The sequence below is a fragment of the Stegodyphus dumicola genome, chromosome 7 (assembly GCF_044657685.1).
Source record: "Stegodyphus dumicola isolate Sdum_Otavi_A_Nest chromosome 7, ASM4465768v1".
Taxonomy (NCBI): domain Eukaryota; kingdom Metazoa; phylum Arthropoda; class Arachnida; order Araneae; family Eresidae; genus Stegodyphus; species Stegodyphus dumicola.
In genome coordinates, this window is record NC_140774.1 from 23,806,605 (window position 1) to 23,878,693 (window position 72,089).

Below are 72,089 nucleotides of genomic sequence, written 5' to 3' on the forward strand. Positions count from 1 at the left end.
GTGTTCTAGCATTCTGCAGAAAAAAAAATAAGCCGGATCCAATTAGAAGATTAAGGAACAACGCAATCTGCAACATTAACTGAAATAAATAATTAGATAATTTTAGCTTAGCTTATACCGTCCGTTATGCATTAAACGCGCATGCGTAAACGTATTATGCGCATGTGTTAACGCATTGTGCGTTGACGCATGCGCAGAAAGTTTGTAGCTTTGAGGTCCGGATTATGGACGTCCATATTAAAGACTTTTGACTGTACTTTACTATGCGTAAAATACATAAAAATAGCATTTTTTAAGATGGCTGACGACTGTAAAAACCGTGCAAATAGTTGCGCCAATGTAAATCGCCAAAAATCCGTGCAACCGTCTACCAAAGTAGCAGCAAAAGTCATTTCTGTGTTCCATCATTGGAGTTTACTTCAAATTGTTTAAGAACTCTCACAAGGTGTGGGTGAAAAGCGCGGGTATTTTTTCCTCTCGGAGGTCGGGGGTCATTTAGTGCTTCTTCTTACAATCGTTGAGCATCACTGCTTCTGACCTTCTTCTGCTTTCAAATCTTCATTTTTACGATGAGTTCTAGTATTCCAGGAAGCTCTAGAAATAAACCTTTTCTCAGCGATTTTAAGAAATTAGTGTCATAAATTAGTGATATCATGAAGCGGAAGAGAGATGAGCGCGTGCTTCACCGACCAGCCAGGAACAGAGTAACCAGTCCGGTTACTCTGTTCCTGACCAGTTTTTCCTAGTGTACAAGAGGGAGAAAGCTGGTAGCGCCCTCTCTTGGGCCAGTGGACAAATAATAATAATAGTAAAGAGTTCTACTCAATATCCCCCCCCCCGAGTACCAAAGTTACGATGAAAAAATCAGTTTGCAAATATCTGGTGTTGAAGCGCACACATTTCCCCAATCGTGTGACGACTGGTGGAGCACTGGGAGGAAGCGTAAGGTCGATTGAAGGAGGAGCATCTGGAGAAACAGTTGGGTGCGGGGAGTGAGGAGGATTTCTGGCCACAGGAACCTGAGTGTTTGAAGCTTCGAAGAAGGCAGGCTTCAGTCGATCTATGCCCAGAACGGCTTCCTTGTCGCGCACGAGAACGGTGAAATGTTTATTGTTACGTGCGCAGACCTTGAAGGGTTCATCCCATGGAGGAGTGAGTGGTGGTTTTACCGCGTTGTTTCGCACAAACACATGAGTGCAAGTGCTCAGTGCATGGTGTACGAATGGGGCGGATTTGTTGTGGCATGATGTAGGAGTCTATAAATTTAATCTAATTTTTTAAACATTACTTATGCCTGTTAAATATTAAAATGCAATTTTAATTTTGCATTTTTTAAAAAAATGATTTTATTATGTATGATTATTTAAATAATTTTAATTCTATGCGTGATGTAATCAGCTCCCTAATTGGTTACTGAATATTTGTGCATTACCGCGCCATTTTAAAATTTTATTATTCATCTCTTCGAATTTCTTATGTTACGAAATGCATAGGCGCGATAAGATGGCTTTTCCGCAAAGCAGTTTTAGGGTTGCGATAAAATGACAATGGAAGCCAGGGTTTTCACATTTGGCGAGAAATCGTCTATTTGGCGACAAAATTGGCGATATGCCATGGACTGATAGAGAACCTTCTGGAACGAACTCTTACCGGTTTAGCCCAGAATATTTTCGAACACAAGCCGAAAGCTATATAAACCCTGCTGGTCCGCAGTCAGTTAGTGTCTCAGAGTGTGCTTCATCGTGAGGGAGAGAGTGGGTGCCTCGTCGAGAAGGCGAGTCAGAGTGCCTCGTCAAGTGCGAGATAGTTAGTTAGTATCGAATTGGTGTCTCGTCTAGCGAGTCAATCCGTGCGGAGTCGATCGAGTTGACAACCAGGCAGCCAGTGCCGAGTGGGTCGTTGAGTGCACCAAAAGAGTCTCGTAGTTTATCGCGGTTAGTGCATCGTCGAGAGAGCGTGTTGAGTTCCGGGAACTACTGAACCGAAGAGTCGGGAGCTGTGCTCTGTGTGTCGTCGAGTGCATCGCGAGTTGTAGCGCGGAGAGTCTCGAGAGTATGTGAAGTTCCGAGAATGACCAAACAGGGTCGGGAGCTGTACTCCGGTGCTTTGCAGGGAAGTTGTCTAAATTGTTCATCTAAATTAAAACATCAATCTTAGATAGTTATTTACTGTTATAGTTCCTTTCTTGCGTTAGGGTTGCCGCAATTATTTTTGGCAGCACTAGCATCAACAATAGTTTGGCGATTTTTACGGCCCTCAAAACCGAATAGTAAAATTAGAATTGCATCTAATTTTTGTCCATATTAAAAGGGGAATAATACCTTCATTTTAAATTTTAATATTATGCTTTTCATTTTGTAAAAATAGCTTTCGTACTATTACAGAAACTGATAAAAAACTTCATACGCTAAAACTTGCAAATCTTTGAAAATGACTTGTTTTCCTCTAAAATCAAAAATTTCTCTAAAACGTTTCCAATGATGTTCTGTTCAAGATATTTATGTTTCTTTCTTCGGATATTCCTCGGAGAACAGCCTTGACGCCAAAAGAAGGAGAAACAGCTTATTATGATTTCCCTCTGAAGAGATGAAGAAGCTAGACATCAATTTTTCATTTTTCATTGTGAAGAAAGTGGCAACACAGATTTCTTAGAGTGTTGTGTAAATAAATGTCTTAATTCAAAACCAGCAAGTTTTTATCTTCCTCGTCTACCTTATATTTCTTATCCTTTTAGGAAGGCTTGTTTAAAATGGTAATGATCATAAAAGTTATAATGGATTTTTAAATCATGAAATTGTTTTATATAACTTTTTTGCCTGCTTAGCTTTTACTAATAAATTTTACATGAAAATTATCTGAATACTATTTTTATTTTGGGGGGCGGTAATTTATTAAATGTTCCAGGGATTAAGATTTGATATAGAGAAACTCTTCTGTTAATTTAGTAATAGTAAAGGAAAAATTATAAAATTAACTATCGGGCATAAAACTATTTTGAATAACAATTACTTAAAAGCACAGAAAATCTTCAACTAGCTTCATATGTAACTAATAATAATATTTAATTATATGCTGTTATTTTTGGAGAACTTTTTTTTCTTCCTCTTACAGTTAAACTTTCATTGCGTGCACTAGTTTTTTTTCCTGTATTTGCCTTTTAAATCAGTAACTGTACAAAAAAAGTTTGTGAGAAAAGTAACACTTTAATAGAATTAAACATGGTATCTAATAGCCATTTTAGCTTTCGAAATGAAATTTTAAATTGAAAAATCTATATATTTTTCTACGGCTTAAGTAATATTTTATTTATTATGACTTGGTAATTTATTCTAAGCTTGATTCAGGCTAGTTTGAATGAGCTTGCCAGATAGCTTTTAGTAACTGGCAGAAGCAATTTTTTTTTTTTTTTTTTTTTTGGTTTTATGAGGGCTTAGAAAAATGTGTTTTATAGAAAATGTAAGTTTTGCAGATTTAATCTGCACTTTATTTTTAGTGTAAAGCAAAACAGATTTTGTACATTTTCATTTTATATTTTGAACATTTAGTATATTGTTTTAAGAAATAAAAATGAAATATACATGTTTAAAATGTTATACCTTTGTACAGTTTTCAAAGAAATATGCAAAATTCTTACTGTGAAAAGTATTCATGCTGTACTATTGTCAACAGTTAGATGGCATGATGAAGGAACTTTGATTATATTTTTACAGATTAACTTGTGTACAGGAAATTTAAAATAAATAATTTGCCAATGTTATGCATAAAGAATTATTGTTGTTAAAATGATTAATTTTTCACTGAATTATATAAGAGTAATACATAAATAAATTAAAAAGTTAAAGAAAAAGGTACTTTTCCATTTTATCTGCGTAAGCGATAAAGTCGTCAAAAATGGTACAACTGATACCGAACGAAATATCCTCGCTGGTAATCTTTTATGCCTCATTTTCAAAACAAGTTGCAGCCATTTTTTTATCAGATTGATTATTCCTTTCAAAACTGCCACACAATTACATAGAATTTTTACCAGATAGTTCAATTTTATACCCTAAGGCCATTCGCGGTAAGTCAATTAGGATGCAATCACACCACTCACCTGAAGGCGAAAATATAGAATAGGCAGAGTCAAGGGTTAAATTAATTAATTCTAGTGAGAATGCACTAGCGAAGTAAAGCACTGCAGTTTTACATAATTTCTGAGTAAGCTATTTGTACGACTTTCTTGCATTTAAACTTGCATTCCAAATTAAGATTTAACTTGAAATTAAGGTACATAATTTCTGGGAGAATTAGATTTTTGTAGCATAGTTTACGCGAGATGAGATCTCTTGGAGTCACGTGATAAGAATAGATTTTTGTAGCATAGTTTACGCGAGATGAGATCTCTTGGAGTCACGTGATAAGAAACTGTGAATCAGGATGTTGTACCATGAAAACATATTAAATTCTTAAATTAATGTCTTTTTACAAATTTATTGTCTTTTTACAAAATTTTAAGTAATATTAAAATGTTCATGCCTTCAAAATAAAAATTCCCTAGAACTAACATTTGTTAAAATTTTTGGTACTATTCGGTTTCAAGGGCCGTAAAAAATCGCCAAACTATTGTTGATGCCAATGCTGCCAAAAATAATTGCGGCAACCCTAATAAATGCAACCAGAAAGGAAGTATAATAGTAAATAACTATTTAAGATTGATGTTTTAATTTAGATGAAAGGTTAACTTCATATAATACTTTTTTATTATTATAATTTATATGAAAAAAGCTAAACATGACTGAATGCAAGCATAAGAGTAAATAACTATTTCAGGTCATTATTATAATTTATATAAAAATTGCTAAACATAACTGAATGGATGCCTGCATCGCTATTTCGCTACCGACATATTGTTAAAGCATAATTTCACCTCTTTGGTTGTTCAAACGTAATTTTCTATAATGAATGATGCCTTTTCTTTGAAAATATTCTCGGTAAAGTGCAGAATCGCTCACTTATTTGATTGCTGCTTTTTACAAGGTTAAAAACAATTGGATTTATGTCAATTTTCTTTTACTTTTTAAGTGAAAATAGGTCGATGTGTACATAGATAAAGTCAAGGGTTTGCCCAGTGCTATTTTTGTGCAATTCTAGGATTTTTTTTAAGTGAAAATAGGTCGATGTGCACATGGATACTGAGTATGTGCAATTCTTAAAAACGCGTCAAGCAATGGTTGATTCTGCACTTTACCCAAAATTCTATTAAATTCTATTGCCAAGTTTTCATCATGGGCAATTCCCAAATTGTTAAATCCATAGGATATCAAAAAAGGACTTAAAATCAAAAGAGGATTAAAAAATTAAACTAGTATTTCAATGGCGTCTTAAGAAATATAGATCTACCGTCTTTTTCCAAAAATAAGACACTGTCTTACTTTCTTTTTTGGTCCAAAATGCGCTAGGGCTTATTTTCGGGGAAGGGCAAAAATAATAGTATATTTATATATTTTTATTTAATATTTATTTTAAACAGAATACAGAAATTTAAATTTATTCAATTACAGTCATGTCATCTTCTTCTGGAACATCGTCATAAATAAAATTCTGAATTATATTCTGATTTTCTTCCAAATCCATTTCCTGTTGAATCATTGGTTCGAATCTCTCACGTCTTGCGATACAGCTATTGTTAAATGAATACTTCTTGTTTAAGTAGCCTGTTCGTAGTGCATTGGAAACATCACTATCAGTTATTTTGTCCCATGAATTTTTTACCCATCAATCAGCCCTTTTGATTTTCGACTCCTTCTGTGGGGGTTGAAAAAGGTCGCTGCGTTGTATGTGTCTCGGGGGTTACGGTTCAGCCCAAATTTCACTTGCCGATGTTAACGTATGATGATGCTTTTAATTTGAAACGAACTGTAGAGGTAAACAATCAATTTCTCGTAATATTTTGTTTCAAGCATTTCTCTGAAATACAAGTATTAGGAAAGCTAAACATATTATTACTTATACTTAATAAATCAACAGCATTTTTTAACAAATTCTTTTTGTCACATTATTTTAACTAGGGATTATTTTCGGGAGATGTCTTATTTTACAAAACGTTCCAAAAATCACGATAAAGCTTATTTTCGGAGGATGTCTTATTTTACAAAAGGGTCCGAAAATTACAATAGGGCTTATTTTCGGAGGATGTCTTATTTTCAGAAAAAGACGGTATATAAACTTATGTAATCTGAAATCAGCACGTGCGCTAGATTTGGCGAGTTGTTAAATGGGCACGTTTGCTAGATTTGGCGCTTTTGCGCATACATTTTCGCTGCAATTTTTTCGAAATACCTCGAAACCGAATAGTACCAAATTTTTTATGTGTATTCTGTTTGTTGTCATCAATAAAGTCTGCTTGGCAAGATTTACGCCGGCGAAACGGAGAAGTACCAAAAAGTATTTTCTAATAAGTGCACTAAAGCATATTTATTCTTTGTTTTTCATAAATCCTTAATGTTATTTTTTATATGTGTGATCATATAAGGTCATTTGGTATTCTAAAAGGAAGAGAATATTGTAGCTATAAAGTTAAATGCTTTAGAAGGTCAGCAGTTAATGTACTTTTCTGATAAATGAAATGTCCCCTTTGCTTTTTATTTGAAGTTTTCTTCCTCTCGGCTAAGATGTCACACATGGCCCAGGATATGTGTGGTCGCCATTTTGTGTTGGATGGCTTAGTTGAGAGATTTTTCCCTTTAAAGCAGTATGGCAATCCTTTTTACGTGGAAACTTTTTTGAGGCATGTGATTATATTTCATTGTGGTGGTTGTTCGGTGAATAATGGCTTTTAGTTCTATGAAGGAAGTTGTGGAGAGATATCAGCCATATGTTTTAGAGTGTTTGAGAAGATATGTTGTTGGAGTTATTAATGCAGCATTTGTTCATGGTTGTCTTCATGCTGACAGAAGTGGATTTTTGCAGTTTTTATGGGATATAGGACTTTTGAAGCTGAACTTGACATGCGAGAAGTGTGGTCTTATACAAAGATTCCGAAGACATTTAGTGTTTATGATAGATTTGTGTAGATTTGCAGAAAAAGTGTTGAGGGTGAAGAATGTGGTTTCTGAACAAAGTTTGAGGTTTGGATTCTGGTTTTTCTCCAGTAAGTTGACTTTAAGGGAAATTTTTATTGTAATGTTTGAAATGTTAAATCACAGAAAGACGTCTGACATAGCTAAGTTGTGCCATTTTCGTTCACATACTTTGTATGATTGGTTTAGTTTTATTAATGAAAATATATTGGATTATATATGTGATATGTCTGTCCTCACAAGTTTTTGTTTGAAATTAATATTTTGCTTTTGTGGGAATTATTTTAGATGGTAAGTGAATTTACTTTTTTATTGTTTCAATTTTGTAGAGAGTTATTTTAATTCTTGTATTGCTTTAATTTTGCTTTGTTATTTTTTAAAATTTATTTGTGTTGAAATTGTTTGTAATTATTGTTGTTATTTTAGTTTAAATTTAACGTCAACATTTTTGGTGAGAAGCGTCATGCTTTTATTTATCTAAATTTTTTGTTTTTATTTTGGACTTTTAGCGTAAATTGTGTGCAAAAACTGCATTTCTTCAGAAAATTCAGATAAGTAAAATCGTGGAATCTCTGGACAAAAATGTTTGAGCGAAAATTTTTTAGCAACCCGGTCCGTATATGACATTAATTCCTTCCTTTGAAATGTATGTCATGTGCATTTAGTCAAAGAGCAGCAAGAATAATAAAGAAAAGATAAAAAGAGGTAGTTTTCCTATAAACAAAAGTTATGTTAATAACTTTGGTGTGATTTTAGTAAAATTACCATTAAGTGTTTATAAAACTTTATCTGGGTCCATGTATAAATAAATGTTTTGTAGTGGTAACTGTGAGTAAAAATGTTAATAAAAAAACCTGTAACAAAAGTGTTTAAATATTTGGAAGTATTGTAAAATATTATTTATGTGCCTGAACTCCAATTTGTTATAGAAATTTTGTCTTAACATTTAATGTTCATGTAGATTGATGCAGTTTTATTTGAAGAATTATTCTTTTTATCATCCTAAATGCATTAAAAGACTTTTCATCCCCTAATGAGCAATAAATGTGTAGTTAGTTTGTTTGAGGTTGAGCTGTGTTCTAGAAAAACATTCCCAACTGAGTATAAGTACTAGATCAAATATTGGTTAGTCTATATTTTAGAAATTCTCAAAGCTTATTTTTGTGTTGGATGTCATGTAGGAAATACATTGCTTATTTTGTGCTGTACACTGTAAAATGGCTGCCTGTGATAAGGTTAATTTCTGTACAATTTGGAATGAATGGGAAAAGCAACATTAATTGACTGGTATGTAAATGAAGATTTACTTAGTAATCATTATAAGTGTCCTGCTTGTACAAAGGAAATGCATATGCATATGGTTGAATGTAAAGATCGTTCATATGGCTTTGAATGGGTTTGTTGCAAGAAAGATTCAAATGCTCACTATATAAAGTGTTCCATTAGAAAAAGATCATGGTTTGAGAAGGGTCATTTGAGTATTATTGAGATTTTGATTTTTACTTGGATGGTGAAAATGATAATACTAAAGATGAAGATAGTACTAAAATGATTAAGACAGAATTAAATTTGATTCTTATTTTTGTGAAATTATGTGGCGACGGCAGTATACAAATTCTAGTTCAGATAATTTTAGGCAGTTTTTGGATGCTGTTAAGGAATTCTGTGTGTCACACATATCGAAGGAACAAATTTTTAAATGAGTTGCTATTTCCTTTTTGTACTGTATAGATTAGATAACATGTATTTCCATTTTTATATTATTTCCTTGGTTGATTTAAAATGCAGTTTATTTAGATTATATATAATTTTTGTTTTAACTGTGTTTTATTGCATTATGTTTTGGATGCTATTTTACTGGGGAGGGCATTGGACATAAATAGGAATTGTGCCGAAAAATCTCGAATTTACGCCAAGCGGTACCCTGAAATATATTTTTATCCAAATATTTTATATTCTGGTTTTTATTTATAATGCCTTTTATGCAATGAATTCAAGTTTTTTAATTCTTCTTTTCTTATAGGGTTTGTCCTGGAAATTGCTGATAATTGTTGTCATTGTGATAGCCGTCCTATGCCAGTTAGAAGTACCTCAAAACAAATGGATTGCTTCCAAATCTCTCACTCTCAAAGCCTCAGTAGATGATACATATAATTTCATAACTAATTTGGATTATGTTGATAAGGTAATGTGTACTTGTATAACAAAAGAGTAGAAACCACACATAAAAATTTATTTCATACATATTTATACTTTTTTACTGTTTTTCTCATACTTTAATCTATAAATATTCTTGAAACATTACATATATTTTATTATAATAATTTGTATGTGTACCCAGGACTCAAATAATTTAGTGATCATTTTAAGGTAAAAATAATTACTTGTAAATAAATGACTTACAATAAGCTACTGATAAAGTTCCACATAAAAAGTTTGGTACAGTTTTCACTCTCTTTAATTAAAGCAGAGTGTTCATGTGAAATCATTTGTAAGCTGAAATAATGTATAGCAAAGGAGTAATTCTTATTGATTTACGTAAGGAAAGGCTTTAAGTTCTTCTCCATCTTAATTTTGTTTTAAATGTTATAAAATCATTCAAAAATTTTTTTAAAAGTTTAAAATAGCAGTAAGAGGACTATATGACAAACATAGGCAATTTAAATAGAAGTGAGATATGTATGATTCGATTTCAACTTCCAAAACTGAAAAGACAGTAAGTATACTGGAAGTTGTAAAGATTATGTATGGCCTTGATAGGAAAAAATACTTAATGTGTTTCCTTGGAGATGAAGTATAAAGATCATCTCTTATTTTATGTTTTATTTCTAAGAAATTAATGTGTCTATAATTTAAGATTGTGCATTGAAGGAAATGATAATTGTATTTTAAAAATTGCTGCGTGTATAAACCATGCAAATACTAAATACTGTATTTTTATTCTCTTAATTTGCTTGCATAATTTACGTATACTCTTTTTTTTTTTTTTTGTCAATTTGTTTCATTCTTATCATTAAATAGCTTCTTATCTCTAATGACCGGAAACTTATTTCATAAAGAATTGCAGAGCTTAAATATCAGAAAATTTTGTGTGCATATAGATTATTCTTTTGCTGTTAAAACTGTGAAATTTCTTGCAGCTTGATCTTTAGCCTTACAGTTCAGCTGGAAACTTGTCAAAAACTATGGTTCTTACAAAGTAAAATATGCTGATTCATAATTTAAAAAAATTCAAATAAGGAGAAGTTTATATATATATATGTATGTATATAAGGTCTACCAGAAAATTCTATCTGTTTGGGAAGTTAAAAAAAAAAAAAAAATAGATTTTTCACACCTTTAATAATATTTATTGTGCAATGTAATTTCTGTTGTTTCTTATGCCTCTTGTCACTGGGATGGTGATTTATAAATACCATTTTTGAAAGATGTCTTGCCCCCAGAGACGAAGAACTTGAGTTGTGTTCAGCTGTCATCTGTATCAATTTATGATTTTTCTTCCCTTAAAAAAATTTAACAAGTAGAGAAACAAGTTATAATCAGAGGGTACTAATTCTGAGAAATATTGTGCATGTGTGTCTTTCTAAATTTAACTTTTTGTTAGTTTTTAAAAGCTTATGATGTATTAGTCCTTGGACATCCCATCATATACCCAGTATTCTCTTCTTCAAGCTCAAACTCATTTTAGAGATGGAGGTGGCAGATAATCTGGGCTCACAGTATGCTGTTTTCCTTCAATTCAATGTTAGAGATACACTCATATATACCTCAGATGAACTTCTGCATGAGTGCTGAAACTTGAAATATCATTATTAAGTAGAACTTTGTATGCGTGTGTACATCAGAGGTGGACAAATTATGGCAATAGGTCTCGTATTAAAATTGTGGGAAGAGTGGCAAATAGATTTTCTAAGAGCTGCAAGTCCATATTTACTTCGATTAATCTTCGAATTATGGTAACTTGGCGAAAATTTGGCAACCAACCCTGCTACAGCAACCTGCTAGTTTTGTTTTGGACGCCATTTTGTTTTCATGAAGTAAAGGCTTTTTTTTTTTTACTCAACATTTTTTTCCAACAATCTGCTAGCCGAATTATGCTTATACTAGAACTTTTATGGAACAAAAATGCTTAATCATGATGAAGATTAGGTGGGAAATTGGGAGAAAGTGTAGAATCGCCCACTGCTTGCCGCGTTTTCAAGAATTGCATATACACGGTATCATCCATGTATACGTTGACCTATTTTCACTTAAAAAAAATCCCAGAATTGCACAAAAATGGCATTGCGCACACTTTTTCTTTATCCATGTACACTGTTAAAGTCCTAGCTAGTAACCTTTATCGCCTTACCAAAATGTCACCAAACTACCTGTTACCATATTCCAAAGATTAGCCTTTACTTCAATTAAAATAGTGAAACAAGCTTTGAATAGAAAGAAATGTCTGCACAGTAAATTGACAGAAATACTGCATTTTTTGTTTAATTAATATAATTTTGAATAATTATAAATATTGTATTTACTTGTATATTCTCCCTCCCTTTTTTTTTTTTTTTTTTTTTTTTTTAATTTTATCATACAAAATTCAATGAAAATTATGTGAATAATTTTAATTTCCAAATGACACGATTACAGTAAGAGCGTAAAAAATGAAATACAGTACAAAGTCTTTAATCTGGACTCGCATGTTTCATAAATAAATGTTCAAAACTTTCTTCTCCTAAATACTTGTAGAATTTTCAGCCACCCGAAAAATAGTTGTACCAGGCATGCAACTAAAATTTTGCCAACATGTCATAAATCACTTAATTACCACACAAACCAACTAGCAAATCCAAGTTTCCATGTAAAAAGGGTTGCCATTGAAACCAACATTGCCCCCAAATCCATTGCAGAACAAACAGAACACTCAATCACGCCATAATGTAATGTAATACAAGGTAACCAAACATGTTCATGCCATTTCTGATATGACATAAAAATAGTCCGATGGTGATAAAGTAGTTAGGATAGGAGTTCGGACATTGGCCATGAGTATAAAAGCGCATTGCATGATACTTCAAACATAACTCACACAGTGACTTACTGAAATGGACATGTCAAAAGCGCTCATTCAGAGTTGTATGCTGTAGAATTTTAAAGTGGACCTGTCGGCAGCAGAATCTAGTTGCCGAATTTGCTAGGCTTTTTGGGATGATACCGTTAATGAATGAAATGCTAGGCAGTGGTTCCAGAAGTTCAGGTCAAGGTATATGTCTCTTAGTGAGGCACCACGTAGCAGATGGCCACAAGCAAGGGACGATGAGGCCCTGAGAGGAACCATAGAGAGTTACAATAGCCAAAAATATTGTGATGGGCTTGCTGCACTCTTCCAGGTATCTGATGAAACTATCAGACTTCGTTTGCACCTCGTAAGAAAAGGCATACAATCTGAGCAAGGGGGTACCCCACTCACTGTCCGATGCAAACAAGCAATAGCGTGTTTTTGCCTGTTTGTCATTGCTTACTCAACACCGCATTGCCTCCATATTTATTTGATCGAGTGAATGAAAGTGGGTCCCGCATGACATACCCAGGTATTCCAGAGATTGGTTTTCACCACGGGACCCTGTGCCTCCCACTGCAAAACCTTCTCTCCACTCACACAAGATCATGTTCTGCATCTGGTGAACTAGTCTCCAAGTGCACTATGAGCTCCTGCCAGTGGGCCAAACCATCACAACATGTTTGCAACTCTGACATTTCCGTCAGGCCTGGAATCACTTTAATAATTCGAGCCAAAGACCAATTGCAGATGTTAAGTTGAGAGTACTTTAATTAAATTAGCATACTAGGAGTTAAGTGGGGCCTTTTAAGCCCCCACTTAGAGTGCTATTGCAGATGGCTCAGATAACTGTTTCGCCAGCATTTCCAAATGGTTTGAACTAATTTTTGAGTCCTCTGTCACCTGCTTAGAAGATTATCTCTTTTGTGAATTAAGCTTAGTTCTGGGATGGAATTTTATTGGTTTTCCTATTAGAAAATGTTCCAAAAGTTAACATTTGAAAATCATCTGTATCAGAAATAGATGAGAGTGGCCACAAATTGAGGATGTCCTCGATCTGAACTATTACAGAATTCTTCTAGAGTTAGCTTAGTGGAGCCTACTACTCTCTTTAAATGGTACTTGAAGGCCTTCACACCCACCTCCCAGAAGCCTCCGAAATTGGATGCCTTAGAAGACAAAAATCTTCACCTGATAATTTGAGGCAAACAGGCTCAAGATGTCCACTTTATTTAACATTAATTTATGCAAACATTTTAACTTTGCAGAAGCTCCAGTCAAGTTCATAGCATTATTGCTAAGAATTATTGAACTTTTGCAGTGACATGCAAAAAAATCTCTTTGAGGTAGCATTTAGAGCTTCTGAAGTAAGATTTGACGCAAATTCCATATGAATAGCTTTATTTGGGATACATATAAATATAGTTACATAGATTATCTGAAAGGTATCCTTTCTCTGCCCTTTGCATTTGATTTCAAAGGGTCTACTTAAATCTGCTCCTAGGTTTAAAAATGCGGAACTAGGCATTACTCATTCTGAGGAAAGATCAGCATAAATTTGGTTGCAACAACTAGGCTATTCTTGAAGGCATTCCACACAGTCATGGACGACTTTTCATTCCTTACTTCTGCCACCAATTTACCTGTATTTAAAATGAACAATATTTAGTAGGGCTTGAGAGTCTATGTGAAAATCTTGTTTGTGATAGTATTGAAATATTAGTTACTAATTTATTTCTGGCTGGCTGAACAATTGCATATTTGCGATTGAAATTTAAATTTGAATGTGAAAATCTGTCTGCCAACTCTTATTAATCCATTTGATGGATCTAAAAAGGGGTTAAAAGTTTACTCATAGGTGGAACTGAAGATCCCCTTTCTAAAATGGATATCTCCACGGAAAAATACTTCAACCAGAGGTGTTGTAGCAAATAATTTTCTGCTCTTTCATATTATTCTTATGTAAGACTCTCTGTATAGGATATAGGGCCCACCAGCGGCCGAGCAGTAAAATCGCTGAACACTGGTAGTTCGGTCCGAGGTTCGAATCCCGCGAACGGGCTGGCTGCATGGGCGTTTTCGTGGTTTTCCCCATGTGTAACGTGTATACGAGCCAGTTTCCCTCAGAAAGTCCTCCACGAAAGGCATCCCTCCCCTTAGGCAGATAGCCCTTGTGTGCTTTGCCGTATTCTCAATACACCTGTATAGGATATAGGAGATTTGCATCTTATACAGAATTAAAAAATAAAAGCTAAAATTCTAATTAGTTTATGAAAATTGTTACTGATATTAAGTCATCTATTAAAAAAAAGAGTCATTATTTAAACTTAATGTCACTTAATAAACAGTCTTGAGTTATCAGTAAAAAGTGTGTCAGTTGAGCTACTGGGGTTTTGCAAAGTCTGAGGAAAAAGTCAATTTATTTTTGAAAGGTCTAGTCCTTTCCACCAAAATTCACTAGTGGCAAGTGCTTCAACTTCTAGTCCTCTAGAGATCCTGTCTGCTGGGTTGAACTCGGAAGGCTATGTTGCTCTTCGAAGTCCTTAGATATCTGATGAATTTGTGATACTCAGTTGCCTACAGATGTCTTAAGCAAATTTGAAGGGGTCTTGATCCATGCTAGGATTATCGTAGAATCAGAGTGCAATTTCACAGAGTCCATTTAAATTTAATAGGATTTTCTCCTTTAGTTTTTCCAGAAGGCACACAAAAAGTTCCAAATGTGGAATTGTAATGAATTTTGTAAGGGCAATGTGCGATTTGCTGCAGAGAATTGTACTGTTTACTTCACCAGTGCTGCACACAGTTTGGATGTATATCACTGCATTGTAAGCCTTTGAAGATATATCTTAGAAACCTTGCAGTACTACCATCTTGGTATTGGTTTTTAAAGGCAGTCTTGGCACATTAATATATTCTAAATGTGGAAGTATTCTAATGAAGTTTTCCTATTGTTCGGCAACATCTAGAGGTAATGTTTCATCTCAGTCCAGCTTAAGCAATCATAACTGTTGCATAAACAATGATAACAGGACCCAAGAGTCCAAGTGGATCATAGCTGCATGCTATTTGAGATAGCACATCTCTTTTTGTAAAGTTAGGATTATAGCTTATGCATACTCTATATGTAAAGGAATCACTTAAACTATTCCAAAACATTCCTGGTGTTTTAACTATTATTTCTTCAGAATTTCGATCAAGCATGCAGTTTAGTGATTGGGGCCTTGTTACTGCACCACTTGTGAAAAGTCTTTTTTTTCCTGTGGAGAAGCTGCTTCAATTCTGACTTAAATTTTTCTAACTCGTCGAATTCTGAAGAACCATAAGGCAATTGTCCATGTAGAAATCTTGAAGGATTGCTGTTAAAGCTAAAGGAAAGTCTTTTTCCTCACCTAGGGCAAGTTGTAAAACTGTAGTGGCTAAGTATTCGGCGGACGCCATCCCTTACATTACAGTTCGTAATTGGTGAACCTTAATTGGTGTGAATTAGCTATCGTTCCGTAAATTTTTTTAAAGCTTAGGTTGCGAAGGATTAACTTCAATCATTCTGAACATCTATTTGATGTCAGCAGTAGAGGCAAAAATGTGTTTTCTAAATCTAATTAGAACCAAGAAGAGTGTTACTCCTCCCTTGAAGCACTTTTCCTTTGTACAATAAATCGTTTAAGGAATGTCTGCTGATCGTTTTTGAACTTGCGTTGAAAACCATGCATACTTTTGTTGGTTGGACGTAGTACGCCATTGTGAGTAGATAATACCCTTCATCGGTAAGTGTTATCCTCTTTCACCGCTTCCATATGATGCAAAATTTCATATTCATTAAGATATTCTGCATAAAGTGTTTTCAAAGTAGGATCAGCTTCAAAGCATGTCAACTGATCTAGTCTTTTCATTGCGATTTCTTTAGAATTTTCTCACATTGTTTCCGAAAATGCTCTCTTTAGTGGCATTTTAACCACGTATCTACTGTCCGGTTTTCTATAATGCGTTTTCGTGACATGTTCGTTGCAATAATTTAATTCATCATGTCAAGTTTTGCATGTTTCTACTCCTATTTCCCAGAAGCTTGTAAGGGGTTTATTGAGAGTTTCTAACTCAGAGCGACTAGAGAAACATTGTTTTAGTGTCCAAATTATTGTCTGAAAACAACAATTTGTTCAATACAAATTATTGTCTGAAATGCTACCTGAAACAAGATAGCCAAAACAGCTTGATTGCAAAAACAAATTGTCTTCCAACTTGATTTATCATCTCTCAAAGTTGAGAATAATTCAGCACCCAACAGAATATCAACCTTTTGACGAATGAAAAATAATGGGTCAGCAAGTTTGATTTTCCTTTGAATGAATTTTTCTTAGAAATTTGAAATATGAATTCTTTTGGAAGGTGTGAAATTAGTCACATAAATCAAAGAAGTTTTCACCATGCTTTCTCATTCTTAACATCTGAACTAACTGCAATATATTATGGTCTTTTGTATATCTCAAAGCTCTGCCACAAAAAGTTCATAGTTTATACAGACTTGTATAGTGCACTGAAGGCATTAGGAGCTTTTCCCAATACTCAGAATTCTATAATTCCCTCAGGGGCTCTCTTTTGTGAGTACGGGTGTGGCAATCTCGAGGTACCCTAGCCCTTCAGGGGATCGTCTTCTTGGTGAGACGGATGTCACGATCCTGGAGCCTCAGTGATCTATGCTCTTTTCCATCTCCTCTCCTCTCACCGATTACTTTTTTCTTTCCATTCTCCCTTGTGGTTTTCCTCTTCGGAGGTTGGGGCTTGTCATGAGAAATTGGAACAGCCCTAGTCTCTAGTTTTTGAGTTGCGAGAAAACTGCCCATGTGTTTGTGTGTGTGTAGATCCGTGTCGCTGGAAAGGAGAGAATTGCAAAAGATGTCTCCTTTCCTGGTCAGCAAATTCATTCATTCATGCATAGGTGAGCCAAGGAACATAAAGCGACCTGCTTATTGATACCGTTTCGGCCACTCAGTCTGCTTCACTTTTACATCAAACCAAACTTGGACAAGTATCTATAACTGTGTCAGTGCACAAAACACTTAATTCCTGTAGAGGTGTGATCTCCGAGATCGACCTTCTGTGTGTTTCAGAAAAATAGTTTGTCTCCGAGTTAGCTAACCAAAATGTCTGTGGTGCTAGGCGGAACAAGATGCGAAAGGAAGTCCAGTTGATTGACATGAAACACGTGATCCTGACCTTCAAATCGCCTGATCTGCCGAAGAATATAAAGGCTGGGTATCTTAACTGTCCTGTAAGACTATATATTCCCAACCCAGTGTGATGCTTCCAATGCCAGCTGTTTGGTCACTCTAAGACATACTGTCGTGACAACCTTACGTGCGCCAAATCCTCATTGGTTGGCCACAATAGTGATAATTGCACTGGGCCATTGTGTGTAAACTGCAAGGGTGAACACCCAGCATTTTCTCACTCTTGTCCGAGATGAAAATCTGAAAAGGAAGCTCAGGCAACAATAATAACTAGAAACTTATCTTATGCTGAAGCCAGGAAAATAGTAGAAAGCTCACAAGTGCGCCCAAATTTATCTTTTGCCAATGCTGTTAAGTCCATGAGATCAGTTGCCATCCAAACATCTTTCTTTTCATCAACAAAAAGCCAAGAGCCTCAAATTAATAACAAAAACAAGAAAGACCCACTTCACACAATCCAGAAGAAAGAAACAGTAATTCAGAAAAACACAAAAACAAGCCTACAAAAAACAGCTAACAAAAACTGAAATCTGAGCAATACCTGAATTGACGATTTTATATCTGACACTCCGGACTTGGATAATATGGAAATAGAAGAAGAAATTGAAATCCCAAAACACCTCCTTCTTCGAAAGACAAAAAAGCAGCACCGAAAAAATAAACAGGAAACATAATGGCCGCCCTTATATCTTGGAATAGTAGCAGTTTCCACCGAAATTTGCTTGACATCAAAGCTATAATCAATGCTTATAATTCTGTGTGCTTAGCAATACAGGAAACAAATCTGAAACAGGAGCAACAAACTTCCGAGGTTTTCTTTAGTCAGGAAGAATAACCTTGCAGGTGAGCGTGCCAGTGGGGCTATAGGTCTCCTCATCTCACTGGACTATCGATCAAATGCAGTTCCTTTGACGACATCCCTCCAAGTTGTCGCTACTCAAGCAAGAATTCATACTGTTGTCTTAGTCGTCTCTGTATTTGCCTCCAAATGAGCACATTGATCAGCAAGATTTAAATGGTCTCATAGAGCAGCTGCCTCACCCCTTTTTGATAACAGGAGATTTTAACAGCCATAGTCCGCTCTGGGGTAGTAAAGATACACATAGCCTTTGTCTCCAATAATGGGCAGGATACTTACTTCATTGAGCCTTCGAGGACATTCCACGCTCTCCATCTTGCCATCTGTTCACTATCTCTGTTGCCATTTTGCACTTTTAGTGTCGGAAATGATCTTTACAACAGTGATTATTATCCCATTTTTGTGTCTCTTGCACAAAGAGGAGGACACCCCATGTCGAGATCCCCTCAATTTATACTTGATAGGGCAGACTGGGAACTCTTCTCTTCTACTGCAGAGCTCACAGAGAACATGGTAGAATATGTGCATATTGATGATGCTGTTGAAGCAGTTACTAATACTGTTAATCAGGCAGCTATGCTCTCCATCCCTAGAACATCAATAAAAATACTAAAATATTCGAAACCATGGTGGAATCATGACTGTCATGAGGCACTGAAAAAACAGAAAAAAGCATGGGGAATTTTTCATAGATACCCTACTTTGCGAAACCTTATGGCATTTAGCCAAAGCAAATGCACAAAAAGTAAGAAGCAGAGCCAGAGGGATTCATGGATTTCATAATGTGTCATCAATAACATCCTCTACACCTAGTAAGTGGGTTTGGGAAAGCATTCGAAAAGCACGTGGAATATATAAAGATTACTTACTTTCCTTTTTGGAAAAAGATGGCTGAGTGATTAGCTTCATAGAAGAAACTGCGAATACTATTGGTGAGACGTTTGCTGCCGTTTTCTTCCAGCAGAAACTATTCACCTGCATTTTTTCTCTATCAAGCAGCACTCTGAAATAAATCCCATCGCATTCAACTCTTCCAAATCTGGGACTTACAACCGAGACTTTACTATGCTTGAATTAAGGAGAGCTTTGTTGCAGACACATAGGTCTTCTCCGCGTCTTGATGGTGTGAATTACGAAATGTTAAAATATTTGTCCTATAAGTCACTGATTGCCTTTCTCACTCTTTACAATAGAGTGTGGAAGGAGCATACTTTTCCCAGTGCATGGAGGAGAGCTGTTGTAATTCCTATTGCTAAGCCAGGGAAAGATCCAAGGAATCCGTCCAACTATCGGCCAATTGCCCTTACGAGTTGCGTATGCAAGCTGTTTAAAAAAATGGTAAACAGTCGCCTAGTCTACTTCTTGGAAAATAATAGTATTATATCGCCTTATCAAAGCGGTTTTCGAGAGGGCAGAACAACCGTAGATAACATGCTCCCTCTTAGAGACATGCATTCAAAAATCTTTTGTAAGAAGAAGTCACCTTGTCTCGGTATCCTTTGACATTGAAAAAGCTTTATGATAAGGCATGGAGATATGGTATACTTCGGGATCTCTTGAACACTAGAACTTTTCAAGTAAGGATTGGCTCTGTTTTATCAGATGTTTTTGAACAGGAGAGTGTGTGCCTCAAGGCTATGTGCTTTGTGTAACTCTGTTCAGTATAAAAATAAACTCTGTATTAAAATAACTTCCTGCCACCATCTTGGGATCTCTATATGGTGATGATTTACAAATTAGCTGTCGAGGGATACGTAGAGAGTAATGAGATACGTAGAGAGGCAATTGCAGATGGCTCTGAATAAGATCCAAGAATGGTCAGACAAACAGTGATTTACATTTTCGAAGCAGAAAATTTTGTGCGTGCAGTTTTGTAGGAAGCAAGGTCTCCATCCTGAGCCTGAGTTATATCTGAATCTCTATATTCAATTATTCCAGTTGCGCCTGAAGTAAAATTTTTAGGAGAAACGTTCGACCGAAAATTGACTTTCCTTTCTCATGTTTTAAACCTGAGAAAGAATTGTTTAAAAACACTAAATATTGTAAAAATGCTGGCGAACACCTCTTGAGGTGCAGAGTGTTGCTCAGTTGCTCAGTGCACTTCACATTCACAGAACGCTTGTCCGCTCTAGACTGGACTATGGCTCAGTTGTTTACGGATCTGCTCGGTCATCAGAATTGTTAAAATTGGATCCTGTTCATCATCAGGCTCTGCAGATTTGTTTTGGAGCCTTCAGGATTTCTCCTTTCTAGAGCCTGTATGTTGATTCTAATGAACCATCACTTTATCTGAGGTGTGAGCAATTGTTCCTTTTGCAATATTTTAATATTCTATCGCAACCTGAACATCCCAATAAGCTGTGCTTACTTGATAATGTGTGTAACACTTTATTTGAAACACGTCCATCCTGTGTACCTACCTTTCTTTTAACAGGGTTCGTAGCAGTCCTTACAAGTGCTTATAAGTCCTTATATTTGAAAATAAAATATAAAGGCCCTTATAGGTGCTTACTTTTTCTTTAACGCCCTTATTTTTTTTGTTTTTAGTGCTTACTTTTTGCTTTTAGTGCTTTTTTTTTTTAATCCTTTGTTTTTAATGAATGCGCATTTTTTCCCCGTACCAAAGCCGAAACTAAATAAACAACTTTTCTTCCTTACATGCAACGTGAGATGGTGAATCATACTCCCGAAAATTGCTTTTCCCCCCTTCCTCTGCATTAACGTAACCTATAGTGCGTGCGAGAGTACAGACAGGTGCACGTCGTTCTATTGGCCAAAGAATTGCGAAAACGTAGAAAATTCCGGGTACATTAGGTATTCTTTTCCTCCCACCCAAATACTACACACGTTTGAATCAAGATTTTAATAATTTGCATTCTCGTTCCGCGTAGTCAGTTCATATTCGTGTTTATTATGATCGTTATGCTTATATTATGAGTATATGTATATATATGAATATTTATAATACTATAGTTGCAATAGCTGCTGAAGTGTAGATAAACTTCCAAAAATGGGTGTATTTTTACACAGATTAGCTTTCTAAGTAATAATATTCGGAATGGCTTAAATAAAAGGAAAGTAATCGAATAGTCAAAATACAATTTCATTTTCTTTCCCAATACATTATATAGTACGGAGGTTGGGAGTTTCTCTGCAAAATCTCTAATATTGAAGCAGCGGACTTTTTTTTGTTACTGTCCACTCTGGATTGAATAGGACTAAAAGTTTTTGCGGTCTATCCAAACCAAGCGAAGATTGATTCTATTCCGCAAATTTAATACAGTCTGTTGAAAATTAGAATCAGAAACACCCCAGATTAGTAAGTCTTTTTCTTTTCCTTTATTTAGTTCTTTTTTCTCCGAATACCGGCAGGTGTTGATTCCGATTGCGTAACATCACATATGGAAGCATTACGCCGCACGTATTGCGCAATATTGTTTGCGGTATTTTGCATTGATAATTAATTTTGATGTTCAGTCTGAGATTTGTTTATGAACACTTAAAAGAGTTTTACTGTGCTTTCTAAGCAGAATATTTCTCAGTTCCGTTGGTTTTTATATGATGCACATATCGAAATGTCAAAATCATTTATTTAGCCTAAATTTAAATCTAAGGAACAGCTACTATCTCCCCCACTCCTCTTTTTCCTATTACTATCCGGAATATTCGGGAATTTTCGAGTATGTGGGTTAGTTAAGCTTTTACTGTTAAAGGATGACTGAATGAAGCAATTTCTCGTCTTCTGATTTCAGAAATGTGCTTCTTTTTTACTTAAATTACTTTGCTTGGGATACATGTTAAGGAAAAACTGTTATGCAATGAAAATTTAGAAAATGTTCAGAATTTTGATTTAAGTTTGTAACGTTGCGCGCCTCCAACTTGCACGCAACCAAGAGGTGACTGTGAAAAATACAGAGTCTTGTGAAGGGTTTAAGTCCCTTTTTATTCAACGTAATAAATTACAATTGCGTGCTCTTGACACTCACAGACTGCGCCAACTCGGCGGTCAAATAAAAATAATAACCTGAAAAGAAACTAAAGACAAGACTCTAACTACGAGGCTCTCTAAAATAACTAACTCACCGCGTTTTACAATACCGCTGCTAATTCAGCAGACTTGAAGCTCACTTTAACGATTAACACTACTTCCCGCCAAGCACCTAGGCCGAAACGTGGGGTTCTTCAATTTCTCGCTAACTACCTCCGCGCTCGTGAAGTAAGAATATCACACTCTGAACTCGTTTCCTTCCTATTTAAATCATAATACTTCCGCTGATCATTTGAATCCTTGCGCGTTCTACTAAAATTTACATATTCTGGCATTGGCAGTTCCAGGGGAATGTAAGGCTTGACAAGAAAGATAGTTTAAACTTAAAATAAATGTTAGTTAAAATAAATATAAACCCTACAAGTTAAATTATTTAAATATTAATATGAGTGGAAAAATAAATTGTATTTATTATTAGGTGCCGAACGAATACAATTAATATGGCTTATTATTATTTATTTTCTATATTTTCAACTGAAATATCATCATTAAATTTTGTAATATAGTTTAGTTCTGCATAGTGTTTTTTCCTCTCATTGTAAACTAATTCTGTAAATTGAACTGTCATTTAAAATAAAAAAAAAATAAAAAAAAGTTAATTGTTTTCCATTGTTGAGGTAATGCTCATTCTCTTAATAAATATTGCATTGCTCATATTTTAAATTACAAGTCTAATTTTTCTTTTAAGGTTATGCAGTCGTGTATAATGTAATTAGACAGGTGCTTATTTTTTCCTTAAAATGTGCTTGAAAAGTGCTTATAGGTGCTAATTTTTTTAACTAAAATGTGGCTATGAACTCTGTTTAAGAGTTCGCTCTGTCATTGAGGAACTTTCCCTCTGATATGCACCTCCAAGGAATGCAGAATTTTGAAATTCCACCTTGGGAAAATGCACGGATTCAGCTTCTTGATGTTTTCAAGCATCTTGGGAAGGCAAGCACTAACAATATCATTTACAGACAACTCTTCGCTGAGCATAGGCACAAATATAGCAGTTATTATCCGATATATACAGATGGATCCAAGTCAAATGATCATGTCGGAATGGCATTTGTATTTGAAGATTACATAGAGGGCAGATGCCTGCACCATGCTTTCTCAGTCCTAACATCTGAACTAACTGCAATATATTATGGTCTTTTGTACATTTCAAAGCTCTGCCACAAAAAGTTCATAGTTTATACAGACTCGTATAGTGCTCTTAAATCGTTGGAAACTTTTCCCAACACTCAGAAACCTGTGGTAGTGGATGTTCTCAAAATTCATATAAACTTAACGATTTGAAGATATGAAATCCTGTACTGCTGGGTTCCCAGGCATGGGGGAATAAAGGGGAATGAGCTTGCAGATATCGCAGCAAAATCTGCTGTTGAACTGTCCAGTCGCCTTATCCCTTTTAGAGACACCTGCTATGTCATCAAGGGGAAGATTCGAAAAAAATGGCAGCAAATTTGGGACAATCAGCTTCACAACAAGTTGAGAAATGTAAAGCCTAGAATTGAGCATTGGGATTTTGCTGCAAATCGTAAGGAGGAAGTTCTTTTGACACGCCTTAGAATTGGTCACACTAGAGTGACACATAACTATCTTCTGAAAGCTGAAAATAAGCCTATTTATTTAAATTGTAATGTTTGTGTATCTGTTCGTCATATTTTAATCGAGTGTCCATGTTTTAATAGTCTTCGTCAGAAATATTTTAATAGCTGTGACTTACCTCTCGACCGTTTAATCGAAAGAGAGGCTAATTGTAATTTATTTTATTATTTAGAAGAGACTGGCTTTTACTACCTAATGTAATTTGTTTTGAAGATTGTGTCTTGGATTTTAATGTGTGCTTTTACCTTGTTTGTATATGACTTCATCCTCTGGATTTGGTACATTTGTCCCTTTGTTTTATTTATTGTATTTTAATTTCATCAATTGTAATCATCCCATCTTGTGTTTGGTGCGATATAATCATCTTTGGTTTTGCGCCAATAACCTCTCACTCACTCTTTTTATAAACTGCCATGTGTTTGGCGCATGTAACCTTTCTGGTTATGTGCCATTAACTCAACTACCACCAACACCACCAGAATCCCATAATAGTGGATGTTCTCAATTTAAATATAAACTTAAGGAATCGTGAATACGAAATTCTGTACAGCTGTGTTCCTGGACATGTGGGAATAAAGGGAAATGATCTGACTGATATCGCAGAAAAATTTGCTTTTGAACTGTCCAGTCGCCTCATCTCTTTTAGAGATATATGTTGTCTTATCAAAGAGAAGATCCTAAGAAAATGGCAGCAACTTTGGGATGTTCAGCTTCATAACAAGTTGAGAAATGTGAAGCCTAGAATTGAGCATCGGCATTTTTATAGAAGTCATAAGGAGGAAGTTCTTTTGACTCGCCTGATGTGCCTTTCGTTTCCTTCTTACTCATCCTGGTTAGTGATTTTCAATCTACCTAAAGTTAAATACAGTATGAAGTCTTTAATCCGGATGTCTATAATCCGGACCTCAAAGCTACAAACTTTCTACACATGCACATAATACCTTTACGCATGCACGTATGCATTCACACATGCGCATAATACCTTTACGCATGCACGTATGCATTTACACACGCGCATAATACCTTTACGCATGCACGTTTAAATGTATAACAGGCGGTATAAGCTAGGCTAAAATTATCTAATTATCTATTTCCATTAATGTTGCAGATAGCGTTGTTCCTTAATTTTCTAACTGGATCCGGCTTATTATTTTTTGCGGACTGTTAGAGCAATTTTATAAAAAGTAAGCTTGAACTTTCAATTATATCAAAAAGAGTTTCCGATTCTGGAGCTGCTAAAGGATCTACAAAGCGAAAGCATGTTTCGATGTACTGCTTCCGAAAGTGAAGAAAGTGACAGAGATGTTATTGAAAACGAAAAAATTTAGATTGACAAGCTAGTTGGCATTTTCGACACAGCAATTACAGGACTTGAACAGCAGAACTTTGTAACTGTACAAGAAATCATGTCTGTTTATAGAATTAAAGAGAAAGTATTAGCACATAAAACAAAGTAACTTACAATGAAAGAAATGTTTAATGAAGTAAACAAACAAATATTAAGCTTTTTTTTTTTTTTTTTTTTTTTTTTTTTTTGTAAATTTTAATACCCTTTAGATCATAATTGCTCTTTATTTCATAAATTACGGTTTCATATTTTTAATTTTATAATTTCTGCATGCCATCTTACCAGATTTAAATTGATGATCTATAATCTGGAAAAACCCCTAATCCGAAATCGCCCAAGTTCTGACGAGTCCGGATTAAAGTCGTTGTACTGTAGTAGTTATAGCACAGTATTAAATTTAGTGGTTATTAAAAGCATACACTGATGTATAGTTTTCAGTTGTCTAAGCATGCAGAAGAATGTAAGCAAGATAAAAAGCAAAACCTAACCTAAGAGGCCTTAAACACTATGACAGATATTCAGTGTTCAAGTAATCAGCGATACTCAAAGCGGGCAGGGCACACTAAGTGGTGGTACTAAGTGTATGGCTCGGCAATTTATAAAAGGCTGGATATTTCGTGGACCAGCAAATATTTCTTGAGGACCGGCGGTTGAGAAACACTGATACAGTCCATTTAGTAAAAGCAATTTTAGAAAATATTTTCCAGTTAAGATATATATATTTAAGGAAGAAATAAAATAAATGTTGCTGATTCTGTTTGATAGATATACACAGAAGTCATTTTATTCAAAGGACAGTAGGGGGAAAAAAAGTTACATGTAATATATACAGTTACATGCAAATTACATGTGATATATAGTTTATGGAAACATTTCTACCTCTGTTTCTAGATATATAAGCTGAAATAGTATATCATATTGGATATAAAACAGAAAGGTATGTAATGTAATTTAAAATGTAAGCAAAATACTTATCGTATTTAACCATCTGCTTATTACATTTAAAAATTAAATTTTATATGTTTGTAAGGTTCAGTAAATAACCTGAAGTTAAAAAAAATACTCGGTTGCATATTTCCAGACATGATAAATATATTTATAATGAATATCTTATTATACTTCTGTACTGTTTTATGAAGAAGAAAGTGTTACAAATGTTTTTCTAAATCAATGAAAGGATTTTGCTTCAGAATGCTATACATTTATTGATTTATGTTTTTTCTGAAGGCTTATTATTTTGGATGTAAAATTATTAGGATATTTATTCCTTTTTATAGTTTTCTTCTTAATTGTCTTTAAAACATTATTTTTTCTATGTAAATGGCCAAAGGTATATTTGAACTATAATTGAATATAATTTTTTTTTATAAACATCTTTAAATACCTCTGTAATCTATTAATTATTATATTAGTAACCGTTGTCATGCGTTATTGTGTGTACTGTGTGTTGTGATTTTAATAAAAATGGGCATGATTTTTTTCGCTGTTGCATTTTTTATTAAATACTAACAGCTTCACTGCCAGCCTTCGTCTGGCTTTTAAATGTACAAGAAAAATGGCTGAAGGGAACACCAAACGTTAAATTTAAAAACTGCGTAGAATTTTACTCAGCAGAACAACTTCATAAAAAAAAAGTTATTACGTATAACAAAATTACAATGAAATAAACAATATCCCTTAATACAAATATTAATTATCTTAATAAATAAATTAACGAACTTCCCTTTGCAAAATCTTAAGAACTCTGGTATAAAGGAGGTTAAGAACTTTGTTTCGTAAAAAAATCACTCAAAACTTTTCAATATCTTAAAGACAGTGAAATGAGCAATAAATAACATAAAAGAATACAAAAAACAAAAAATTCTAAAAAGCAAAGTATAATTAATGATATTTTATATTTTCAAGAGAAAAAAAATTACAATGAAATAAGCTATATCCCTTAATACAAATATTAATCATCCTAATAAAAAATTAACCAACTTTCTGTTGAAGAAAAAAATCATGCAAAACTTTTCAATATCTTACAAATGGTGAAATAAGCAAAATATAACATGAAAGAAACTCAAAAAACAAAAAAATCAATAAAAATGTATTATATATATATAAAAATGACAATGAAATATGCCAGTCTCTTAAAAACGGTGACATAAGAAATGCGACGAAAAATTGTTGCCAAACCCATATTTCTAAAAGAATGAAACTATTCAAAATAATGCGATTTCATCAAAAATCTATCAACAACAATAAGAAAGGAAAATAGTTGCCAAAGTCACATTTTTAAAAATGTGAGACGTGAGAAGTGTACTCGGAAGCTTCATTTAAATTTTTTTTAAAAAATACAAAATATTATCATTTTTCCAAAATTCTTTTTGTAAAAGCAGTTGCAAGGTGGAAAGTTGAATGTGTCCAAACATCAAAGAAAAATAAAGTGTACATTTTTAAAATAAACTTTTTTAGAAAAAAATCCCGTTGAAAAGGTGTTAAGCTCACTTTATTAAATAAATTCGTATTCAATCGATTTATTGAATCACGAAATTTATTTTAAGTTTGTAAAATAGCTAAGTGCTTATGTTTCATGATGATGTGAAAATGGTGTGTGTAGAGTAAAATCTCACTTTCCTATAGCCCATTATGTCTGAAAATGAAGCAATTTCATCACAAAACATAAAATAAAAAAAATTCGAATTCGAATTTCGAAAACATCGCTTCGAGGTGCACTGGCTCTTGTCTAGATGCACCTATGTACCAAATTTCGTAGCCGTTGGTCTATTAGCTTATGCGCAGTGCGAACGAAAGACACTGACACACAGACAGACTCTTTCTTTTATTATATGTAGAGATCAGCCAAAGACATTTTCCCTTTACATGTAAAAATTTTCTCATCATTAAAGCATTAGAAATAAGTTAGAATGGAATTTACATAAGCTTTTAATTTTTTAATGGAACTTGGAGATGCACTGAGCTGAGCAACTATCTAAATCCACCATCCCTTAATTAGCTGTAACTTTTGACATGCATCATGCAAATCTGCTTGCTGTTTATTTTATCTCTATTTGTTTAGCATTTTGGATTTTCTGAGTCCATGAAGTTATTTCATTTAATGTAGCTGAATCAAAATTAACACTTTTCTCAAGTTTCCACAAGAACACTCCTCCACCCTGAAAAACCTCTAAAAATTGATAAATGGATAAAAGTTAAAATGCGTTTTTTTATTGAAATTAAGATTTAAATTAATTTATCTTAATCAATATTTAAATTTTAAAATTATGCCAATAAATGCTTTAAAAAAAGAAGAAAATGAAATACTATTTGCAGCAAGTATCAGTCTCCTAAAATTAGCTATTTCAACAGCTGCTATTGCAACAAAAAAATATGTGAATTTCTGTTTTAGTGTATTACAACTTAAATCTGAAGCATTAAGCATACTAAAATAAAATAACTTCCTTTCCTTATCTCTTAAACATTTGCATATGAAATTATTCTGTACTAAATTATGATAATATTGTGAATAAATCAGAAATATCACTTCTGAAAGGAAAAATTAGAAAGTGCACCCAACAGATTGCTAATAAAACCTAAGCAAATCTTTGAAGTATGCAGAAACATCATTTTTAAAGGCTTTAATGTTATATACATTCATTTAGATTTCGAACTATTTCTTAATAATTTTCTGTATATAGTAAATTATGGATATCATCTTTATTACTTTAAAAGAAAAATGTAACTATAGTGAGGCATTTCATTATAAATTTAATATATTTAGAAACACGTACGTTTCATTGGCATAATGCAATGTTTTGAAATTACAAATATGGATGCAGCTTGTTAGATAGGGTTTCATTCCCCAATAGTGGAGGAAACTGCAAACCTTCCCTCCTTCTATTCTAACCTCCTCGGTTTGTACTGAATCAAAATATCGAGTTAGCCATGTTGGCATGTTTATTGCCCATTCAAAAAAAGTTGCCTAATTGGATTTGAGCCCTTCCAATTTTTCATGAATATTTCCTACCGTTATCCAAATTAGCTTGTCACTGTGTGATACCAAGTTCACTTAAAATCTTTGTTAACTGTCCTTTGATGTTTCCGCATTTGCAGTTTAATACTGCAATGTCTGTGGTCATTGTTTGCTTTTGTTTGCAAACTGATATCATTTAATCCATAGGTTCAAGTTTCTCATGCCGGTTGCTTGGATTCAGATTTGCGTAGTTAGCGTAATAAGAAACTAGAGATGCATTTTATTAGTGATAGCTTATAATTACTTGTTTTCACTCGCATTTCTAGAATTATTTATCTTTATTCTGAAATAAAAACATACATAATTTAATTTGTTCTTAAAAGGAAACTAAGCCATTATTACAGCATATGCATTTTGAAAAGAATTGTTAGTGTTGTGGAATATGCCAGTTATCAAAAACTTAACTTTTATATTATTTTCATGTTGCTAAATTTTACATCTAATAGATTAATACAGTAAATCCACAGTAATCGTAATGGAGCAGAGGAAAAGCTTAGTTGGCCAAACGATAAAGTTGCCATTACAGAATATATGTAGAAGAATGAAATAGAAATTTTATAGCAGTTGCACTTTAAGAAAGACTTTTTTTTATGAATTATAATAATGGTTTAAATGTCTACAGACTGTGAAATATTGCTTAAAAGTCTGGTTTTACTGTGTTCACTTTGTTTTAAACTTATAAGCAAAGTACTGTTATAATTTAGAAGATAAATGAAAGGTTCTTGCAGCTTAGATTGGCATTTTTTTTTTTTTTTTTTTTTTTTTTTTGTGCGTGTGTGGTTTTTTCCTTTTAGACATAATTTCTGTGATCAAGACATGATGTTAACAAAATGGTAAAAATGTCTCAGAAAGTTTTTTAAAAACTTTAACACCTGATGATATTTATGAAAGTACACCTGTATACCATAGGTAAAGGGAACATAGTTTTAACTTCATATTAAGTGAAGCTTTTGTTAGCTGGTATAATATATAGGAAATAAAACTTTGGTTGTGCAGTTGGATTAGATCATTAGAAGCAGGAGACATGAAAAATGAGATTTTCCCTTGCAGAGATTCAAACTCCGGATCTTCCGATTGCCAGTGCGAAGTGTTTTTCAATTACACCATGAGAGTGCTGTAAGGAGAGAGAAATACTTTATATTCTCCCCCACAAAAGGGCAACTTGGAAGAATGGGACCCATTTGCCAAATCCTGGTGATGATAAATTGTCCCATGTCATAGTTCTGGTGCCACTTCTAGAGTCATTTTAGAAGCTTTCGAATAAGAAATGATAGATAATCTGCTATACTGTTGCTGGGATTCAAACTCCAGATTTTTCCACTTGCCAGCCAGACGTGCTATGCATGCGGTGAGGACACAAATCCCTTATATTCTGCCACACTTAAAGATTAATTAGGGAGGATGTAGCCCATTCGCCAAGTCCTGGTGGTGACAAATTATCGTTCAACCGCATTTTAGTTTAGGTGCCCCCTGTAGAATCATTTTTTAAAGCAGAGTGAGATTAGCTCTTGTCTCATCAGGATTCATAATTTGGACCTTATGATTACCAACCTAGTGTCCTCTCCAATTACACCATGAGAAGAACATTTGTGTTCTTCTCTTTGTGTAAGAAGGGGAAAATAACACATGAGTTTTCTGTAATAGATGCTTTTATTGCCCAGGTATTTAAAAAAAATCTTTCATTATTGTCGAAATTTAACTTATATAAACATATTATTTAAAATAAATTTATTTGAATATTGCTATAATTTTAGTGGTTCCCTTTTGTATCACGAATACGAGATGCTGATGGTCGACCCTTAGGTGTGGGTAAAAAATTATATGCAGTTTATGACATTCCTTTGTATGGTAAGTTATAGATATATATTTTATATGTATTTTGATGTACATAATTTATTATAATTCAGTACAGATTTTAGTTACTAGCATCAGAGATAAATTGCCCAAATAAAGCTGTGTGGTGTTTTTTCATTTATTTACATAGAAAACTGCTGGAAATATTTCTAAATATATAGTTTTCTTAATGAAATGAGAATTTTACAGTTTTAGTTTTTTTTTAAATACAATAATTGCTGTTTTGAATAATAAATTTTCTTTATAGTAATAAATGTGCTGAGAGATTATGCTTGTAATTCTTAGCAATTAAGAATATATTTAATGTGTAATTTATTATTTAATTATTAACTATAAATACAAATTTTTATGAACTTTAATTTGAAAAATTGTTATTTTAATTTAAAACGTGTAATTATCTCCCAGTTTATATTCTTCCCCCTGTTCAGTATGAATGTTATTTAAATATTCACAGAGTAAACCAAAAAAAAAAAAAAGACAAAGTAAATTTGAGACTTCATAGATCCAAGAATGGTCTTTTCTGGGAGTTTTAAAAGCAGTTTACATGTATGATTTCCTCCTTCATGAAGTTTATCGCAGTTTTCATACATGGTTTCCTCCTTCATGAATATTAGTAATTCCTATAATTAATTCTGCTATATGAGCATATTTAACTCGTAAATGGCAGGCAGCCATATCTAAGTGGTAAGAATTATTTAAGCAAACTTTGTCATCTATTAAGGATTAAAGATGAGTTGAGAAATAAGTATGTGTTATTTTCGGATGCAAATTCATAGGATCGTGCAACCCAGCAGAGGCTCTACGTTCGAAGGAAGCCTCCAAATCATTTATTCCTTTATAAAAATAATGATATTCTGTCTGTTAAAATAAAGAGCCCCCTAAACTTCATGTAATATATGTTATTTCATCAATCTATTATTCCCATAATTTTTTTTTTTTTTAAGATTAGAGCAAAAAGGGAAATCTGTTATAGAAAAACATGAAGGATGAGTATTTTTTGTATCATATTTAGTGATAAATAAATATGCTATAAAATTATATATTCTAAAAATACAACAGCAATAATAATAAACTTTAAAACTTTATTTATAATTTATGATTCTTGTTGTTTTTTAGCAAATAGCTTTGAATGATTTAAATTTCCTAATCATATTTTTAAATCTGTCTCATTTGTTCGAGATCATATCTTCTCATTTGTTCGAGAATTCATCATTTTTTAAAATGATAGATATCAGAATATTAATATTTTCTGTAATTCTGTTTTAAATTACATTTAGCATAGCTATTTTATTTATTTATTTTTTTTAAGTTGCTTGAAAATGATAAAATGTAGGTGGCATTTCATTTTAGTTTGTAATTATGAGGAATTATAATTTAGTAATATTTAATAACATAATTAAGCCAGTTTTTGATAAATATTTTTTGCTCATCATTAGGTGAATATCAGATGTTATATCGAGTAACAGAATTCAAAAAGGGAAAACTCATTGTTATTGAAGGAGACAATTTTCTCATGCCCCGAATTGAATTTGGTTTTGTGAAACTGAAAGAAGCTCAGAGTAAATTAACTATTACCATTACATTCCGCAGAACAAGCTATTTCTTCCAGGTATATATAAATGCATAATAATTCCTTTGTGTAAGATTATTTTATTTTTGGAGTAGCTTTAAATTTGATTTAAAAACTGAATAATGATGAACCCCCCTTTTTTTTTTCAGTATACATTTGGACCTCTCTTGTACTTCATGGAAAATCAGAAGATGCAGCATTCATTATTTTTACTGAAATCGGTTTTTCCGTATTGATCATCAGGAATGAAGCATGCAATTATCTGAATTTATTGAAGTTCACTTTACATAATAGATAATGCACAAATGACGTTTGTAGGAAAACATGCTGTAACAAATTTTTTAAAGTGAATTTTTTTTCCTCCTGATATATGAAAAATATCTTATTTTACCATTTTTATGGTACAGGTTTGAGTTTAAGCAAAAAATTCCTTATATTAGGTCACAGTACTGTTGTATATGTGATAAGTTGGCATTTCTCTGTTACTTCAAGAAATGAATGTAAATATTCTATACTTATTAAAAGTCTCTTTAAGTATCTTAACAAAGAAACATTTTAAATTGCATAGTGTAGTTCTTTTAATATAATCATTGCATTTGCTTGGAATACTACTGATATTATTTTTTAATTCTCTTTAAATAATCCTTCTTATCCCCCCTTTACACTTTTATATTATATAAAATCTTAAAATTATCAAAATAATGCAGTATGCAGCTGATTTTATTTTTCAATTTATTGTTTCTTGAAGCATTATTGCAATTTAGTGATATCATTTTTTATAACAGTATTTTTTCCTGTGAGATAGAATCAAAATTTCTATACAGATTTTAATAACTGATAAAATTAAATATTTCTTTAGCATTATTTTAATGTAAAAAGCCTTGTGTCACCCTTCTTTAGGCACAAATGATGCTGCACATTATTTCAGAGTGTTGTGTTATGTATTTTTATTATGCTTACATGCATTATTCATATTAGGTATGTTATTTAGAACCATATTATGAGTATTTTATCAAAAAAGTATTAAATTTATTAATTTTTTGGTTGAAAGCTGTGAGGTAAGTCTAAATGAAAATTCTAATTACCAGTTAACTGATCCAAGAAATATCATCTTTAATTATAATATTTTTAATAATTATAACATAATATTAAATTCTAATGTAAATTTTATAGTTAATTCTAGTTTAACTGATTAGTATAAAAACCCTTCCCTTTTTTTGGGGGGGGGAGAGGAATCATTTTGTAAAGCATTTGCCAAGAAATAAATCAATATTCTCATGCCAATATAATTTTTCTTTTAGTAATGTTATTGCGATTTTCAGAAAATATATCATCCTAATTGTGATATGATATGATATATATATTAAATGTAAAGAACAGTTTTCAGAAAATTTGTTGAATGGAAAAATGACCAATTTACCTTTTATATTTCATCTTTTGAACAGTATGAAGACTAAAGTTAACAGCCAGTTTAGATATGTTCCTAATGAATGAATTAGTGCAACTTGAAAATGTGCCATGTGGTAACAAATTGTAAAATAGGGGTGAAGTGACAGCCAGTCTGTGTACTTCTGATACAAAAAATGCTTGAAAATACGCGATTTGAGAATATGCCATGTGGTAATAGCAAAATGTAATATTTTGTAATGATTAAAAACATGTCTTTCAGACATTTTAAGTATTACAGGTGCAAATTATATTAAACAGTGCTTGAATTAATTCATTAGCACATGTGCTGTTAGTTTGGATATTCATATGCTCGGTATTAAAATATTATTTGAACTATCTTTCTTTTAATGATTTGTGGTTGACTTTCTTGGATCTCACAGAATTGATATTAATTCAGATTACTAACGTAAGTTAAATTTATAAAGACTATTCCTCCCAATCTTTTTTGATATAAATAGTAGCTTTCAGTTTTCCCTGTAAATGCAACTTTTGGATGTAAAATGACTGAAACTTCAATATTTTTTTCTGTCCAATTTAAGGTATATTAATTGCACTTTGCTCATCTTAAATTAAAATTTTCAATATTTTTGCAAAAAGTTTTTATTCATAACTTAATATATTTTAATAAGGAAATTTTGATTATAGTAATTAATTTCTTTCTTCTTGAAATGCTTTGCCCAAACAATTTTTCATGTAAACTGCATTATTACATGGCATTTCATCTGAGCTGTTTATGAAGACAGTATTGTTCTTATTGAACAATACATGCAGCATTATGGTCAGAAATTTTTATAATATTTGATCACTTTTAAATGTGATAATATGTGATTCTGTTAGATATGTACAAATATATATAGTTTACATTTTGTTTTCTTTAGAATAAAGATTTTAGTTAAACATAAAAATTTTAACTGATAAGTATGTTTTGCATGATTGTACAAATAGTACTAACATACTAATATTTCATACATTTAAAATAAAATTTAGCATGCAACTATCATGATGTATTTTGAAGAAATAGTTATTACTTTTTGTCATGACTTGAGTTTTTATTTGTATTTTGCTCAAACTTGTTGGAAGTTGTATAATTGTTTTGTAGTGTGATATGTTATTTTGGATTATGTAAAGTAGAAATATTGCATATTCAGAAATACATGATTTTTGAAATTTTCCTTTGCTTAAATCATATGCACACAGTATTTTATGCATCTATTTGCTGCAATTAAACATAGCATTTTAAACATGCAGTTGTTTTTCTAGTTTGCCATGTTTAAAATAATGATTTGTTTTTTTAAGTGCAATGGGTAATCTATCAGGTATAAAAATAATAAAATGAAAATTGTATCATTTAATCTATGTAAGCCATCTATGACTTAGTTCACTTTAGGTTTGCATTAAAATAGGTATTTTTTCTGTTGAATTCATGTGAATTCATATTACTAATATATTTCATTTCTACTTAAAATCATTACTGTGTAAAAAAAAATGTTGATTTTATATGATGCGGTCTTTTGTTTACCATATTATTGTTAATATTTCATTTGTAAAGTTTGGTGTTTTTGTATGTTTTACTGTTATATCATTAAAAACTGAAGTATCAAAAGTCTTGGATTTTTAGTGTTCTGTTATTTATGTAGCGAAATGGAAAATGTTTATTAAAGTTGATTGAATGCTGGCTTAAACACACAGTTCTTAAATTTATTGTCCATTCTTTTCTAGTCTATCCAAAGTGTCTGGTAAATTCATTGGCCTTTGAAGAATTTGTTTAAGATATTGGCAGGTTATGGCTTCTTTGAATGCCGATCCATTTCATCAATGATTCTTCAATATATGTGCTTCAATGGTTTCAACTTTTTTTTTTCGCATTCAAATTTTTTTCTGTGAGCAGAAATTATAGTTTCGATTTTCTCTACACTAGCCATGTGTAGATTTGGGTAAACTGTATTTATAGCAAATATCGTTTTAGCTGCATCGATTTCATATTTTTTTAATAATGTTCACCTTATTTTTAGTACAGAACCTTTACGTTTATAGCTTGCCATGCAAGTGAGTTTTTGATGCAGAACAGAGTGTTTCATCAAAGAATACGTGAGAGTTTTGTTGTTCTGGAAAATCAGGAAAAGGAAAAGTTAATTCCATCATGTATGCTTTTCCTCAAATGTGTAATGACTTCACAATCATTTTCTCCAAGATATGTATGGTCAACACAAAGATTCAATAACTTTTATAAAGAATGACTTATTTCTTGCAAAAGACATAAAAAATGCAAAACCACTGTTCAGAGAATAGAACCTCGAGATCATTTATATTTAAACAAAACAAACAGGTAAGGGTCAAAACTTTTCATTCTCTAAAAGAACAATTAACTGTAAAACTGGAAGCTCATAACATTCACTATGTTCTCTTTTCCTGAATAGCGAAAATTTCAGAGCAATTAGCCTTGAATAAAGTTATTTTTGGTAACTTGGTTAAAGAATTAGAATGGAATCAGAGACTCCACTTAACGTTTTTTTGGTTCAGTGGTCTCCTACATCATATGGCTTCTTTAGACATGCTTGTTATATCCTCGTTCTCCTAAAGTTGGTTGTTACATCTGTCTCTTATAACCTTTGTTTAGAATGTACAGAAAGAGGGGTTAAAATTAAATAAAAAATAACAAAGTTATTTACTTTGCAGAATGAACTTGGATCCTAATATCTGATTTTAACGGTTTCTCTATACTATTAAAATCTGTGCGCGTCTGTTTGTTTGTTTATAACCTCATCTTCTCCGAAACGGCTGGGTGTAGAGCTTAGCGGAGCATACCGTTGGATTCAGGACGTCCGTAGCTCGCCATTTTGGCCATTCGCATCTTCGTGCGACTTTAATTAGCAAAGATGGTAATTAGCCCGAAAAATGCACAAAAAATCAGTATCTCCGGAACTTACCCGCCGATTTCTTTGAAATTTTGAATTTTAAACCCGCGAGATGATGAAACGACGGATGGAATTGATTCTGCACTGATTTGCGAATTAGGAGCCTAATTAACAGGGTAATTAAAGACGCCCTAATACCCCTTTTTCTTTCCTTCCAATATCTTTGTGGACAGGCTGGGATTCGAAGGCGACGGGTTTTGAGGGGTTGCAGCTGTATCCGTTTTCCAGCTGGAATCGTCAAGGCCATTAGCGGGGGACGAAATTAACGTAGTGGAGAATTTTTATTCATTATGCTAATTAATATTCTAATTCGCCAATCTCTCTAGAACAAAGAGCATCCTTCATTTGACTATCTATGAGTTGTAAATTTCTAAATTTGGAGCCGATCGCATTATTTGTTCCCAAGATATTAATTTTTCTTAATTAGAGAAATTGAGCCCAAAAATGCACAAAAAATCGGTAAATCTGGAACTTACCGGCCGATTTCTTTGAAATTTTGAATTTTAAACCCTCCAGGGGATAAAACGACTGATGGAATTGATTCCGCACTGATTTGCGAATTAGGAGCATATTAAAAACGCCCTAATACTCCTTTTTCTTTCCTTCCGATATCTTTGTGGACAGGCTGAGATTCGAAGGCGACGGGTTTTGAGGGGTTGCAGCTGTATCCGTTTTCCAGTTGGAATCGTCAAGGCCATTAGCGGGGGACGAAATTAACGTAGTGGAGAATTTTTATTCATTATGCTAATTAATCTTCTAATTTGCCAATCTCTCTGGAATAAAGACCAAACCTCTTTTCAAAATTTGGCAATTATAAGATTGTAAATTATGAGCCGATCGGACTGCCGGTTGCTGAGATACGTGTTTTTTGTGCATTTTTCTTAATTAGAGAAATTCAGCCGGAAAAATGCACAAAAATATGTAACTCTTGAAAGAATTAACCGAATTCGTTCAAATTTTGAATTTTGCACTTCCCGGATGCTCAAATAAAGGTTAGTGTTCGTTGTAAACTGTTTTGCTAATTAGGAGCCTAATTAGAAGATTCATTAAAAAAGCGCTACTACCTTATCTCCCCTTCCTAACTCTTGGTTGACGGCCTTCGATTCGAAAGCGACGGGTGTCGGAGAGGGGGAGATGGTTTCCGCACGACTTTTGGAATCGTCAAGGCCATTCGCCAGGGATGAAATTAAAGTAGTGGAGGATTTTTATTCATTATGGCTAATTAATCTTCTAATTTGCCAATCTGTCTGGAACAAAGACCAAACCTCTTTTCAAAATTTGGCAATTATAAGATTGTAAATTACGAGCCGATCGGACTGTCGGTTGCCGAGATACGTATTTTTTGTGCATTTTTCGAATAATTCGTGATTTTTGGATCTGAATAAGAAAAGCAACTTTGAGTAATACAAATTAATATGTCTAATAGCTTAAATCAGCGTGCTCATTTGTGTTACTGAGCTACGTAATCATTCACTGTTTTATATATTATATATTTGCATTAATATAATGTCTCTGTTCGCATAAAGCTAATATTAAATTAAATTTTAATTAAGAAATTTTATTTGCAAAAAAATAATAATTACACTATTTATTTAAATTCTGATTAAATTTTTTTCGTTCAGGGTTTTAAATTGAATTTCTGTTGCTCGGATATGGTATATGGAAAGTTTTCTTACTATAAATAATTATGATTGATTACTTACATTAATATATATATTGATGCACCTTTGTGTGCGATTATGTTAAAGTTTATCAAAAGGAATTTTAATAACGAATCTACTGTTTGAATATAATACCCGAAAATTTTTGCGATTACACTTGGCAAAAAGCCTGAGCTGTAAAATCGCTGAACACTGGTAGTTCAGTCCAATTTTCGAATCTCGGCGAACGGGCTGGCTCCATAGGTGCTTTCGTAATCTTCCGTATGTGTAACGTGTATGCAGTATATTGTGGATGCATACGTAAATAAAGCGGGCGCAGCCCGCGCAGACTGCTAAACACTGGTAGTTCGGTCCAGCTTTCGAATAAAGGCGATCGGGCTGGCTGCATGGGTGTTTTTATGATTTATCATGTATGCAGTATTTTCTGGACGTATACGCGAATAATGGGTGTTTTCGTGATTTTACACATGTGTATCCTGTATGCAGAATCTTCTGGAAGCCTACGTGAATAAAGCGGGCGCAGCCCGAGCAAAAGTGCTGAACTCTGGTAGTTCGATGTAACTTTCGAATACCCGCGAAAGGGCTGGCTGCATGGGTGTTTTGTGATTTTAGGCATGTGTATTGTGTATGCAGTATCTAATGGACGAATACGTAAATAAAGCGGGCGCAGCCCGCTCAAATCCGCTGAACACTGGTAGTTCGGTCCATGTTTCGAATCCGAGAGAGCGGGCTGCCTGCATGGGTGTTTTCGTGATTTTCCGCATGTGTATCGTGTATGCAGTGTCTTCTGGATGCATATGTGAATAAAGCGGGCGCAGGCAGCACAAAACCGATGAACACTGGTAGTTCGGTCCTACTTTCGATCCCGGCGAACGGGCTGGCTCCATGGGTGTTTTCTTGCGTTTACGCATGTGTATCGTTTATGCAATATCTTCTCCATGCATAGGTGAACAAAGCGGACCAGACCGCTCAAAATTGCTGAACACTGGTAGTTCGGTCCAACTTTCGAATACCGGCGAAATTACAATGGAATCTCATGAACATTGAACAATGAAAAGTGGGCTTCAGCCCGCTCAGCTGGCGGGCTTGCCCGCTAGTTTCCATTAAAACTTGCAGAAATGCTGAAAAATACAAACAAAATTTCAATCGAAGATATAATATCCGAGTTTTGTACTTCTGGACGATCGCTATAACAGTTTAAAATAGCATTAAATGTATAGAAAAGTGGGTGGTACGAAAAGATTCGTCCGTTTTTATCCGGGAGTTCAGTAGTATTACAGAAGAATATTATTACAAGAAGAATGGAAAAGAAATAGAAATAGCCCCTTGGTAAAGAAATAGCCCTATGTAAATTGATGCAAAAAGTAACTTTAAATCAGGTTTGATTACAAATAAAATTATCAGTCTCGAGGGTAATTTTAACTAAAAACCCTTTGTCTTAAGAAGGCAAAAAAATGCCGTTTTTAGGGGAAGGGGAGCCAAAGTTGAGTCACAGAAGTTTCTACCTTCCCTTGATATTATTATTTTTTAAGAAATTTGATTTTAGTGCTAATATCATTATAAAAATTTTCCACACCCTTTCTGCCCATGCTAAATCGCACCCTTCTACTAAATGAAATATGGCTGCTCCTTATTCTTACGTTTAACGTGTTCTCAAGATTTGCTGTTTGGAACCTTTTCTTTCTTGGAAACTCAGTTATTTGAAATCTGTTCCTATTGATTAAAAGTTAAGTTCAGGTTAATGGACTAAGGCAAAGCAGATCGAGGGCTATGTGCTAAGGGAAAGTAGCGTGTATCTATGTTACATATGAAGAAAACTGCTATGCAGCTCTCCCGTTTTCCGAGATCTGAACCAGTGTTGAACCTTCCATTGATTACTGGATTTTCTGGAAACGATCATTTGTAGTTCTGAGTGTGCTCGGAGCTGGAATTCACAGTGACAGTATATTAATACCACGAGAAGCACTGTGGTATGAATATAAGCATTATCTTGTTGACACCGGCCACTTTGAGTGTCATTCATGAACGGCAGCACAAGGGGTGCAGTCACTGTGCTAATGTAAATGCTTGCTGCCGAGTTGTTTAGGGTAGCAATGGAGTCCTGCCTATCATCAGTAATGTCTCCCGATATCTTAACACCTGGCGTGCGGCCAATATGTTGATCATGGATACATCTTAGGGAATGTTGATCAGGCTTCCTAATCTGCGTACGTCTTTACTTCAAAACGATTTTCACTCATAAGCACTATATATTCCATTCCGCCCTCCAAAGAATTCTAACTCGAAACTATCGATAACGTATGTATCAGAACTTGCCACAGGAACCTCGGAACGAATATTATTTATTCTTCAGCAAATGATTCAATACTGTTCCTGTAGTCTGTCAAGTCTCATTCTGTCGCCAGTCCTGTTTAATTCGCATAACCCATCCTACGAATGAGATAAATCTTCCTTATATCACTTAGAGACGTGGGGGGAAAAAAGACACACAGGGAATAGGGAATACTTGCTTTTGAGCACTCTATGAGTCAATGACATCACATAGTCAAGAATTCCTAGTTCGGAAAAGCAAATCTTATAATACAGTAACTTTGATTCGAACATGCCATCTAGGTTTCGTTCAACCATTTTCTTAACTGCTTAATGACCGAATTTATATACTAAAAATTATGCCGTAAATCACCGAATTTTTTATAACATCTTCATTATCTACAGATAAGGTAATTGTAAGGCAAAAAAAAAAAAAAAAAAAAAAAAAAAATCTTTTCTAGGGGAGAAACGAGATATTTATTATCATTACCCTAGTTAACTCGGGCTTCAATAAAGCAGCCCCCTCCCCCCCAAAAAAAATCTAGCCAAAAGTAACACAAAACTGTAGTCTAGGTAACGAGGTAAAGTAAAAATCAAGTAAATACATTTTACGATCTATAGATGTCATTGACAGTATGGTACAGTCTGAAACGTGCCTTACACCATGCAGACAGTATATCACAGTCTGCAACAGCGTGATAATCTGGTAATCTGCATCAACTAACAAAACAAACTGAATTTGCAGTTTATTTATAATGCGGCCACGTCGCCGACTGCAGTCCAGGGTCATGAAGGAACCAATCACAAAAGCCACTTGGACCCCTCCCACAGTTAATCAAAACAAATGCATGGCAGAATGTCGATTGCCACACTATATTACGGGCGATGCCATTAAATATCCGTAAAATTTTCAGCGTCCGAGGTAACTCGTTCGTAGGAAAATTGAAACGGCATCTATTCCCGAGATATCTCGGACGCGCTCGTTAAGCGGTTAAAGAGGAACGTCTTCTAACAGCCTAACTCAAATACTGAAAGTCACATGCACGCAATGCGTTTTTTCTGCAAACTTTTTGAACAGAGGAATATTAATTAATTTATTTATTTTCACATCCATCAAACCCATAAAAATTGTTAATGCCCCTCTTTGCTTACACAACTTTAGTACAGCATATTCCGCATTATTATTTATATTTGTTTTCATATTCATAAGTAATTTTTAACTTGGCATGTTGCTGCTAGTAAGAGAAATTTCAAGTCGCTCATGACGACGAGGAAGGTAGCGAGTATGACGATTGACAGAGGGATTATGAGCTTAGCGGCTACTCAAAATACGTTTTTACGTCAATTCAAGAAAGGTAATGATGCAATGAAGTGTTCTAAGACGCATTTTATTGCCGCGTCAGGGAATGTGGTGATATCCTTCATAAACGAAATTGCTCGCAAATCTCTCCTGAAACCCAGCATAAAAAAGAATGATCAACTGATCTTGCAAATACACATCTTAGAAGCAGAAATGGTAAGCATTATATTTAGCGAGGAGAAAAGGAATATAATTTAGGCGATACAGTTGGTTTCTCAAGTTAAATGATTTTAGGAAAGAATTTGGGACAATTTAGGTCATGTATCTTTGAGGATGCGAAATCATCGTCTCCAAGTCAGACTTTATTAATGTGTGAAGGTGTTGGATTCATTTAATTTATCTAACAATTATTTTTATTTTAAAGCAACTTTTCTTTTATTCTCGTTTTTAACCTACGCTCTTTTGCCAGCATGCTAATAAGCTAGCGCAAGTGTATTCAAATGAGGTAATAAGAAGTAGTATTTAAGGTAAGGTTTTGAGAAGCGTTTTTTGAGCGCGTTATGCACGCTGTTATCTTTGATTCACTAGCGATTAGATGTCTGTGGAATTGAGCGCTTCTAGCCATTAAGCTTATTTACGCCAACTGTTACGAGTTAGAGCCTACCTGTGCGTCAAGTAACCTATGAAAGGTCGTTAAGCTAATTTAATTCTATTTTATTTTACGTTACTTGTTACCTTTTGAGCTAATCCAAAAGTGTGAATCTGTCATGTGTGATATTGCGATTTGTGAAATTGAGTTAATAAAGGGTTCTTTACAACCTTCTCTCTATTTTGTCGTACTTCATTATAATTCCTCACATCCTTCTAGCATCTCGTTAGTTTATATTTGCGAGAATATAAGACGTTATAAAGGAAAGTCAAATCGGTTAATTACTAGATAATATTCGAACAGTTTACTAGCATCTGATATGTCTTTTGGAGATTAAGATTGGCGATTTCAGTTCCATGACACTTATGTAGAACGTTTTAATTCCATAAAACTTTCGCTTATACTGTATAATACAAAGAATTCTCTCTAAGCCTTAATATAGTTAATGGTGCAGAATTGTGATTGTCTGTAGAAGTTATCTTAGAGAAAGTAACTGGTGATTATCGATTTGCATAAATTTAGTTTGTGTTTAAAGTTGCTGAGTTTATGCCTTTATTTAATCTGCATGCAATAGTTGTAGAATTATCAACAATTTAAAAGTTAGACTAGAAATTGTGCCAGTGCAACTCTGATTAAAAATCTAGTTATAACCACGTGCAGTGCTGATAAGCACCACGTGTTTCTGTGATTCCTATTTTCTTCTTTCTATGTATTTCTTTCTCCTGATGAGGAGGGACCTTTAGCTGCCCTCGAAATCGATTGAGTGTTTCATTATACCTACGCTAAATATAAGGTTGTTTTTTACGATTTTAATTTAAAAGTTGTTTAAGTGTTGCTAAGCCTAACGTAACCGCGATTTGTGTACATTTGAAACTCTTTAGTAGAATAGTGAATTAAATCAGTTTCTGCACCTTCAGTGTCTTTTTGCCGAGTGGGATGAAAAGTAAACTTTCGTTTTTGTGCAGCGAGAAATCTCCCTTCTTATCCGTTAACCGAAATGTTTTTGCGTAGAAATTCCAATTTTAATTGTAAACATTTTTTTAACTGTATTTGGTGTTTTATGTTTTTCTGCATTTTACAATTTTTAATGAAGATGTTTTAAGATTTTTTTTTGTATTTTTGCCTTGCCGCGAAGTGAGAACTGAATTAATTGAAAGAGAAATATACTTTTAATGAAATTTGAGGAAATAACTTTAAATAAAATGCAGCAAAAAGTGTTTATAATTTAACAGGCCGTAAAAGAAAGTCATGTGATATCCACATAAAATTTTTTAATATGAAAATCGATTACTAAACTCTTCTTGGTCTTATTCAACTCGAATTACCGAAGGAATCGCATCGACATTTCTCAGTAATACATGAAAAATAATTCCACGAATAGTTAAAGATTTTATAAAAAAAAATCTCGCAAACCTCAGTGAATCAAAATTCGTTTCTTCGAAAGAAAAAGAATTAATAGCTCAGTTAAACTGCTTTCGAGTAGGAAAAGGTGGTAGCTTCAAAGCAGTAAATCAGCTGTTCTTCCAGGCAAAGATGATAATAAATAACCAGAGGCGATTTTATTCTTATCATCAATGTCTGTTTTCCGAAGCGTGGAAAATGGTTCTATGTTGTTTTTTACGTCTGTTTTTTATTCTGTTTTTGAAACTATAGGTTCAAGAGTTCAAGAGTTTCGCTGTCAAGTTAATATTTTAGATAGTGTAAATGTTGAAGAAATTCAATTTGTAGGACACTGAAATACTTCATGCTTTCAAATGTTTGCTTTTACTGACAAACTATTAATCGAAATCTATAAACATTCAGTTAAACAGGCAATATTAAATTCGTGTGTAAGTGCTTCTCCACTCCATGTTTGTAAGTCTACATTTCTTTGGTAGCTGAATTAACTTTTTATTTCAGAATGCCTGAGGGAAGACACAGACTGTCCAGTAGTCAATATAAAAAAGAAGAGGTTGGAGAAGCAAACCCAGCTTCTAAAGCAATCAGGAGCCTTGTGTAGCTTTTTAAGAGATGCTAATAATTCCAAACAAAGCAAAAAGCTAAGCGATTGTCGAGATCTAGACACTATTATCAATTCTGATTTGGATTTGGATTATCAAGACGAGAGCAGCGTTAATGATGAAAGTGTAAGTTCTTCCAGTTAGAAACAGAGCTCAGCATGTTTCGTGGCAATGGATACTACAACGGAAAATAAAGGAGGCACCAACCAAACTCTATCATTAGACCCAAGATTATGGCCCAGTGGTATAAGCGACTCTGATCGAAGACTTTCAGTTAGGAAAGGTCTATTCGGTTATGATTTTCCGTTTGACAATCGCAATTCCAAATCGAAGATTTAGTGCAAAGTACCATAACAGAATTTTAAAAAATGAAGAACACGTGTCAAGAGATTGGCTAATATATTTAGTGTCAAAAGATTCTGTGTTCTGTTTTTGTTCCAAATGTTTTGGTAATTCAAAACTGAGTTCGTTTTTAAATGAGAGTTATAGCAACTGGAAAAATATTGTGAGATGTTAAAAAAGCATGAAGACTCGAAAACTCATGTAAATAATTTGAAATCATGGATAGAACTGAACCGAAGTTTGGAAATTTTTCAGACAGTAGATTCAGCTGCACAAAGATTAATTAATTCTGAAATTAAATATTGGCATGAAATAATTTTACACATAATGTCAGTTATTAAACTCCTTGATGAAAGTTCTCCAGCCTTTTGGGGTACAAGCTTTATGAACATAATAATGGAAATTTTCTGAAGTTAACTCAATTGCTAACTGAAGTTGACCCAATAATGATGGAACATGTTCGTAGAATCTTCAATAGTGAAGAAAAGATATCAACATATTTAGGAAAAAAACATTCAGAACGAAATTATTGGACTGTTACATGATAACATAACGTTTTATAAAACGAGTTTAAAAAGCGAATTACTATTCGATTATTCTTGATTGTTCTCCCGATGTGAGTATTGGTTGAACAAATGACCTTTGTAGTAGGATGTTGAACAAATGACCTTTGTAGTAGAATGTTTCCACTCCTCAGTCAAAGACGAGATTTGAATGCAACGTTTATAAAAATACTATTATCTGGATTTTCTTCCTACTGAAAGATCTACTGGAAAGTACTATGTTTTATTAGAATAAACATGGATTAAAATTAGAAAATATGAGAGATCAAGGTTACAACAATGGTTTTAATATGAGATGCGAAAAAGTGAGAGTACAATTAAAATTAAAATTTTATGTCCCAAAGCATTTTACATACCTTGCAGCAGCCCTTCATTAAACTTAGTAGTTAACGATATGACAAAATTTTCCTTGGAGGTAGCGATTTTTTTCAATATGGTTCAAAAGCTGTATACATTTTATTAATCATCGACTTTGCGGTGGGCCATACCTTGAAACTTTTACATTAAAACCACTGAGCGACACTTGTTGGGTAAGTCGTATAGATTTCCTAAACCTCTACGTTTTGAAATAGAAAATAGTCACGATGGTTTTTCAAGTATTTATGAAAATGTAGAAATAGAGAATACGATTTGGAATAAGGCCAGTGTTTTTTGATCAACAAAATTTAAGTTTTTATGTTCGATCGTCATTTGGTATAAAATTTTAAATCATATTAATCCGATAAGTTAGCTACTTCAATCAATTAATTTATCCCAAGTCACTGATTTATTAAATAGTTCATTAACTTTTTCACAGAGTTAAGATTGGATGAATCCTTTGACAATGAAGCTGAAAAAATAACTGGCGAAATAGACGTAGGAAAAAAAAAAAAAAAAAAAAACTGAATTGAGTGCACCACGTCATCGCGTTCGCTCTAAACGAAATTTTTCATATGAAACTGCAGACGAACCTATACAAGATTCAAAAGAGAAATATAAAACAAAATTTTTTTCTTTACTATATATTAGGCGATTGGTGCACTGGAGGTGAGATTCAACCTATTGAATAGTCGTAACGATTCTTTTGAGTTTTTATGTGATGTCCACAAACTTAAAGACATGTATAAAAATAAATTACCAGTACACTGTAAAGATCCGGAAAACGTCTTACAGATGGTGATTCCTTCGATCTTAACGCTGTAGAATTGGAAGACGAAATAAACTTTGTTTCTTCACTTTCAAAAAAGTGAAGAAGCTTTCAAAAAAGAGAAGGTGCAGCTGAAGTGCTGACGTACTTAAATGCATTACCATCCTTAACATTGGGCTGAATTTAAGCAATGCGTTAAGAATTTCTCTAAACCTACCCATAGCTGTTGTTACGGGCGAAAAATATTTTTCCACACGAAAAATAATAATAAAAAAATACTTAAGAACCATGTGTACTCAAAATCGTCTTAATGGGTTAGAAATATTGCCCACCGGACATGAATTGAGTAAAAAATTAGATGTGAAAGAAGCTATAACGTTTTGTACACGCTGGTAATCTAAACTAACGAGATGTTAAAAGACTGGGTAGGGAATTATCCGTAAGTCTTAAGTACGGCAAAGTCCAGAGAAGAGTGCAAAGAACCCTTTCTTAACTCAAATTAAAATTCGCAAATGGCCCCGACTCATACTTACAAAAGCCAAAACCAATGGCTGAATTCAAAAAGTTAGCGAGTAACTGAAAACTAAATGGAGTAAGTTTGCTTAACGCCTTCACAGGTTACTTAACGTGCAGGCTGGCTGGAACTTGTAAATGGCGAGTTAACAAGCCTAATGGCAAGAAGCGCTCAAAACCACAGCTAGTAAATCAAATATAGCACCGTGGCGTTCAGACAGGCAGAGCACACTTTTAATTCACCTCCCAAAACCTTCCTTTAAGTACTAACATACCGTTTCTACCTCATTTTCAATAAATGCGCGCTTACTCATTTACATTCTGCAAGAAAGCGTAAGTTGAAAGCAAGAGCAATAGGAAAGGTTGCTTCAAAATAACATTAACTGTCAAGTAAATTAAATAAATCCCCATAAAGTTATACTCGATTTGTAAAAAAAAAGGTGGTTCGAAAGAGATTATTTTAATTTATATTTCAATTTTGTATTTTGTACTAATATTTTCTTTGTTGTTTTAAATATATTGTTTATACCAGTTTTAGTTCCAAAGTTTGTGTTTTTAATAATAATAATAATAAAAAAAGTTAATATTGTATAAGTGTTATTGTCTTAATTCAATTAGATTAGACCGTTTTATTTCTGGTTATCATGTTTTTCTTTTCTTAATAAGCCTGTTGTCTTTTAATTTAAAAAATTTTAAAGCTTTTGGAGTGGCACTTTTGAAATTCGTTTACGGCGGCAAACACGTTAAGGCTGACCCCGGTCATGTAATCCTCCACCCGAACGTGTGCACTCCAAAGCCCTCATTTTAAATTTCGAAATTTTTTTACCTTAATATTTTGTGCGAATTTAAGGAATTTTTTGCTTAAGAAATTTAAGAATTTAAAAGAGATATGTTTAAAGTCAATGCCCCCCTCCCTCGCCTTGTCTTTAAATATTCAAAGAGGCTTTGGATTTCTTATGAATTATTCATACAGATACGGAGAAATGGTGCTTGTTTTCCATTCACACACTCAACACACTTTTGTTAATTTGTTCTGGAACTGCACATTTTATTGTACTGTTATCGAGAAATGTACCGGTAACCTTTAACGAAATCCATACCGAATTTTTTATCTCTTAATACACTAACCACTTGCACTGTCCGCCATCTAAAATAGTTATCATAGAAGAACAGAAAAAATATGTAATGATTTTAGTGAGCTCAGCTAGCAACTTATTGATAATAGTAGAGATGAAGAACTGAATTTTTTGTTTTTAAATTGCTTAATTTGTAATCAGTGACACACAGATTAAATTGAAAACAAAAATTAAATATTTTATGCTTTGCCAAATGGAAAAACATTAACGAATGAATGATTAAAAATATTTTTTCCCAAACAGTGGTGATACATTTATTTTAAATCGCTAAAAATTGTTTATTAAATTTCAAAGACAAATATATATCTTACATGTTATCGAGTGAGAACACATTTGTTTTAAATCGCTGAGTTTGTTAATCAAAGTATCATTATGTTTATTTAAAACGTAAAGTTAATAAATAATAATAATAATAATAATAATAATAAAATCTGAAAGTTTTCAGATTTTAAATTACGTCCTAAGGGGCGTTTTTCTAACGTTTTCTGTGTTACCTTTATTTATTAAATATCACGTTCTACGTACTCAAACCATAAAATTCAGTTCAACAGCAATATCGCAAAATAATTTTAAAATGAGCATATCTTTAGAATTTCCGATACAGAGTCTCGCGCGGCTGGAGATAAAAATGTTTTCTTTTTCCGTACAATGTTGCCATTGCTCGCATTGAAATCGTTTAGTTTCAGAAGTCAAACAACAAAAATCAGCGTTAATTTACAAAATTTTCACAGGACTAGTTTCGATGGTTTTACCGAACCATCATCTTCAGCTGCAAAACCGCAAATGAACAAGATAGGAAATAATGTTTAGATAAGATAAGAAAGCCTGGACAAGAATAAGCAAGTGGCGCCATCTGTCGGCGAAACCAGAACTAAAACATAATTTCTCTAAAAGCCGAAGGCAAATTTGGATTGGAATTAGGATCGTTAACTAGAACAGAAAGATTTTTATGAATGTGAAATGCCTCTAGAAAATCCAGTTCTCCAATGGAAGATGTTTTTTGAATAATTTTGTCAGCAGAAAAATTGAAAGTGTGATTTTCGGACCAACAATGTTGAGCAACAGAAGACTTCTGCGTTTCCTTTTTTCTAACATAGGCCTCATGTTCTTTGACGCGAAATTTTAAGGCTCTCTTAGTTTGGCCAATGTAAATTAAACCGCACTGGCAAGGAATCCTATAAATACCCCAGGAATTCATATCCGGAATGGGGTCCTTGAGTATAGAAGTTGGAATTTTATTGATGGGAGAGTAAACAACCCGAAAGTTAAATTTCTGCAAAATATGTGCAACTTTATAGCTAATTGATGGAAAGAAGGGAATGACAACAGAATTTTTATAATCTCCTAAAATAAGAGTGTGGCTTTTAGTGTGTTGAGATGAGAATTTTTTAACTGCTTGATTAATAATGTTGGGTGAAAAGCCCCTGTCAATAGCTATTGCTTTTAAATAATTTAGTTCTTCATCAAGGGCTAGTTTGGAGGAGCAAACTTGAAGAGCACGGAAAACATAGGAATAAAATGAAGCTAACTTTTGTTTAGTCGGATGACATGATTTAAAGTGTGGTGGAACGCAAACTGATGAAGGTTTACGGTAAACTGTAGTACTGAAGTTGGATGTGTTACGTGTGACCAGAATGTCGAGAAACGGAAGAGAATTGCAAGTCTCAAGTTCAAAAGTGAACTGAATAGCAGGATCAATAGAATTCATTGTTGAAAGAACTCTATTTAAATCATCTTTATTACCTTCAAACAGGGTAAAAGTATCGTCTACGTAGCGGAACCATGCCGGGAAGTTTAAAGTTTCAAACAATTTTGATTCATAATAATGCATGTAGATATCAGCCAGGATGGGACTGAGGGGGCTTCCCATGGCTAATCCCTCAGTTTGCTTGTAATATTTATTTTGGAAAACAAAATGTGTTTGTTTCAAACAGAGTTGAGTGAGAGAAATTAGCTCATCAATTTCGATGCAAGAGAAATGAAATTCGCGAAGTCTGGTTTCTAGACATCTTAATGCACCCTCCACTGGGACATTGGTGAATAATGATTTTACATCAAAAGAAACCATGAGTAAATTACGAGGAGAAATGTTTTTAACCTTTTTTACAAACTCTATTGAAATTTTTATGGTGTAAATGTTATTGTCTAATAGAGTGGAAAATCTAGAAACTAAATATTTAGCTAATGGATACGAGGCAGTACCTAAATTTGATACAATAGGGCGGAAAGGAATACCACTTTTATGAATTTTGGGAAGAGCATATAATCTGGCACAATTCGCAACAGATGGGATAAGCGAATGTTTTAAGTTGCGAAAACAGATGAAGAACTAAAACAGATGAAGATGAAGAACTAAATTATTTAAAAGCAATAGCTATTGACAGGGGCTTTTCACCCAACATTATTAATCAAGCAGTTAAAAAATTCTCATCTCAACACACTAAAAGCCACACTCTTATTTTAGGAGATTATAAAAATTCTGTTGTCATTCCCTTCTTTCCATCAATTAGCTATAAAGTTGCACATATTTTGCAGAAATTTAACTTTCGGGTTGTTTACTCTCCCATCAATAAAATTCCAACTTCTATACTCAAGGACCCCATTCCGGATATGAATTCCTGGGGTATTTATAGGATTCCTTGCCAGTGCGGTTTAATTTACATTGGCCAAACTAAGAGAGCCTTAAAATTTCGCGTCAAAGAACATGAGGCATATGTTAGAAAAAAGGAAACACAGAAGTCTTCTGTTGCTCAACATTGTTGGTCCGAAAATCACACTTTCAATTTTTCTGCTGCCAAAATTATTCAAAAAACATCTTCCATTGGAGAACTGGATTTTCTAGAGGCATTTCACATTCATAAAAATCTTTCTGTTCTAGTTAACGATCCTAATTCCAATCCAAATTTGCCTTCGGCTTTTAGAGAAATTATGTTTTAGTTCTGGTTTCGCCAACAGATGGCGCCACTTGCTTATTCTTGTCCAGGCTTTCTTATCTTATCTAAACATTATTTCCTATCTTGTTCATTTGCGGTTTTGCAGCTGAAGATGATGGTTCGGTAAAACCATCGAAACTAGTCCTGTGAAAATTTTGTAAATTAACGCTGATTTTTGTTGTTTGACTTCTGAATTGGTATTTGTTCGGCGTGTTATTGTGTCTTAATCGTTTAGTTTGTTAATCAAAAGTTCGTTGAAGTGTGTCAAAATATGAAAGCGATAATAAAACAAATTTCAAATTCACATTAGGATGCCCATATTCTTTGGAAAATTACGTTATTCAAATTTTGATGGTTCTTTGTACCGTTGTTTTATCCCAGTGCGAGAAACATACATACATTCATGCAGATTCTCCGTTATTTAATTTCTTTTAATTACATTTGGTGGCAGCAATTTGAAAAGTGGAACAACGCTTATCGTGAATCGACGCAATGCCAAAACGAAATTAATAGTCTTTCTGGGTAAAACCGTATTTCTTACGATACTTTGTGTAAAAGCAAAATAATGTTTCACTCTTCAGCGATTTTTATTGTCTTACTCAAATGTAGAATGTTATCAATAAGCTCTCAACTATTATTTATCAGTAGTAATTCACTCAAAGAAGAGCCCTTTTTATGTCAGACTTCGGGTTTTGTCATTTGAGCTTATCTGTAACTTCCTAATAGATATCATTTCCTCTTAACAAGTGATATTCTCAATTATTTTTCATGTTATTTTTTACTCAGCGTTACCCTTTGCTTCCTGGTTTAGAAGCTATAAACATGTGCACTTCTACTGTTATGTTGTTTGCGAAATGGAGCTCTTCTTTGACAAGTAGCCTTTGGCGATGAGATTTTATATCAAATTTCCGCCTTTGAGTTTAATTTCACGGTACTATTCTTGGAATAATTGGTGAAATTCTATTCGATCTAATTCTGATTTATAAGATGATCTGCATGTTACATTTCAACTAAACTAAATGGAAAAAGTTTACTTTTGCAATAGTAATGCAAGAAGGTTCTCAAAATGGCCATTAGCTAGTTTGTCCTTCTTTTACGATTTTATCAAAGGTCATCAAATTTAACCGCATGATTAGCCGTGATGATCTCCGAAATTTTAGTCTATCATCATAACAAAACAGAAAAGGATAAAATAGCAATTTCAGAGCGCTTTCAAGGCATGGAACCAACTTGCTAGGCCCTGTTTGAAATATTCGGGGATTTACAACCTGACGTCCGCTAAACTGGACTAACAGAAGTTAAACTCTATTTTGTGCAACGTTATGCAACCTTTCAAATATTCTTAGCGTAGTATATTTAAGGACTAGTCAATTACACCATCAGCCACCTTAATTAGTCATAACAAAAAAGAAAATTACTTAATGATTTTAATGAATCCAACTAGTGTAATTTTATGGGTCCAGCTAGTAATTAATGACAATAAAGATGAAGATCTGTGCTTATTATTTTCAAATACGTTAGGTTTTGTTCAAAAACAGGCAGATTAAATTTGAAAGGAAAATTAAATCCCTAATGTTTTGCAGAAGCACCAAAATGACGCGGGGAAGGTAAAATTATCTGATTTTGGGCAGTCGCAACATGTTTCTTTTAAATCGCCGAGTCTGTTCATTAAGTTTAAAAAATCAAATAGCTTACGCTGTGTTTTGTAGTACGTGTCTTTTAAATCGCTTAGTTTTCTGGTTGACTTTGAAACGTAAATATTGGACTTCAGAAAGTGGCAATACGCTGATTTTGGGCAATCGCTGAGTTTGTTAATCAAAATTTCATTAAATTCGCGCAAAACATAAAAATAATAATAAAAAAAAATTTCAAAATTCGTGCTTCAAGGTACACATGTTTGGGTGAAAGACACACTCATAACAAAAGCATTTAAAAAACTTTCTTTCTTTCCTTTCATCTTTATTTTATTTTATTTTTATTATTTTTTAAGTTATTTACATTAATATTTTTAGATAAGATTTACATTTTTAAAAGGAAAAAATATTATCAGATGAAAATAAATCATTTTATTAATTTTCATTATCACTTTTAAGTGAATACACGCTGCCCAAATCTTCATTAGAACCATAAATCATATCTCTGTAATTATTTTATTCAATAAGTAGCAGCTACGCAGCCAGCCCTCGTCTGGCTTTTAAATGTACCGGAAAAATGCCTGAAAGGAACACCAAACGTTAAATTTAAAAACTGAGCAGAATTTTACTCAGCAAAACAACTTCATCAAGAAAAAAAAAAAAATTGTATTACATATAACAAAATTGCAATGAAATAAGCAATGTCCCTTAACACAAATATCAATTATTCTAATAAATAAATTAACCAACTTTCCTTTGCCTTCTCTCAACAAACGTCCAGTATCCAAGAGAAAGATTAAAATTAAAAACTGCACAGAATTATCGCCCTCATTTTTCCAAGAGGCAACAGTGCTGATTTTCAACACTCAGCAGTCCAGTATATAAGTGAATGAAAAACTGTTGCCAAAACCACATTTCTAAAAGAATGAAACCATTTAAAATGATGTGATAAAATCGAAAAGATAAAATAAAAAAAAAATCTAATTCGAATTTTGAAAAAAATCGCTTCGAGATGCACTGGCTCTTGTCCAGATGAACCTATATATACCAAATTTCGTAGCCCTTGGTCTATTAGCTTACACACAGCACGAACAAAAGACAGACAGACTCTTTATTTTATTATATGTAGAGATTTTACAACAAAACTTTCTAAAAATTATGAACTACTAAGGCTATTCGCACATTTTTTTTAGACGATTAGTAAATGCAATTTACAGAAATATTTTACCCAAAATTTTTGTGTTTTAAATGTTCCATTTGATAACCCTATTTCTTCACTATCTTTCTGTACCGTATTTTCCTAGACAAATAAAGCTTTTTTTAGTAGCCGAAATGATATTTTATCCCATTTCTCTTGAACGGCTTTCCAAAGTCCAAGGAGGCTGGTAGGTCGACGTTTGGACAATCCGCTTTTTAAAAGTCCAAAAGCGTAAAAAGCCGTTGATGATATATCAGGGAGATTTAGTGGGGGTGTAAGTGAACCTTGATACACGTTTCTTGTTCCGTTTGTTTCCAGGAAATTAACAGTGGATTTTGACTTGCGGCTGCTGTCTTGATGCAGCTCTACTGATTTAAGGCACTGTGGGTAAACAGAAGGTGTTTCATATCTGAAAATTGAGTGTAAAATATGTTCCTGGTAATATGTGGAGTTGACATTAACACGTTTCTGCGTTATCTTTAATTTTTTATTTGTCGTTATATCAAAAACCAGCAACAGTCATAAATCCCTTTCAAAAACTTTCTTTAGATTCTTTGAACCATGTTCTAAGAATTTTTTCTTCTCTTTGATCCTAATAAATGGATCTCTTTTTATAGCGATCATTTAAATATACCCAAGATTTATCTGTTGTGACAATATTTTTCCGTATTTGTCCGAATAACTATTTCTTCTAGAGATTTTTGCAGCGCGTCCTGCTTTCGGCGGTATTTCGTGGAGAAGGACGATGCACATTATATTTCTTTGCCTTTTAAGATTCAAGTGAGCATTAGTAACTTTGAGTACAGTTGACACTGAGCATTTTGATAATTATGCAAATGTCCTTTGATTTCGAAGATTTTTCCTTTCGAACATTCGAAACATTCCGTTTTTTACTTGGATATGTATTTTGAAAATTTTTTTCTCTTTAAAGCCAAACTTTCACACACTTTGTAGAGTCATTAGGATTTTTGGGGGGGGGGGCAGAAAAGATGAAAAATAGCAAACGCCTTCGCCGGGAATCGAACCACGGACCTCTGGAATACCGGCCCAGCGTGCAGAACCACTACACCACGAAGAACGCTAGGAAAGTGGGAGAAATACCTTATAACTTTATCTTTCTTATTGATAATATTATCTATCGTTGCTTTAGATATCGAAAAATTATGGCTTTCACAGCATTTTTTAAATAACTAAATACGAATAATTTGCTTTGGAAAGTGCACAAACATAGCCATTGCTTTTTTAAAAGCCCATTTTGCAGGAAAATAAAATTGTCAAATAATCGAAGATAATTTACACTTTCATAAATACAGTTGCAGTTAATAAAATCGAAGCAGGGGATTGTTTTTATGACAAAGCAAAGTCGTCCTCCTTGTACGTATAATTTTTATACCGCCTCCTGCGGTCCTCGCAGTTTACAATTATTCTAAAAAATAAAATACACGACTTGTGATTCCCACGCGACAAAATTTGACGGAGATATTTCAAAATATAACATCTTTGTAATCTTTTTGGGCCTGATTTGAGGGTTGGAATAAAAATAAATTAGAGTAAATCAAAGTTGATTTTTTTTTTTTTTTTTTTTTTTTTTCTGTTTGATGTCATTCAGTGATATTCTTTTGTAATTTAGAAGTGCATAATATCCTTTAATCTATACTTTTGTTGCCTTTTAGTATGCCGAAATTTTTCAAAAGTTTAATTGCAAAACATGTGCAAATAATTTTCGTATTTTATTATTTTAAAATTATAATCTAATAGTCATGTACCTTTTCTAGATAAAAGAAAAAAATCGTTAATGTTGAAGTATTTTTTGTCTTTAAGTTGTGTAAACAGTGTTACATATTAGTTGTGGTAATACCGAAGCTTGATACTGTATTCCAAAACTAAATAAGATCTCCTTCGATCAAAACGATATACATAGCGCAGGACATGTTACTTAATCTATTAATACCAAATCGTTTTTCTAAATTTGATATTTCTATATAAACTTGAACGTTATGATCACGATTCACGATTCTCTTTTATTCACGAGGTTGGGAGAGCATCAATTTAATCGAGAATATACGAGTATATTAAGAGTCAATATATTGTTGCGTTTTTCTTTTTTCTGACACCAGTTGTTACGTTATTTTCTTCCTTCACGTTCGTACGGGGCTCGTAGATTTGGAGTGAATAAGGACGACACTTGATGAAGTATCGAAACACACTTTATTTAGCCAGTACTCTCTCGACGACGCACTAACCGCGATACACTAAGAGACTCCTTCGGTGAACTCGACGACCCACTCGGCACTCGCTGCCCGGTTGTCAACTCGATCGACTCCGCAAGGATTGGCTCGCTAGACGAGACACCAACTCGATACTGACTAACTCGCACTCGCACTCTAGACGAGACACACTCTATCAGCTCGCGAGGCGAGGCACACACTAACTGACTGTAGAACAGCAGGGTTTATATAGCTTTCAGCTTGTGTTCGCGAACATTCTGGGCTAAACCGGTAAGAATTCGTTCCAGAAGGTTCTCCATCCGTCCATGGCATATCGCCAATTTTGTCGCCAAATATCGCCAAATGGGCGATTTCTCGCCGAATGTGACAACCCTAAAACTGCTTTGCGGGGAAGCCATCTTACCGCGCTTGTACATTTCGTAACAAAGACTCAACTCGAAAACGAGAACTTGCAGTTGAAACACAGAAATATTTAATGAAGAGCCTATGTACATTATTTACATTATTCAAAACACGAAATTTACATATAAGATAAATTTCCCCATCATAGGGCCAAGATTAGTTTTATCAAGAACAATTATTATAATTGTTGATTACCGCTATGCGGCCAAGAACAGATAATTTCAAGCGTCACACTCAAAACTAAACTAAAACTGTTGTTACATTCTTTCTCTGCCGCCGGCCGACCTAGTCGGCGGCAGACGATAAATAATAAAAGAAAAAAAAAAAAAAATCTGAAATGTTTCAGATTTTAAATTACGTCTAAAGGGGCGTTTTTTAACATATTGTGTGTTATCTTTCTTTATTAAATATCATGTTCCTCGCACTTAAACCATAAGATCCAGTGCAACAGCAATATCGCAAAATAGTTTTAAAACGAGCATATCTTTAGAATTTCCGATACAGAGACTCACGCGCTGGAAATAAAAATGTTTTTTCTGCACAACGTTGCCATTGCTCGCTTTGAAATCCTTGAGTTTGTTAATCAAAAATTCGTCAAAGTTTTAAAAAATAGGAAATCGATCATAAAACAAATTTCAAATTTCAAATTTGGTCTTCCACATGCTCATATTCGTTGGAGGATTACGTTATTCAAAATTCGATGACTCTATGTACCGTTATTTTATGACAATGTGAGAAATATACATACATTTACGCAGATTTTCATTATTTAATTTCTTCAAATATAATGCAGGACTCTAACATTTTATGGCAACAGTTTGAAAAGTGAACCGACATTTATCCGTCCGACGCAAAATGCCAAAATGAAACTAATAGTCCTTCGGGATTCAAATCCCTTTGGACTAAAAATTGATTCCATCGGAGAGAAAAAGAAATAATTTCAATAATTTCATTTTAAATTACTTACAAATGTAAATATTTCACTCTTCAGTTTTGTTAAGCCCTCCTGTTCTTGAACCCTAATCTTAAACTTATCATATAGCTCAGTCCGTTTTTGTCATATTGGAGGTAAACCCCTATAAATATTTCATGAAAATAACTATACTGATATGGATGTTGAATAAATATTTATATTTCACAATTGTTGCAAAATTAATTTAAAAAAAAGAAAAAAAAATCTGGACGATTTTAAATTACCTCCAAAGGGGCGTTTTTTTAACATTTTGTGTGTTACTTTTATTTATTAAATATCATGTTCTTCGCACTTAAATCATACAATTCAGTTCAAGAGCAATATCGCAAAGTAATTTGAAATTGAGTATATCTTTAGAATTTCCGATACGCAGTCTCACGCGCTGGAGATAAAAATGTTCTTTCTGTAAAACGTTACCATTGCTCGCTTTCAAACTCTTGAGTTTGTTAATCAAAAGTTCGTTAAAGTTTTACAAAACATGAAATTGATCATAAAACAAATTCCAAATTTCAAACTTGGGCTTCCAGATGCCCATATTTGTAGTAGGATTACGTCATTCAAAACTGAATGGCTCTAGGTACCGTTGTTTTATTATAATGTGAGAAACATACATACATTTATGCAGATTCTTCATTATTTAATTCTTTCAAATATAATACAGGGCGATAAAATTTAGTGGCAATAGTTGGAAAAGTGAAACGGACATTCAGAGTGATTCGACGCAAAATGAAAGCAATAGTCCCTCAGGGACAAAGCCCCTTTGGACTAAAATTGTACATGAATATCCGCATTTAAAAGAGTTTTGTAGTTGTAAATATATATCAAGGTGAAAAGCGACGATGTATAATCAAAAATATATCTATGACTCACGATTGCGAAGATAAAGGTCGCGTAAGGAAATTTATGAATACATATGTATTCTAGAGATGTGTGATAGGCTTGTGAACTAATTAAAAGAACCTGTTCACTTTATTAGGTGAGCGATCACTGATTCGCTAAAACGGAGTGGTAGCTCCTTCAATGTTCACCCACTAAGAGCTCTTATTGTAAGCGTGCCAGGAAAGTTCGATTCCCATTTTAAGGAAGGAAAAAAAATTATCCTCCTATATAAAAATTGAGTTTAATATTTATCCATTCTCATCATTTTACTATTTTCCATTCCAGAATTGTATTGTTAAGTCTATGTAGAAAGAAGGCTTTAGAGAATCTCAAAATTACATTTGAAAGAAGTGCGTCTAAGAAGTAAATGCTTCGGATTCATTCGAATATCCCGATTCTTTCCTCGTTGGATTCTTTCCGCTGTCCGCTCCATGTTCGCATGCCGCTCTTGATTGTTTCTAAGCGAAATTGGCTCCCATTTACTTTACAGATGCGGAAAACCATGAAAACACATATGCAGCCAGCCCTTTCGTTTGTACAGTTAAAATCTGTAAAAATGCGTAAAACTTTTTACCAGAAGTTGACAACAATTTGTCACTGTTTTATTTTTTAACGCGTCTTGATAATTTTAAGCTAGATCTTTATGTAAGGTAAAATAACTATATATAAATAAATGTTTCTCATTATTAAAAACATTCTATTTAGTTTAATGGATAGACTCAGATGCTTCGAACCACAAGAATTTCTGTCTCTAAAACGTTTATTATTGTAAGTCGAAATTCGAAGAATCTGTTTGCAAGTCTCCCTCCTCGCCAACGTTTTCTTCGAAGCTGAACCCGCAGAGAAAAAATACCATGCAAAGCAAATTTGAATATCAAATAAATATTTATGAAATAAAGCGGGAGAATGTTACATATTCAAGCGTTCTGATCGACTAGATCGTGAACTTTTGAAATCATGTAATATATCATCCAAAAACATAAAACTAGCGCAACTTTCTTTTGAATTTATTTAATGTTCTTCCCCTATGATTGTGAAAGCATATTTTTTTTTTTTTTTTTTTTTTTTTTAACGTATTGTTATTTGACCCAAATACCCAAATTTTTAAATCAACCATACTGCTGCCTTAGCATTCGATGAGGAAATGTAACTCTGCAAGGTTTAATAAGCACTGAAAATTGTGCGTGAATGTCTAGTTCAGTTAGTGAAACAGCATCATAAATGCAGCTTGTCTTTTACTATGTACACATATGGTAATTTTTCTGACACAAAGTTTACGGCTAAATGTTGGGGAGTAGTAATTTCACCTCATATTTTGCAGGTATTGAGTTCATCGTGTAATACTTTCCTTATGACAGGTAAGGGAAAATGGAGGTTGCTGCAACCGTAATCCAATGGTTGGATCCTTGTCCTTTTAATACTTTTAGACACCTAGAAAGCTGAATATTTACCTCAGACTATTCCCCACATACTAGCTCGGGTGCCAATATACACTCTATTGGACGTTTCCGCACTAGGAATCAGGATAAGCTCAATTATACTGTTTTTGAGATTCAAATTATGGATCTACCAACACTGTTAGCTGGATATGCTTCCTCTTACGTCACAAGAGTACGCAGGGAGGGGGGCTGCAATAATTCCTTATATGAAGGTACACTGCGAAAAAAAAAGGGGGGGGACAGTTATATATCTCTCGTTCTACTGGGCCAATCGACAAAATTGAAATTGCGTTTTTCATGTCTCGAAAGCTCGACTTAGGATATATATTAGATTTATATATAGCATTGTTCTAACACAGGTATTTTGACACAAAATAGGACTTTTTCTGAAATAACAGACAAATTTTTTTTTTCCATATTTCGATTCTACGACTCAAATTTGCCTAGATATTAAATTTTGTAAAATTTGGTGCGAAATTTACGAAGAAATTCGAAAATTTATCTTGGTGAAATGTTTTCCGTTTGGCCAAGAATACTTCACTTAGCGAACTTCTGAATATATGACAACCAATTTCTCCTTTTCCTTCCATTATGCCGGAGCGAAAATAAAGGCACCTCGTTCCTACGTTTTTACATTGTGCATGAGCGGAAAAAAAGTCGCATCGTTTCTATTTCCAAATAATTTTAGCAAACTGTTTAAACCTTATCTGATGTTTTATCGCTTTCAATAAATATACCAAATTTCAAAACGCGCTAATATATAAATTCACGTATATCTTTGGAAATTTTGAATAAAAAATTGTAATGTTTTGCAGGTTTGCTTAGAAATACATCTACTTTAAGATGATGGTAAAACATTTATAGATTATAATACAAAATATTTTTTGAAAAATTTATAAAAATTATTTAAAAATACAAATTTTAAAAGTAAATCATGAAAAGTGGGGGAATTTTGTTTGGAAAGAACCTGAATTGCGAAATGTGAAGGGAAGAATCAAGAAAGTTTAATAAAAAAAAAGAGATAACAATAACTATATATATATATATATATATATATATATATATAATTCAATTAACATTGAGGAGCTAAAATTTTGAGAGCTAATTTTTTTAAAACTAATTGTGCGTTTTTTTACAAAACTTGGTAGTTTGGCGTAATTTGAGTCGTAGAATGGAAATATGGGAAAAAAATTGGTATGTTATTTCAGAAAAAGTCCGATTTTGTGTCAAAATTATTAGAACAATGCTATATGTAACTCTAATACGTATCTTGAGTCGCGCTTTCGAGACCTGAAAAACGCAAGTTGAATTTTGTTAATCGGCCCAGGTACAAATGAAACTTATCAGATACTAGGTGTGTTTAAAGTAGTTTCCTCCAACATCCAATGCACTTTTGTATGCAATTTCTAAGCTTTAAGTGCTTCAACCTATCCATTTCTTGAAATCGACGAAAAATCTACTTTAATATATTCATATATCTCATCTCCGATATAAAAACGACAGCCACGTAAATCTTATTTTAGATTAAAAAGTAGCCAAAAATTACAGATAGCAAGATCAGGAGAATAGGGTGGATATTCCATTGTTTGGACTTGTTTTTGTTCAAGAAATTTATTTGCCAGTCTTGCTGAATGAGAAGATGAGTTAACATGTTTAATGCTGAATGAGAAGATGAGTTAATATGTTTAAGCATGAGTCCCTAAATACTTGTATTCACTTCTTGAAGAATTTATGGAAGGACTTTTTTAGTATAGTAGTTAGTTGTAACTGCCTTCTGTTCCTCTAATTAGATGCTGTAATAACGTATAAAAGAAATCTCGCCATTTTGATCGAACAACCAATTATTTTAAGTCAAACTTACAGAATAATTGAAAAACATTTTAAGCGCGTACATCTTCAAAAACGGATATTTTTATGCTTGAGGTTTCTTTTATTTCTTACTGGTATTATGACGGTAGCGTAACAACGCAAATACGTTACAGTTTTAAACTCCTTCCCTCACGGGGAACTTTTCGAAGAAAAGTTTATTTTGAATTCTATGGAACTTTTAAAGAAAAAATTTTCAGTTTAAAAACATTAAAATTGTTTACAAGACAAAAATGTTCAAGTATACCTGTAATAAATACAATTAGATACCAGACCAAATAAATAGAATTACCTTTCAAACGAACACTTTAAATAAGCATACAAAGTTTAATTTTTGATATTATAAAAATTTAAACTATGAAGTTTTAAACTTCCTGGAATGTATATTTTTAGTTGTGAGATGTTGGGATACAACGACTTAAACTGTCAGCATTTTGATGGTACTTCCCTTTTTTATATGCAACTTCAAAGTTAAAAAATTGTAAGATCCAAGTCCATCGTAATAGTCTAGAATTAGTCCCAGTGTTTTTTAGCCAGGTATACTAAAGGATTATGATCAGTCCGAATGATGAACCTGAATGATGAGGTCCATCTACGCAAAATTTTAACTTTTGTACTGCGAAGATATTGGCAGTACACTCCCCTTCAGTTGTACTCTACTTCTGTTCAGTAGGTGAAAACTTTTTGTTGAGAAATAGTATTGGATGTTCTTCACTTTTAACATTTGTCTGTGATAATGCAACCCCAATACCAATATTCGAAGCGTCGCATTGAATGCTAAATGGGTAAGGAAAGTTAGGATTGTATAAGACTGGATTTTCTGTTATCCGTTTCTGAAGTTCATCAAAAGCGTTTTCGCACTCATCAGTCCCATTTATGGTTGATTTGCAACATTTTCCTTTTAACAGATCTGTCAGCGGTGCAAAATCACAGAAAATTCAGAAATATACCTTCGATAATATCCCGCAAGTCCTAGGAATGACCGGACCTGAATTTTCATGGTACGTTTAGGGAAGTCCTTCATGGCTTGGATTTTTACTTCTGCTGGTCTTTTTTCTCCCCTACATGCCTTTTCCTGCTCGTCTTCTTGATTTTCTTGAAGTTTAAAACCTTGTTTTCCAGGATTTTCTTTATTAAATTTCTGTTTAATACTCTCATACTCATCTATTGTTTCTTCTAGCTCATATGGAGTTTTTAATTTCATCCATTGGTCGAGAAAATGATCCTTTACTTCCTTTGGAACCTTATATTTAATTTGCTAGGTAACTATTAAATCTTTCAGATTCTCAAATGTCTTAACTTCTAAATCCGCAATTAACTACCACAGGCACAAATATAGCAGTTATTATCCGATATACACAGATGGATCCAAGTCAAATGATCATGTCGGGATGGCATTTGTATTTGAAGATTACATAGAGGGCAGATGCCTGGACCATGGGTTCTCAGTCCTAACATCTGAACTAACTGCAATATATTATGGTCTTTTGTACATCTCAAAGCTCTGCCACAAAAAGTTCTTAGTTTATACAGACTCGTATAGTGCTCTTAAATCGTTGGAAGCTTTTCCTAAATCGTTGGTAGTGGATGTTCTCAAAATTCATATAATTTAAAGATTCGAGGATATGAAATTTTGTACTGCTGGGTTACCGGGCATGCGGAAATAAAGGGAAACGAGCTTGCAGATATCGTAGCAAAATCTGCTGTTGAACTGTCCAGTCGCCTCATCCCTTTTAGAGACATCTGCTGTGTCATCAAGGAGAAGATCCGGAAAAAATGGCAGCAAATTTGGGATGTTCAACTTCATAATAAGTTGAGAAATGTCAAGCCTAGAATCGAGCATTGGGATTTTGCTGGAAATCGTAAGAAGGAAGTTCTTTCAACTCGCCTCAGAATTGGTCACACTAGAGTGACACATAACTAGTTTTTGAAAGCTGAGAATAAGCCTGTTTGTAAAAATTGTAATGTTTGCTTATCTGTCCGTCATATTTTAATTGAGTGTCCATGTTTTAATAGTCTTCGTCAGAAATATTTTAATAGCCGTGACTTAACCTCTCAACCGTTTAATCGGAAGAGAGGCCAATTGTAATTTATTTCATTATTGAAAAGAGACTGGCTTTTGTTAACTAATGTAATTTGTTTTGAAGATTGTGTCTTGGATTTTAATGTGTGCTTTTACCTTGTTTTTATATGACTTCATCCTCTGGATTTGGTACATTTGTGCATTTGCTTTTATTTATTGTATTTTAATTTCATCAATTGTAATTATCCTATCTCGTGTTTGGCGCGTCATAATCATGTTTGGTTTTTACGCCAATAACCTCTCACTCACTCATTCACCCCGCAATCCACTCCGAAAAATAACTAGAAATTTCATGGGCAAAATTTCTCCAAGATTTTTCAGGAATCTTTTAATGTAGATTGCATTGTTTTAGCTTTTCACTATTAACTCACTAATAATTCGTTGGAATTATTCAAAATTTGATGGCTCTAGGTACTGTTGTTTCATTACAATGCGAGAAACATATATAAATTTATGTAGATTCTTCATTATTTAATTTCTTTAAATGCAATACAGGGCTGTAATAGTTGGTGGCAACAGTTTGAAAAATGAATTAACGCAGAAAGTGAATCGACGCAAAATGCCAAAACGTAATTAATATCCCTTCTGGGCTAACTCCCTTTGGGCTAAAAAAAAAATCTGAAAGCTTTCAGATTTTATATTGCGCCCAAAGGGGCGGGTTTTTTTTTTAACGTTTTGTGTGTTGTCTTTATTTATTAAATATAATGTTCTTCGCACGTAAACCATAAAATTCAATGCAACTGCAATATCGCAAAATATTTAAAACAGCATTTCTTTTGAAACAGCAATATTGCAGAGCATTTAAAACAGCATTTATCTCAAAATATTTCCGATACGCAGTCTCGTGCGCTAGAAATAATTTTTTCCCCTCACCATAAAATGTTGCTGCTGCTCGCTTTGAAATCATTGAGTTTCTTAATCAAAATCTCATAAACGCTTTACAAAGTATGAAATAGGTAATAAATTAATTCCAAATTTGGGCTTTCGGATGCCCATATTCGGGTAGAGACGTACGTTTTTCAAAATTTGGTTGCTCTAGGTACCGTTGTTTTTGCACAGTGCGAGAAACATACATATATTTATGCAGATTCTTCATTATTTAATTTCTTTAAATATAATACACTGCGATAATATTTGGTGGCTACAATTTAAAAAGGTGATTCGCCCTTTATAGTGAATTGACGCAAAACGCCCAAACGAAATTACTAGCCCTTCTGAGCTAACACTCCTTTGGGCTAAAAATAAAACAAACTGAAGGGGTTCACGTTTTAACGGTCGCTTGAAAGAGCTTTTTAAAGTTAAATATGATTTATGAGTATAGATTATCAATAAAGATTGCCCAGGTGGATGATTAAAGCGTTTTATTGGATACTGGATGAATGTACCACATTGACGCTAACATTCGTTACATTGAGACGTTCAAATATCTTCTGTGCGTTTGAACAGTAATATATTAATATTTAGATGTGAGTGATAGTATATATATAATATAATTCTATAAAAAATTTCATTTTTCAAATTAAGCATATCATGAATTAAATGCATCTTTATTTATATCAGTTGGATAAAAAAATAATATTTTCGAGAACCGCATCTGCTGCCTTTAAATAGCTTAATTCGTTAATCAGTAACAGACAGATACAGTTTGAAAGATAAATATCTTACATTTTGCCAAATGGCAACAGACTTGAACGAAAAGTGAAACAAGGGACAACCGGATTTCGATCCTAATAGCTTAGTTGGAATAAAAACATTCTGTATCAGTTATAAATCATATAACGGTAGAAAAGTATGTGAAAAATTACACACACGCGCACGAACAGAAGCAATAATAATAATAATAATAAAATAGAAGTCTATTAATAAAATGGATATAAATTACGCTGTCGCAGGCACACACAGATACGCAGTCCCTCATAACAGAAAAATTCCATGAATTAGACGAATATTTATTTAAATCAATTAAGATAAAATTTAAAAAAATTGAGTTTTCATTAAGGACTGCAATTGTTTCTTTTAAATTGCCTAGTTTGTCAATAGGTAGCAAGCAGGCTAAATTTGAAGGTTGAATGCTATAAAGTATTTTCTTTCTCCTTTCAGCATGCCTTCGGGATGTAATTGGAAGCACACTTGACACGTATTCGAGGGGTTCATATTTCAAGTCTCAGCGAGGATGCTGCACATTTTTCACGTCTCCTGCTTCAAAATAAATGTAAAATGTTCAGTCATGAAAAATGACTCTAGAATGCCTTATGCTTTGTCGAATGGCAACACACTGGTGCGTAGAAGATAAAAGTGTTTTATTCCCGGCATTTGCAATATAACATTTTTTAAATCGCTAGTGTTTGTCAAAAATGCAAATTAAGTAAAAAAAAAAAATATCGAAAATCAAAATTTAGGTTTCGCAACGTACATATTCATTTGAAGGACTCTGTATGTTCAAAATTTGGTGGCTCTAAGAGCACAAATGCACATAAGTGCACAATAGGAAGAACGTACATATATACGTACAAGATTCTTCGTTATTTAAAGAGTAGAGATAATATTTCAAAAATCTAACGGAACTAAAAAAATTTCACACATATTTCTGAAATAGTAGCAGATAAATTTTACCCAGTACTGGAAAACAATTAGAATTTTTTTTTCCAGTATGTTCAGTCACTAAACCCTTTCATTCCATCCTGTTCTTACCGGCCGCTGACTCTCACAGTGACTCAGAGGAACTGAATTTTTATTGATGTAGTCTTGTATGCAGCAACCAAGCATTTCATGGGCGAAATTACTTATCTCGTCATGTAAGGAACCCAGATCCATTGCGTCATGGCGCGTGACAACTATTCATTAGGTTTAAATTCGATAAAGTGTAATTCATTTTGGCCTTGCTTTAGAGCCACACTGAAGCGAGCCCTTTTATGCAATATTCTAAGCACGAAGCATTTTTAGAAGCGAACCATTGTTTAGGTAAAATGCCAGACGAAGACTTGGAATTTCTTTCGTATTTTTTTTACACAGGATGTACACTGCAAGCGTTTTCAGCCATGCTTGGAAAATCCTGATCTCTGATGCATTGTGGGATGAAAATAATATCAAATATAACTTTATCATAACCATATTCGTAAACAGATTCATGAGTGTAATTCATAGCGCCGTGCATGATAAGTAACATGTAACTGCAATTTCCTGTTTGTGTAGCTTGAAATTCAATTGACTGTGATGATAGGAATAATGTTTCATAATGTACTTTTATCATAAAATTAAAAGAAAAGACATCTTAGGGTTATAATGGTGCTATAAGGCATAATAAACATATTTATTTCTATAAAACTGCACGCTAATTACAAAGAATAATTAGGTCACTGCTACGTCTTTCGCGTAATCTAATTAACTGAATTTTGCATCCGATCACGTGACCGACAGAAGACGCCGGAGTTCTTTGGCGAGTCAGTGTTTTTTACGAAGTAAAAAGAAAGTATTGTAATCGCGAAAAGTTTCAGGCAGCATATTTCAACGAAAATATCCATTTCGACCGCTTTCGAATGAAATTTAACGATGGTTTTGCGTGATATCTGTACGTAAGGACAAAATAAAAGACTCGTTTCCTCCAAAAAATTATAAAACTGCTTTAAAATTAATTTTGAAGAGAATTTTTCGTGACGTCTGTACGAACGTATGTACGTACGTGCGTACGTACGTATCTCGCATAACTCAAAAACGAGTAGACTCAGGACGTTGCAATTTTGTATATAGGACTGCTATAACATGTAGATGTGCACCTCGTATTTTGGTTGCAATCGGACGCACCAAACGTATATAAATATATTTATATATATATATCAACTCTGTTACCCGGCTCAATGATCTCAGTTTCTTTACTCTTATATATTTGTAAATTGTACATTTTTTGCTTTAAAAATTATTGAATTATGTTGTTTTTATCTTCCGGCTAAGGTTTTTATGCCTTTAGTAAATCTGTATGCAATATTTTTAGAATTATCAACAATTTTAAAGTTGTTTAAGTGCCGCTAAGCCTTTTTTTATGGCGGCCATTGATTGTTTACATTTGAAACAGCAGACTAGTGGATTTGTTGCCAATCTAGAGAAACTTAGCTTCGCAACAACAAAGATAACGCCTTCATTTATTATTGCCAATTAAATCATGCTTAATCCTTTCTGGAATTTTTTCGAGGAAATAAGTGTTTAAGATTTATTTCGTAATTTTTAATATAGATATTTTGAGTTTTTATGTATTTTTGCCTTCGCGCGAAGTGAGAACTGAATTAATTGAATGAGAAATACTCCGTCTGTGAAAAACTGTTTCTTTTTTGCTTTGTTTGCTTAATTTCTTTTATACAACATTCTAGCTTTATTATAGTATTTGAATGTGGCAACGATTAGATATTTCTATTCTTTAAATGATATAAATTTTGTGCATTATGAGTTATACTATGAACGAAATATAATACTGTTAAGTGAATCTAGCGCCAGAGTGTCGCTATGGTAAACAAATATTAGAGTGAATTTTAAAGAATGCATTTATTCTATTATGGTTTATGCTCTGTCGGCGAAGTAGATTTAATTCAATCCAATAAGTTTAAATGAAATGCAAGAAAAAATGCATATAATTTAATATTCCGTACAAGGAAGTCATGTGGTGTACACATCAGATTATTTTTTAATTACGCATCGCATAAACCAAGCAGGTGAAAACAGTCCGTTAAAGATCTGAAATTTGAATCGCCCTTAAGATTTACCTTATTTATTTTTTGTTAAGAAATCAAAGACTTGTACTTATTTGGATGATGGCAAAGCGCGCAAGGGATATCTCTCTAAAAGCAAGGATGCCTTCGTAGAGGATTTTTTACGTAAAACTTGCTCGCCTTTTCGTTACACTTGCGAAAAACAAGGAATATTAGCACACAACTTGCTCTTTCGCCGAGATTTAACTCCGGGTCGAGTTAAGAAAGTTAAAGAAAGGAAGAAATATGCCGCAATTGTCTTCCAGTTTTAAGTGTTAAAAAGTCTCCTTTTTCGAAAATATTCTTTAGGACACTTTGTGTAGAAACATTTGTTTCACGTTTACGAACATGTGCTGAATGCATTAAATAAAAAATATTAACTTTTAAATAAAATTTTTAGTCGCATGATGTAAATTTTATTAATCCTTCCAGCAATAGATCTTCTGTTTTTTCATCATCTAAATAAATGTATTGTTGCGTGCGTACGGGTTCGTTATGAAATGAATGCACAAATCCGATGAAAAATGAACAAAAATTTATTATTATCACAACAAAAAAATGCTTAAATTTTCTCAAATTATCATGCAGTATTACAATATCTCACAGTGTTATTTTTTAACTACTCAAATGTCTAATAGAACGTAATTCAAAACAGCTAAAGAACGCTAATCCGCGAATTCGCTACAATCAACAAGAGCAGTTTCCTAAACAACAACAAACTAAGCAACTACTACGAACTGAGATGTTTTCCTCCTTTTATAAGATTTTAAAAATCACGTGCTAGAATTTTCCAGTACTTTCTCGAAATGAAAAAGAGATATTTATTTATTTAATGCACGCGCTCTTGTATTTTCAATTTTCCGACTTAGCTTTCTTTTAATATTCGTCACGCGCTGCAGTGCGCGAGAAATAAAACCATTTAATTTATAATTGAACTAAAATTAGCTTTTTAAATACCAAATTCGTAACACTGCCCCCTTCCCAAGGACTGCACGTCCCGGGCAGTACAATCCCTGGACAGGAAGCTAAACCTACAACTGTGGCATAAATGCAACTGAGGCATAAACATTACATTACAATATCAAACAACATAAACAATAAATGCAATAACTAACTTAAACAAATCAAATGCTATCAAATACTAAATACAAAACAAATACTAAATACAAATAAAATACTAAATGCAAATCAAATACTAAATACAAATCAAATCAAATACACATTTAAAAACAAAAAGGACCATGGTCTGATACTATTTACAATTATTTACATTACGTACTATGGCCATAGTAATGAGCTAACCTGTCGTAATGAACGACTTTAGGTATAGAGTTCGAAGACTTACGGATCCGAACCACGACGTCATTCAGCCTGTTTAGGACCGTGTACGGACCATCCCAAGATGACTGTAATTTCGGACAGAGTCCCTTCCGTCGAGTCGGATTCCACAACCACACCTAGTCTCCTTCCTGGAATTGATGTTCAGTAGCTCTTGTGTCGTATCGGGTCTTCATCTTCTCCGTCGCCAAGTTGACTCGCTCTCGTGCAAAGTTGTGCATCACTTCAAACCGGGCCTGGAGATCTTGAATATATTCCTCAGGCGATGAAGGAGCATCCGGAGGGCGACCAAACAAGAGATCACAAGGCAGACGAAGGTCACGACCGAAGAGCATCTGTGATGGAGAATAGCCGGTAGTCTCGTAGACAGCACTGCGGTAAGCCAGTAAAAAGAGTGGTCATTTCTTGTCCCAGTCCTGTTGGTTTCTGGAAACCACTAATGAGAGGTTATTGAGGATGGTTCGATTGAACCTCTCTACCATGCCGTCCGACTGGGGATGCAATGGCGTCGTTTGAGTTTTGTCAATGCCGAGTAGTTTGCATAGTTCTTTGATTACTGCCGAGGCAAAATTCCTTCCCTGATCGGAATCCGAACCTGGAAATCCAGTGCTGTATCATTACCTCAGCTACTGTGACAGCCTCTTGATCAGGAATAGAATAAGCTTCAGGCCACTTGGTGAAGTAATCAATGACAATGAGTATGTATTTGTTGCCATCAGCAGGTCGTGGCAGAGGTCCCAAGATATCAAAGGCGATACGTTCAAACGGCGCACCTACGTTGTAACGTTGCAGCTTGCCTCGGCTGCGTTTCCACGGTCCTTTCCGACCTGCACAGGCATCGCAAGATCGGCACCACTTTTGCACGTCATCCTTTGCATTATTCCAGTAAAAGCGCTCACGAACTCTCTGTAAGGTCTTCATAATTCCAAAGTGACCTCCTGTAGGGCTGTTATGTAGTTCTTTAAGGACATCAGGAATCCGGGATCTTGGAAGTATCAGTTGCCATCGGAACGTCTTCCCATCATCCGATTCGAATTTCCGGTATAAGACGCCGTTTCGAATGTGAAATGAATCCCAGAGTGCCCAGTATTGTTTTGTTGTAGGACTACAGATAGAAATGTCCTGCCAAGTAGGTTTTCTGTTTGATGACTCCATTAAATCAATTATGGGTTTAATGTCGCGGTCTTCCAGTGTGTCTTTCCTGACTTCATCATCACTCCACGGGTCTCGATCAGCCGATGTTGATAATGTAATTTGTCTTGCGACCGGAGTCAGCAGCTCGTATTTCGCTTCCACCCTGGAACAATATCGGCAGCTTTCTGGGCAAGGTCGTCTAGACAGGGCGTCAGCGTTCCCGTGTGATGATCCCTTACGATGACGGATAGTGATGTCATATTCTTAGAGTCTCTGTATCCACCTGGCTATTTGACCCTCAGGATTCTTGAAATTTAAAAGCCAGGCCAATGAGGCATGGTCCGTGCGGAGGAGGAATTTTCTGCCGTATAGATAATGATGGAAATGTTCTACAGCTTTGAATATGGCGAGCAACTCTTTCCTGGTGACACAGTAATTCCTCTCCGGTTTAGACAGGTATTTGCTCCAGTATGCTACTACACATTCTTGGTCGTCTATTTCTTGGGACAAAACCGCACCGACACTTTCATTGCTCGCGTCCGTGTCGAGAATAAATGGTCTGTCGAGTTGAGGATACGTCAGTTGGAGCAGATGTTAAAGCTTCCATTAAGTTGCTAAATGCATCCTCGCATTCTTTTGTCCACAAAAACGTTTGCTTG

General features: G+C 33.7%; 1 protein-coding gene across 1 annotated transcript; it reads left to right on the forward strand.

Moving 5' to 3' along the window:
- Positions 1–2,597: 2,597 nt before the first annotated feature.
- LOC118200038 (uncharacterized) lies at positions 2,598–35,681 on the forward strand. Its single transcript, XM_035371961.2, has 5 exons — positions 2,598–2,752; positions 9,085–9,246; positions 30,954–31,047; positions 32,490–32,662; positions 32,773–35,681. The coding sequence occupies exons 1-5, from the start codon at positions 2,750–2,752 to the stop codon at positions 32,857–32,859; spliced, it is 519 nt and encodes a 172-aa protein (XP_035227852.1). The 5' UTR covers positions 2,598–2,749; the 3' UTR covers positions 32,860–35,681.
- Positions 35,682–72,089: the final 36,408 nt, after the last annotated feature.

Bases quoted from the DNA above. Each gene is read 5' to 3' on its own strand.
- LOC118200038 (XM_035371961.2), top strand. The intron at 9,247-30,953 runs GTAATGTGTACT...CTATAATTTTAG, and splicing joins ATTTGGATTATGTTGATAAG to TGGTTCCCTTTTGTATCACG. The intron at 32,663-32,772 runs GTATATATAAAT...TTTTTTTTTCAG, and splicing joins GAACAAGCTATTTCTTCCAG to TATACATTTGGACCTCTCTT.